At 43.6% G+C, this 72,089-nt stretch overlaps 2 protein-coding genes and 1 long non-coding RNA gene across 3 annotated transcripts; 1 reads left to right on the forward strand and 2 right to left on the reverse strand.

Annotated features, from left to right (window-relative positions):
• Positions 1–1,662: 1,662 nt before the first annotated feature.
• On the reverse strand, positions 1,663–22,168 carry LOC311596759 (uncharacterized protein). The gene is made up of 5 exons (XM_084780542.1): positions 21,853–22,168; positions 18,137–18,282; positions 11,025–11,124; positions 10,392–10,518; positions 1,663–4,594 (listed from the first exon to the last, which is right to left on the reverse strand). The coding sequence occupies exons 1-5, from the start codon at positions 22,134–22,136 to the stop codon at positions 4,466–4,468; spliced, it is 786 nt and encodes a 261-aa protein (XP_084636668.1). The 5' UTR covers positions 22,137–22,168; the 3' UTR covers positions 1,663–4,465.
• Positions 22,169–37,128: 14,960 nt separating this feature from the next.
• Positions 37,129–43,577, reverse strand: LOC311596760. Its single transcript, XR_014778966.1, has 4 exons — positions 43,167–43,577; positions 39,553–40,827; positions 38,748–38,959; positions 37,129–38,169 (listed from the first exon to the last, which is right to left on the reverse strand). It is a non-coding gene; the product is annotated as an uncharacterized lncRNA (long non-coding RNA).
• A 201-nt stretch (positions 43,578–43,778) lies between these two features.
• ADRB2 (adrenoceptor beta 2) lies at positions 43,779–45,830 on the forward strand. The gene has a single exon (XM_084780155.1). The coding sequence runs from the start codon at positions 44,004–44,006 to the stop codon at positions 45,261–45,263; it is 1,260 nt and encodes a 419-aa protein (XP_084636281.1). The 5' UTR covers positions 43,779–44,003; the 3' UTR covers positions 45,264–45,830.
• Positions 45,831–72,089: the final 26,259 nt, after the last annotated feature.

Here is a 72,089-nt window from a genome sequence, read left to right on the forward strand (position 1 = left end):
CCAATGAGTATAAGGGGCAGAGGACATAGAAGAATACAAGAAAACAGTATCTTCCAAACACATCAGGGCATGTGCACTATGAACCCACAGAGGCAGTGATAGCATGTACAAAACCTGTGAGTGTTCAAGCCCGATTTGGTCCCAGAATGGAGTGGGCAGGTGGCCATGAAATGCCAGCCCTAGCTGAGGAGCCACCAGCAATTAATAGCTGCAAGAGAGCCCTTCAGAGTGTAGTCCCTGTGGAGAGGGGGTGCCATATGCATTTAATCCAAGCATGCATTCAGGAGACAGAAGCAGGTGGATCTCTGAATCCCAAAGCCAGCCTGGTCTACAGAGCAAGTCCCAAGACAGCCAAGGCTACACAGAGAAACCCTGCCTCAAAAAAGCAACAACAACAAAGAGTGGCATAGCCCTGGTAAGTCAACTGTGCTCTAGTGGAAAGCCACATACCCAAGAATATCTAGGCAGGAAAAATTGACTCTGGGTGTAAAAATAAATAAATAAATAATTTAAAAGTAAAGAGGACACAAAGTTGGTTGGGTAGAGAAGGAAGAATGGCTCTAGTAGGAGTTGAAAGAGAGAGAAAATATGATCAAAATACACTGTAAAAAGTTCTCAAATAACTAGCAAAATATCTTGGGGGGAAGGAATTAACTGTTTGATGGACTGATGTTTTTAGTGAGTCTTTATAGCTTCATAGTTGACGATTTCTCTCAGTATCTTCAGTAAACTGTGAAATGGCTAAGAGTCAGGAGCTGGTACAGCTCAGTCTTTTGCTCTGCCACACAGCACATTGGCCAGTCTCCACTCAGCGATCGGTTAGTTATTGGCCCTAGGCAACCCTTCTCATCTTACACAAAAATGAAAGTACAGAAAGGGGAAGTGGTGAGTCTTCCAAAGTCTCGACCTCATTTTATGGTCTCTTCTAAGTAGGAGTCGTCAATATTTCTCTGGGCGGGAGTTAAGACGACTGCCACTCTGAGGTAGAGAATGAGGTAGATTGGGGGAGAGGAGTTCAAGCAGGCGGAAACTGGGCCAAGACTGATAAAACTGATAGGCTGTTTAATGGCCTTTCACTGCCAAGTCTGTAAGTACGGACTGCTCAATAGTGATCAACAAGACTCCTGAGAAATAACTAACTTGTAAGGCGGAAAAACTGGGTTTCAGCCAGTGCGCACCCCTCTATGTGGAGCTGGACAAGTCCTGCTTTCTTTCTGAACACCAAGTTTTAGTAATAAAACAAACAAAAATAGCAATCAACATCCACCTGTTTATTAGACCCTTACTATGTCCTAGGAACTATGGTACAAGATTTATATTTTATAAATGAAAATATCTATCTGCTAAGTGTTGAAATCAGTTGGCAAAGCCACAGGGCTGCCAAGTTATGGAGCCAGGAACACTCCCTAACAGGGCTTCTCAAGCTTTTTTACTCAAGAACCTTTTGGTGGAGAAATTTGTGCATAACTTCCGGTATATGTGTGTATAAAATAAGCATATAAATCAAATATGTACCGGTTATAAGTCACATTAAATAGTTCAAAACAATTGCTTGATATGCGTGTAATTTTATCATTTATTAGAGATCAAAGCAAATTTTCACACTTTGATGAGTGGCTGTACTTGCTTGTTTTCACATAAAAAATTAAGTCTTGACCTGAATATATGATACTGTGTGGCACAGAACTTTAGCATTTTCAGAACTGATCTATATTGTCACTTTGCTACTGCAATGCTGAGAACACCACTTGTCACACATATCTATCATAAACTGCATACTTAAGACCACTTCAGAAACTATTCACATTTCTGCCCTAATCCCATACCAAAATCCACTGAAGTCCACAATTTAAACAACGTCATGCAAGCATAACATCAGTTGATACATCATACATGCTGAGAAACAACAATAAGAAACTAATGAAGTCTCCATTTTCCATAATGAAAGCACGATGCTTCTTCAAGAACAGAAAGCATTCTATGTACAGCAACAACACTGCAGTTTACAACATCAATAGTCTCAAATCCAAGCTGAGACGTCCCAAGTGAGGTTCATGGGCACTGGGTGGTCTGACCACAGCACACAGCACAAAAGTGCACATATATTGTGTTCAGGACCAAGGGCCACAGTGATGTTAAACAATGCCACATGGACGAACATTCCACTTTGGACTTATTACACACTTGTGTTCAGAAACCTTTTACTGTTGCCAATTTTTGTGATCCTCACACTCAGCTGTGTAATCACATGTAGCAGAGGTTCTCAACCTTCCTAACCCTGTGACTGTTTAATTCAGTTCCTCATGTTGTGTGACCCCCCCTCAATCATGCAATTATTTCATTGCTACTTCATAAGTGTAATCTTGCTACTGTTATGATTCATAATGAAAATATTGGATATGTGATTCCAAGAGGGGCATGGGCCATACCCCTGAGAACCACTGACATCCAGGGTCACAACTCACAGCTGTAGAAGCTGGTCTTTACAATACTGGACCAGACTATCGAAATTCCATCTTTGTTTGTTTGGTTGGTTGGTTGGTTGGTTTTCTGTTTTTGTTTTGGTTTTGGTTTTTGTTTGTTTGTTTGGTTGGTTGGTTGGTTTTTTGAGACAAGGTTTATCTATGTAGCCTTGGCTGGCCTGGACTCACTTTGTAGACCAGGCTGGCCTCGAACTCATAGCGATCCATCTGCCTCTGCCTCCCAAGTGCCAGGATTAAAGGTGTGCGGCACCATACTCACCTTCTAAATTACATCTTAACTATAAAAACATTAATGGAATTTCTTCTATAATGTGTTAGCATCAGTCATTGGGTCAAATGAGAGGAATCAACTTAACATTAGGAAATATATATTTTGGCTTATGGTTTCTGTCTATGGTCTGTTAGTATCGTTGTTTAGCAGAACAAAGACATGGTAAGGTATGTGTGAGCAAAGTCACCTCACGGAAAGGCAGGATATAGTCAGGGTCCCAGGATCACTTTCAAAGAGGGCGTACTCCTGCAACGTAGCTTCCATCCAGCCGCCGCTCCTAGAGATGCCACCACTAGCCAATGGAGCCCAACGGGGACCAAGTTTTCAAGACATGGGCCTTTGGGGGACACTGACAATCCAAACTATAGCACACAATAAACCTTGTACATCTTAGAATGTATTCTAGAGTAATGTTGCCTTTTGAGCTATACCTGTATACCTAGGTCTCTTTCAACTACAAAGAACTTCTCATCTAGGAGGCCAGACCCACACACATGAAAAACCAAGAAACATTGGGGTTCTCAGTGGGTTGTGATGGTAAACTATCACTTTTATAAAAAAAATAGTTTCAACACGCAGAAGTCTTGCCTCCTGGATTCTGTATTTCATCACTGTTTCTCATGTTTAATTATTATTAATCATGTCATCAAGTTAGCGAAGTGGTTTCACGTGTTATCTCATTCATTCAACGTGGCTGCCTGATTCATATAGGCATTCAGACAGTACATGGCAATAAATAATGATGTTGGTGTCTGCATTCCACACATCCTTCTTTGACATTTTCTGACCTCTGTAGTTGGGTTGGTCATGAACAAAGGTGAGTTTATGCTCATCACTAAGTGATATGGACCCTGACATGGTTGGCCCAGCTGCTTCACACATATTAAATCTCTCTCTTCTGACTTTAGTACTTCCCGGCTCCAGATTTTTGAAAAAGCATCTCCATTTGAAGATATTCCATCTTCCCAAAACAGCTGTGATGCCCAGAAAGCTGGCTAAACATCACTTGCCAGGCATCGGTGTAGATGCTTTGGGAGATGTTGTCCTTTGGATCAGTGGATGGCATAAAACGGATTACTCTCCCCAGGTCAGTACAGACACCAATGAGGGTCTTACTAAGACAAGGAGCTGGAGAGAGTCTGGATTCCCGCTACCTGACTGATGAGCTGGCCCATCCGTCTCCCCATTTACCTCCCAGAAGTCAGGAAGGAAGAATGTTCCCGATTGTCAAGACTTCAGATCAAAGTTAGGACCCATGCCACTGGCTCTCTGGTCTTCAAACCCATGTAGGATTATGACAGCAAATCATAGGACTCTATCGCCTCCACAATTATGTAAGAGAATATGTTCTGTCTGTCTGTATGTCTGTCTGTTTACTCATCTATCTGCCTGTCTCTTGGTTCTAGAGAAGCTTGTCTAACAAAAAAATGAATTTCTGTCTGGACAACATGAGAGAGAACAGAAGTTTGGGGCCCACTGCTCAGCTTTTTGCAGACTCTTCTTCGCTGCCACCCTCACACCCAGATTCACGCTGGCTCTCATCATTTGATTGTTTCCATCTGTTCTGTGGACTGCATCTTCCACAAATCAAGCAGATGAACTAGGCTCATTGGAATCCCATGAAGCTCTGGTGAAAGCCTGGGATGTTGTGATATTTTAAATGTCCACATGATTGTGCCCCTCACAGAAAACCCTGCTTACTGCCAGGGACTCAAAAAGGCAAGCGGCCCTCAACATTTTGCCCATTGTGTCTTTTCCTTCCTTCCATTTTGTTCGTGTTTCTTGGAGATGGAGAAGATAGTACAGAGAAGGCGGGGTGGGTGCCGGCCTCATTGTTGACCTAGCACAGTGGGAAGAGAGTTCAAGTGGTTAGGGACACCAAAAGCCCCAAGCTGCCCCACCCTTTCCCACCTTGGCATCCAGTTCCATTTCCAAATTACAGGGTGGTTTCCAGATAAATGTCCTGATTGACTGGCGTTCACCCAGGGTCTCACACAGCCTTTTTTTTTTTTTTCTGGTACTTTCTCACACATTCCTCATGCACCCAAGTGCATTTGTGACCTCTACTCCCCCAAAATCTCACACACAAGAAAGAAAAGCCATTCTGTGCTAGTTCTAAAAATAGGACCAAATGTTTGAAAGCATCTGTATGTGTATAGGCATTGACTAGTTCATGAAGCAATAGCGTAAAACAGACAACAACAACAACAACAACAAAAAAAAAACAATTGCAGTGCTGGTGGCACCTGCCTATAGTCCCAGCACTTGGAGGCCAAGGCAGGAAGATTTCTGAGTTTGAGGTCAGCTACTCTGTATAGCAAGTTCGAGGTCAGGCTAGCAAGGGCTATAGTGAGACCATGTCTCCAGCCATTAGACCAGGAGCTCTTGCCTATTTTACTGTGTTCGGTTCTGACAACAGCTCTATGGGGCAAGTTTTATTTGCATGACTCTTTTCCATATGATGAATCTAACCTGGTGAAGAGTAGGGGCTGAAGGGGTGGCCTTTATTATTTATATGTCTAATGGAAGCCTAGAAAAGTAACCCAAGCCAAGTCAAGACAGCGCCTGCTCAGCCAAGAACGAGCACATTCTCGACCCCAGTCCTCATAGCTTCCAGCTGGCAGTGAATGAGGATCCGGATATGTCAGACCTTGGGTTTCTTCATGGAGGTAAGGCAAGGGGCCGTCTGCCCTTCCGGGTCCATCATCACAGAGACATGCATGGTGAACTGGAGCGCTTCGGCATCCAGCACATGAGCTCACTCATGTATAGAGTAGTAAGTGGGTCCCTTGCCATATTCTCCAAGCTACTTATCCTCCTCCACATCCTCAAATGTCATCACAACTAAATTCTACCTTTTTGTCTGACATGACACCCTCACCACAGCATCTAAGCTGGACCTGAGTGCCATCCACTTCAGTCTGGCCTGAATCTAACTTTTAACCAGATAAATGGACCGCTGGCACAGGGTCACAACAAGCAAATGATATAACCGGATCTCCAGTCCAGGTTAGTCAGAAGTCTTAAAGCCCAGGCAGGCCATGCTATGCAATAATGCTTTATTCTTAAATGCTTTCAGAAATATTCTATGTGTATTGATATGGAATTCTTTTTTTTTTAATCAAATAAAAACTTATTTTTATTCAAAGAGGCAGGAATGTGGCTAGGCACAGAATCCCAGAAACGGTCTGTATCTTAAACTTAAGATCTGCTGCCCTTTCTGTCCAGGTCAAAATGCTGCAAAGCAAACGTTTCACAAGGAAAGACAAAAATCTTGTGGCCTAAGCTTCAACGGCAGACAGTTGTAACATAAGACTGCTGCTTCCTTTGTCTTTACAGTAAGTATAGAACAGTCAAGGCAGTAAGAAGAAGTCCTGTACCAAGCAGACCTAGAGCTCTGATTTTAAACACCATAATAATAAGTAAGCTGAAGTCCACTCAGACTGTGTTCCCCCCCTCTCACTCTCTCGAGGGAGAGAAGAACGATCATCAATGGCAGGAGGCAGCTGCAGACAGCAGCACCTAGAACCGGCTTCATGCTCAGGATGATATGGAATTCTTATCAGAAAAGTCTGGAAAGTCTTCCTCCAGGACATAAGACTATGATTATGTCAACTGTGCAGTGCAATGTGAGTGAGCCACCATAGAAGAAAATGTCATTTTCTACGGAAATTCTCAGCCCGATGATGCAAACAAAACGTACAATCAAGGCCAGGCATGGTGATTTGTGCCTGTGACCTCAGAATTTGAAGACTTAAGTCAGGAAGCTTGCCCATGAATTTGAGACTAACCTGAGCTACAGAGTAAGTTCCAGGCCAGCCTGGACTACAGAGTGAGAATCTATCTTAAAAGCAACAAAAACAACAACAAAAAAAAACAGTAATGATACTCCACTTTTTCTTTTTTCTTTTTTTTTCTTTTTTTTTTTTTTTTAGTTCTTATACCAGTATATACTGTACATTGAACATATTCCCTCTCATGCACCCCTGCCATGCCACCTCGTGCCCAACTCCGTTAGTCCCCTCATCCATCCCCCTAGACAGTTTCATTCTACTTTGATGTCTTATATATGTTCATGATTTTGTGTAGCTATGAAAAACTCTAGGAGACATAACTGAGAGAACCATATGATAGTCCTTCTGTCATCAAAGCAAATTAAGCTTAATACAACAGTCTCATCTTTGATGACAGAAGGTGGAATGCCAATTCTGTGTGTCTTGAGAGTCTGCAAAATAGCCCTGTCTAACAGCCACATACACTGCTCACACATATGGTCCAATTGTCTGAGCCCCATGGACACTACAAACACTGTGATCGGACTATCTGGAGCAGGGCTCCAAAGCAGCTAGAAGTTCATACAATTAAGAGCCTTCTTCTCTCTCCCTCTCCCTCTCCCTCTCCCTCTCTCTTTCTCTCTTTTTCTCTCCCCCTCCCCCTGTGGTTTTTTGTTTTGTTTTGTTTTATTTTGGTTTGGTTTTTTGTTTTGTTTTGTTTTTTCTAGACAGGGTTTCTCTGTGTAGCCTTGGCTGTCCTGGACTCACTTTGTAGACCAAGCTGGCCTCGAACTTATAGAGATCTGACTGCCTCTGCCTCCCGAGTGCTGGGATTAAAGGCATGTGCCACCACTGCCCGGCTAGGTGGGGTTTTGTTTTGTTTTGTTAACAAAAATCCCCTTGGTTTTCCAAAATGTGACATTAGGTAAACCTCATGACGTAAAGTCACAAAAGGACAGCTGTCCTGAGCGCCACAGTGAGTTTTCAGTTCCTGAGCACCACAGTTCCTTCTTGTGTTGGTGTTTTGCCACAGCAAACTTGAAGATGATTCGCCTGATGTTCGTAGCCTCAATGATCCTGAAACCACCTCTGCTTCTTGCTGTAACCTGGCCCTGCCTGTGCTGTTGTTCCACGCGGCTCTTCAAAGTAAACCTGACCTTCAGATGCCTATCTCGCTTTGCCCAAAGCACTTAGATTTGTGATAGAATGCGTGTCCTCATTAAAACACACAAATTGGTACTGATCTGTGTATCCTCAAACTGTCATCATCTTTACCACTAGCATGTTTACGATCTCTTGGAAAGCACCTTTTTAATAAGCAAAACGTTCTGAATTTCAAGAATAAATTGTATTCCGTTGCTAGCTCTTACAATTCTGGTCTACAGTTGATAATAACTGAGCATCTAATTTAGCACAGAGTTTGTGATCTTCGTATTAAATTTAACGCAGCGCTATGCAATCTGTTCTAAAAGAGCGCTATGATTTCTAGGAACTTTGCCAAACTGTATGATTTCTAGGAATCAGTGGACTTCACAAACAAAACGGTCAATTTGTCCTGTTCAACTCAGCCTTCCTAATATGGGCCTCTGGTTCTATTTGTACCCTGCCTTTTCTCTTTTATGTATTTGTTCATAGATGTAGTTGTGTATGGTTTGTTTATGTAAAAGATTCTTGCCAGTTATTTTTAAAAAGGCACGGCCATTAGATAATCCTATAAATATTTATTGAGCATCTGTCATGTCCCAAGTGCTAGCTAAGATGTGGAAAGCCAACACATTGAGCACTGGTCTTGGGTTCCTTCATGTTAGTAAGGCACATAGACAACTGAGAAGATGCTTGCAATGCATGGTGGGGCATGCTGTGCCAAGGATTACAAGGCCCTTCCTATTGAAAAGCTTGGGAGGTAAAAGCTTATGTTTGGCGCATGGATAAATTTATACTCGATCAATCATGCAGGCAGAAAAGGATAGTTCTTTATCATTCTAAAAGAAATGTACTTTCTGATACCCAGTTAATTGGGGTTTATCACTTCAGCTCTCCTCCCTCTCTGAGGCATAACCTTGAACAGCATGTAATCTAAGCTCTCATGAGGACTCTGCTGTCCTGCTCAGGGTATTCCCTGCCGTTGAAGCTGGGGGCAAAAGGAAACATGATCAATGACACTGGGTTGGGGAATTAGGACTGTGGGCTGTGCTGTAGAACCTCTCTCACATTGCTCCTAGACTCCAGGTACGTCTACTGGAGTCACCTTCCCCGCCCACCTCTACCCTCTTAACACATCTGTGCCTAAAGGCGTGATGTCCTACCGCCCGTGTCTCTCCACTATGGACTTTGGTTACAGAGAGGCTAAGGGTCTTCTCAACCTAACTCCAGTCCCTCTAGGTATAAAGAACTTCTATTCCTTCCCATCTCTGTTTTGGGACTCGGGAACTCTCATGCTGAAGTGGTCAATGTTCCCAGTGCTCGTCCCAGCACCCCCTGTCACCTCTTCAAGCATGACTTCTTTTCTGCTGTCCTGCCACAATGGCAGCATTGGCCTGGGCTTTACCAGGTACAGAGTGTGTAATCTCCCCCTGTTGCCATCTACTCTTCAGTCTCACTAAGCCTTCATGCTTCCAAGTGACCCCACTTTCACTCCAAGTTTCCAATGACCCACCCCCCAGTGATACAAGAATTCTTTTTTTTCATATCCTCATCCCTTCTTAACTCATGTCACTGTGGTTTTCCTTGTTTGACTTCTTACATGAAAGCCCAATTTTGTGAAATCTTGTTCTGTCTCACATTGTTTTCTTGGAAGTCAGTAATGTTGCCATCTATCTGTGCACTTTTAAACTGTGGGTATAAAAACTCCAGGAGCTATTAGAGGTTTGCTTAGAATGAAAACAACTTGCTTAATATTTCAAAAATGTGTTTCCACAAATCAAAACTCTCAAAGCCGTTTCCATAGAGACCCAAGCCACCCAAATCATCTTCCAGTACTTTTGCTTTAGAAAACCTAAAGAGAAAATGCACAGATACATTCATATTTTTTTGACTGTCTCCAAGGCCAAGGCATAGTTCCGGGTGTTTCAGAGTCCCTGTCTTCTTTAGTCCTCTGTGGATATGTGGCTTTCATCTTACACAAAAGAGGATGAAGGCTGGCAAGATATGACAACATTCTTCTTAAATAACCAGAGTAGCAGTGTTGAGGCCAGAATTTACAACTGTGTCTGTCTGCTTTCAAAACATGTTTGCTTTCTCCTTTTCCACAGTGAGCAAAGTATGCGTCATTCATAGTAAACTAATAGTGAGTGTAGTGACGGGGTTTTTTTTGTTTTTTGTTTTTGTTGTTGTTGTTTTTTGTTTTGTTTTTTGTTTTTTTTTTTTTTTTGGTCCTGTATAGGCTGTTTATATCATATGATGTTCTTTGAAAAATCAATGACTGTAATGCATTTGCAACTATTTTCCTGCTTTGGGAGTGAGCATAATGTACTAACTTTGGATGTTCATGGTGAGGGACACCTGTACCTTTGCTTTCCAACCATCTCTGGGTCCTGCTGGTTTGATGTGGAATCTGTGGTTATTGAGAAGAACCAATAACAAGATTGAGAAAATTGAGCCTGCTGTGAAGGCCTGTTACACGCAGCTTGGAACAGAGCCTCATGTTGAAGGAAGGGCCCTGCCTGTGCACACAAACACAGATTTTTCCCCCGAGTGTCTCCAGCTCAGAGGAGGGGCTGCCAAGTCTCAGCAAAATTGTAGCTCTCTTCTGAGCATAAAGAAGCCTCTGTGGCGTGCAGAAAAGCATCTCAGATGACATTTTGGCAGCTGAGCCATGAGAGTCCCCAGGGTTGAGAGTTCAGGCGTTAAATATAACTTTCTTACCATGGATATCCACTCGAGCCCGCCTGGAAAGTCTGTGACACAGAACATCCCAGCAAAGGTAACAGGATCCATGAAGTCTTTCCTATAGACTGGGAAGCCAATCCTGAATAACTCCTGCACAACACGCCTGTTTCCAAAAGAAAGAAAGAAGACCCCAGTATTCATTATGACAGTATAAGTAAAGAGCTGAAATTATAAAGGTGTTCTTCACATATGAGTGGGATTCATAGTGTTAGTGGGCAAATACTTTGTGAAGTTTGCATTTTGGTAACTCAGAGGTCATGCATACATGAATGTAGCTATAGATACAAATATGTGCAACTATTTGTGATGAGTACATGGTGGTAGAAAAGAAGTATGAACCAGAGTCAAGATTAAAAGCCTGCTCTTGACATTTCTAGCAAAACATGGCAGTTATCGAACTCCTCTACAAGGTAAACTTCTTAGATTTAAAGGAAAAATGACAAGCTTCATTTATTGTCAACGGGCACATCGGCATAAGACATGCTATGCTCCTGTGATATGCTACGGCGGTCAATTCTCCATGTGTCTTAGTCAGCACTCTCAGCTGTGAAGAGACCCCGTGGCCATGGCAACTCATATAAAACAAAGCATTGAATTGGGCTGTCTTACCAGGTTCTGCAGTTTAGTCCATTATCATCACGGCAGGAAGCATGCCAGCATGCAGGCAGACATGGTGCCGGAGAGGTAGAGGAGAGCTCTACATCTGGATCTGCAGGAAGAAAGAGACACTGGACCTGGCTCGGGCTTTTGAAACCCCAAAGCCCACTTCCGGTGACACACTTCCTCTAATGAGGCCAGAACTATTCCAACAAGGCTATGTCCCTTCATCCCACTCAAGTAGTGCCACTCCCCGATGACCAAACATTCAAATATAAGAGCCCCTGGGAGGCCGAAGTGCATTCTTATTCAAATCACCATACCATCAACACCAGGTTAGATGGACTGAGGTCCTCCAAAGTTCCCATTCATGCCACATCCCATGCGTCACTTCGTGTAGTTAGAATAAAATAACAACTTCTTATAATGTCTTTGGTCAATACTAGAAGCCACAAAGGACAGAAACTGTCCCTTTGTTGTTCCCCATGGTGTCTCTGCACCTAGTTCAGGATGATCTAAAATACAACAACCTGTGGAGAACTTATTTGTTGTGAAATACTGCAGTGACATGTTGATAGAGTGACTGGCCGATGGGGTTCTTTGCTTCATAACCCTTTCCAGTACCCATAACCAATTTTCTACATCTTTCCTCAACTTCCGCTACATGCAGTGTTTCCTAAGGCTTCCTGTCGCATTCTTCAGTATAGATATCCTAAGTTGTATCCAGATCTAATGGATATATATCTGATTCATCGTGGCTTTTATAAGATATGCACACAAAAGTTGTTCAAATGTTTAGGATGTAAACATGTGTTGAATAATTGATCTCATTAATATCTATATAATACCTTGTCAATATCTATACCACCACTTCTTAAAATTCCGCTTACATTACCATCCCTTTCTATGTCCAAATTAGAGTTTATGTTTTCCTAAGACTATCATAAGAAATTACTACAAATCAAATAATCTAAAATAACAAAAATGTATCCTCTCACAGTACAGGAGCTAGAAGCCCCAAACCAAGGTTGTTAGCACAATTGGCTCATTTTAGAGGATCTGAAATCCTGGCACTTGGAAACTGTTAACAAAAGAAGAGTTAGAAGCTAGCCTGAATTACGTAGAGGCTGCAAGCGTACCCTGAGCCCAGAACGTCAAGGGCTAGAGACGTAGAATGCTTGCCTAACTAGCATGTGCAAGACATTTGCATCACAACTTGTAAACTAACTAACTACCTAATTAACTAACAACTAGCTAACTATATAAAAGGAAAAAAAGGAAGAAAACATTTTTCACATAAGGATAAGAAATTTACAAAATAAACTGTTTGGTGTGAGGTACAAACACAGTGTAGAACTGTGCACAAAGTGTCAAACCAATAAGCACAAGAATTTGCAATAATATCTCACAGGAAGCTGCCAAGAAAGTGTTGACAGTGGTTGCAGAGGACTAGTTGGCCAGAGGCCATGGTAAGAGGGAATGCTTTTGCTCCAAAACATTTTGTACCTTTTGAATCTTAGGCACTGAGAATATTTTATCTCTCATCGTTTGTTGATATATTTTCATTGATTAACTCACTCAGACTTTTAAAAAATAGTTTTTGAAATTATCATCTAATCATGGGAGATTATGAATATGATTTATCTCTTTTCCTTCCTGGAACTCACTAGACAGAAAACGGCTTGTGTAGTTATAAGTCAGCAAGGATGAAAAGAAGAAAAGAGAAGGCAAACTTGGATGCATGGTTTCAACATCTTGTACGGAGAGAGAACAGAACTCTTTACCCTAGAATTGGGGGTCTTGGGATCTCTGAGAACAGAGAATAGGAGAAAAGCAAAATATAGGGAGATTATAAAGTAATGATGGTGTGATCTCTTCAGAAAGGATGAAATGGGTAATAGAGGCCTCATTAAAAGCTGGAGCTGCGGGGCTCAGAACTAAACAGAATTCTCAACAGAGGAATATCAAATGGCTGAGAAACACTTAAAGAAATGCTCAACCTCCTTAATCATCAGGGAAATGCAAATCAAAACAACTCTGAGATTCCATCTTACACCCATCAGAATGGCTAAGATCAAAAATTCAAGTAACACCACATGCTGGCGAGGATGTGGGGAGAGAGGAACACTCCTTCATTGCTGGTGGGAATGCAAACTAGTACAACCACTTTGGAAATCAATCTGGTGCTTTCTCAGAAAATTGGGAATATGTCTTCCTCAAGACCCAGCTATTCCACTCCTTAGAATTTACCCAGATAATGTTCCATCACACAACAAGGACATATGCTTAATCATGTTCATAGCAGCCTTATTCATAATAGCTAGAACCTGGAAATAGCCTAAATGCCCCTCAGTTGAAGAATGTATAAAGAAACTTTGGTACATTTACACTATGGAATACTACTCAGCTATTAAAAATGAGGAAATGTCGAAATCTGTGGACAAATGGATAGGACTAGAGATGATCATAATGAGTGAGTTAACACAGAAGCAGAAAGACTCATATGGTTATATACTCACTTATAATTGGGTACTAGCCCAAAATGCATGTCCCACGAAAGTCTTCACTTACCAGGAGATTGGGATAGATGTAAGGACATCCTACTGAGACTCTAGGTGAGAGAAATATAGCATATGGGGAAATAAAAGGACCCAGAGGGTCCTAGAAACCTACAAGAATATCATGATGGGTGGATCGGGGCCCAGGGAGGTCTGCTCAAACTATTGCACTAACCAAGGACAATACAATAGTAAACATCGAACCCCTACTCTTATCTACCCAATGGACAGGACATTCTCCATAGTTAGGTGGAGAGCAGGGACTGACTTTGACATGAACTTGGTGCTCCATATTTGACCACCTCCCCTTGGTGGGGAGGCCTGGTGGCACTCAAGAATAAGTGGGCTACCTAGATGAGACATGATAGCCTATGACCACATAGTGGGGCAGGAGGTCCCCATTGGTCATAGACCTAGGGGAGGGGAATAGGGTGAAAGCAGGAGGAAGGGAGGAATGGGAGGAGGATACAAGTAAAGTAATGGGATAACAATTTAGTTGTAATCTGAATAAAATATTACAATTTTTAAAAATAAAATAAAATTGGCAAAAAAAAAAAAAGCTGGAACTGCTTGCCTCTGGGGAACAAAACTAATGCAGAAGTGGAATAGCAGTTTCTTATTGTGTGTTGAAATTCATGGCAACATATACTTTATCACTTAGAAAAAAATGCCTTTTATTGCTCAAAATGCTATGCTTGGGTGTTCAGTGACATTAATGACTTTTATAAAACTATAAGTGACCAAAATTGGCCCAGAAAGTAACAGATAGGTGTGACCTGACTGATGAACCAAGGATGAAACAGGAGGGAAGTTAAAATCATTATTATCCTTACTATTATTACAGTTAGGTGTTTTTCAAATTTTCATCAAGTATTGCTCTCAAACAAGACAATTCTTAGAGGCAGTTAATATGAGCAAAGTAATCTCTAGTTATGTGTAGTAATGCCATATGCAGGAAGCATGGGTCAATAATTACAAATTATTAAGTGTTAGGTGATTCATTTGATTGTGGACTAGTCTAATTGAAATCTAATAAATAAAGTTCATCTATATGGTGAAAAAATAAAGGTTTCTCTGACAAGGAGTTTGTCCTAATATTCCAAACTGGAAAACCACTAACAATAAACAAAAGTAAAAACCTTGAAAATGACTTTTAATGTAATTCTTTATCAATCTTTGAAAGAAACTAGACTGTATTCAGAATAAAAGGAAAACTGAAACATGTCTGTCTTCCAGAAATCTATATGATTATCATATTTCAATTTCTGAAACACTCGGAAAAAACCTCTTATTTAACATTCAAAAGGTCTGAGTGTTAAATAATTTGATGCCCACCCTTCAACAAATGACTGTTGAAATCTCTCGCTCACTGAGCAAATGGCTTTGGAGTGTTTGTAGTCACAGAGACAGGCTTATGTAGCTTAACAGGTCGCTATGCATAAGATGGTGCCCATGAGTCCAAGAATCCCGTATGCTACCACGGTACATTACACTTCACTGGTGCACTGTGCATGATAAAGCGAGAACCCTCTCCTAGGGATTGTGACCAGGAGATCCTCAGCTCTGATGAAAACAAGGAGGTGGCCCAGCTGGATGGGGAGGCTACTGGATCACATGCTGGGGACGAAGGGAAAGCTCACATCCTTGGGAGCTGAGCTTTCTGGGGCTGCTGGGAAAGGCACCTGTGAGGGCAGATGCCAAATGGTACAGGATAATTCCATTTGTAATGGTGCAAGATGGAAGAAAATCCTCCCAAAATCAGAGAAATAAAGTCAGTCTTAGACACTAAAACTCTGCAGTACATAGCTTCAAATGCCAGAACTAAAAAAGCCATAGAGACATATAAAGACATGGATATAAAATAATGCTCAGAGGGGAAAAATAAACACAGCACAAAGCTAAATTAAATCTCTGCACATTGAGAATGGTAGCCTGAAATTATGAACAAGAGTTAATACATTTGAAATCTATTTTAGTTTCTCTGGCAGTGTTACATAAGTTTGTACTTTTAAAAGAAGAATATCTTTTGTTGCTCCCAAAATAATCACTTTTGCTGAATCATAGGAGACATGTCCTGACTGCAAAAATTTCCAAAGGAACTCACATGTGGTTTTCTTCTTATCCTTGCATCCACAGATGTCCTTTTATGCTGGCCTCAGGAAGCATTTATAAGTAAAAGAAAAACTCACACATATAGGCAGCACTAAGTGACTTCAGTGGACTTTTAAAAAGAATACATGAGGTTGAGAGGCAAAAATATTGGGTTAGGTGAGGGATAAAAGGGTCAGGAGGGAATGAGGGAGTATCCTTGATCAAAAGACATTACACGCATGTGTGAACTTCTCAAACAATTAAAATGTGAAGGGCAAAAAAGGACACGCTCAATAAGCGTCTTTTCATCAAATGCCAACAACAGCGAACAACAGTGATGTGTTGTTTCCCCTGGAAAAATCCATGTTATTAATAGGTCTTTATAATTGGAAGATCATATAGAAATCTAGGCTAGTGGATTTTAAACTCTGTTCCACTTCTTGGATAATGAGATGACAAAGTGAACAAGCTGGTGCAAACTCTTTTTGTATCTCCTCTCACACTCCACCCTGGAACTCCAAACACACAGATAACTCAATCAGAGGAACACTGCTGAAATATCTGATTCAACTGTGATGCCTCCAAGCATGGCATAACGAGAAAGTCAGATCTGAGGAGTCTTGAGAACAAGTGTCTGAGGCCCCACATCTGACATACCTAACAGAACCAGTGTCTGACAACAGAGCCCCCAAAATTAGCATCAGTTGAAACCTTCTCTCCTAATTCTGATGCAATCCAAATAGGGGAAACCTTTTCATAGAGGCCTAGAATGAGGGTGACACGTTGCCTTTGCTGAGGTGCTTCCAGTTGCGGGAGCATCTGTCTTCTCTGTTATGAAGTGACAGCGCTCTTGCCCATGGACTTGAACTGACTCTCGTAATGCCTCCTCGTGTCATCCACAGTCAAGACGTCTCCTCATACCCAGGGCAGAGAAAGTGGACTAAACGTGGGTTGGCCACTGCTTCATAGTTGTGCTTTCCCCCATTCTGCCTAGCTTTGCATCTCTTGCCACAATGGGAAACAAGATTCAAAGTCAATCCGCCATAATTCCTCAATTTCCGGTTATAGCTTGTATGATCTGAGCTAGTGCAAGCATTGTCCTTCTTCTGGACTTTTAAAAGCTCAAACCAGAGCAGGAAAATGTCTCTCTATGTAGTCACAGAGCTAGACAAATATAGGCCTGGAACGGCTGGCAGCTGTCCTCTACTGCACTGTGATGGTCCAAATTGGAATGGATGAACCAACATTACTTTGCCTCCATTGGCCAAACAGTTGAACCTGTCACCTGAGTAGAGAGAGCTTCCTAACCATGGTTATGTCCTCCCTGGAGAAAGCCATCCCCTACCTAGTGGCTGGATTACAAAGAAAAACAGGCACATAGATCCTCAACCTCAATTCAAGATAACTTGCAGACCTATCCCAGGTCCAGAGCTCAGAGAATGCGCTAGGCCATAGTGAGACCACTGCAGCCCATCATCTCTTTCCACTCTTGCCTTCTTCCTTCTTTCTTTGTAAAGGTACTCTGAGAAAATCTCCAGCCTAGGGTCTGCTTTGCCAGATGACCCAAGCTATGGCTCTATGTGGGCATCTCATCTGAAGAACGATGAGCTGCAGCTGAGCTGAGACCACAGAGCTGAATACGGGATGGAAGCTCATACCACCTTTGCCTCTCGATTTCTCGTCTCCCAAATGTCCCAGCCTTGGATAATTACGTATGGTTACAATCACCTCAACATTCTGATAATGTGATAGTCAGACATGAACATAACTTTGCAAGTGTGTTATCTATACTCCTATAGTTGAGCTGAAGATTAGATCAGCTTTCTAGCAGCCCAGAAATGTGGTTGGTTTTATTGGTGCTTGTGTTTCCCAAGCACTCCTATATTTTTCTCTGTCAAGGCAGCTCCCTCTCCCTGTATCCAAACATCTCCACTTCTCAAAAAACTGTCTACACTTTATGGCTGGCTGTATTTCTTTGCCATGTTTAAACACATGCACCAAATACGGGCAAAGCACCAGGAGACTGGAGAGAGGTGAAAAGCTTGTTTTTGCAGTGTATAGTATAGTTTTGCAGTGTATTGTATAATATCTATGTAAAACGTGTATTTTTTTTTCTAAAGTGGCACACACTGTTCACCTACTCCATGTTCATCGCCCCCTGACAGTTTTAGAAAACACCTCTTTCATGTTTGCTTTGTGTCCTCATAGTTAACGTATGGAACCTTTAAACAGGTCTAATGTGTATGGCACATGTGACAATCATCCCAAAGAGGTTCACTGCTAGTAATGAATTATGTTTGAAAATTTATACCCTGGTTATTGGATCTCACTGAGAAAATTGAAATGGTTACAGATATAAAGTTCATTATCGTTTCATTTCTAGCAATAAAATGTGTGGAGATGGAAGGAGGTTTAAAGAGTTAGTAACCAGAATGCAGGATTCCCCTCCATCCTCTCCCACTGCCTCCCACCCACCGTGACAGGCATATCTAATCAAATGCAGCTCTCTTCCAGACCTATATCGCTCTTCCATCTCCAGAGGATCTTCTTCTCCCAAGCCCAAATGCTGCTCCATCTTTCTCAGCATACCACACCAGGCACCTCCCTCCAATTGGCTGGTTCTGGAAAATGGAGAACAAGGTAAACTTCGCTTTCCTCCCCTGTGCCAGTCACTACATCCTCTTAAATGGGCTCAAGCCCAGGATCCAAGTTTATATAGTGGTTGATAATCAAGCAACAACCCATTCCCAATTCAGTTCTCTGTTCACCTGTCCCATTCTGAAACCTATCCAATAATTTCAACCATTATCAGCCTGTACAGAAGGTCAGATGTGTAGAAGTCTGGGCCCCACATCAATAAGCATGTATTCCATTACAGAATGGATATGTAGTCTTTTCTTTGGCATGCTTAAGACTTGGAGTCCATCTATATGAAAGGCCTCCCAGTATCCATGGGCCTTAGACATGACACCTCAACAGCACTACCAATAAAAGGCTGACAAATGGAAACATGCCCTATACCCAGTGACTCATATTGCTGTTAATCCCATGGTGGCTCCACCTTGCTGTTGCAAACAGGAAGGAGAGGGAGAGGGAAAGTTAATGCCATGTATATCCATTTGTTTGGTAACCACAACAACCAGTCATAAATTGGAAGCAACAAACGGTTTTGTTTGAAATCAAGACCAAGCCTCCAACTCCTAAACTATCAGCTGGAGCCTGGAAGCAGCAAACGGCCTTTGGGCTACTTGGGACCCTTGAGATTGCTGAATCTTCCTGTCACCAGCATTGTTTTCTCTATGCCTGGTAGACAGTGGTGATATCGAATTGACAGGATGGAAAACCACCAGTTGGCATGAGGTGCCCTCGGAGTCAGGCAGAAATTACAGGATGGTGTGTCAGAATCCAGGAAATGAATGGAGCGTGCTCTGTCTTTGGCACGGAAGAACATACCTGAAACTCCAGCTCTGGACCTTAGAGTCCGAACACCAAATCAGAGTGGATTTTAGAGACATTAGCCCAGTGTCATCACTTAGCAAATTATTATAATGACGCCCAGAGAAGGAGACTTGGCCAAGATCACACAAGCATGCCTTATGTTTCTAAGAGAAATTTTTTTTTGAGAAATAAAAAGAGATCTGAAAAACATAAACATTGGGAACAACTGCAAACTTAAATAAGTCATCCAGTGAACTCTACAGATCTGCTCTCCTCAGAAAGCACAATCCCTATTGTCTGATGCCATCTGGCACCAGCCCTGGCACCAGCCCTGCCAGCAGGCCTCCCTTCTTCCCCAGTTCTAATGCTTACTAAGGCAAAGGCCTGGCTACCAAGTGACTCACTTTGGAAACAAACTGTGTGACTCAGTCTGTTCCCAAACCGCTAGTCTAAGCTCCTGGAGACTTCGGTTTTACTATATCTACCAATAAGCCTGCATGAGAAGGACCCAGCATGTATTAAAAGAAAAAAAATTAACTGAGTTGTAGATCTGTGCTAGGTTGCAAGGCAGACACACAAGGTGACTGATGCATACTAACCTGGGACCAGTGATGGCTGGATGGCTGCCCATTGTCATCCTCATAATAGCCGAAGGATAAAAATGACCATTTGACAGTTTGAGACAGTAAGCATCAGAGATGTCAAGCAACTAGAAAAGGAGTTTGGGAGTGGTGACCCTGGTTTTCTTTGCCCATTACGCTTTCCTCTCAACCCTCACACCCACTTGCTTAACAGCTCCCTGTGTTTTTTTTTCAATCGTTATTTTTTAAAGATATTTCTCCTTCCTTTTCCTCTCTCCAAAGCCTCCCGTATATCCACTCTTTGCTCACTTTCAAATGAGTGATCTCTGTTTTCATTGAATGTTGTTGGTGTTGTATGTGTATGTGTGCACGTGTGTACATATATATTCCCAAACACATCAACATAATCTGCTCAGTCTATATAGTGTCATTTGTGTCAGGGCCAACCATTTGATACTGGGTAATCAGTCGGTGCGCTCTTCTCTAGGGAAGACTGTTTCTCCTGCTTTCAGCATTCCTTAGTGTCTCCCTGTCCACAACAACAGGTCTATTGTTCATCAGCTCATATTTGGGCAGTCATGTTGGTGAGATCTTAGGAGTGTCGCTTCTAACATTCCTAGGAGACACAATCCTGTACTATTACATCAACGCTATAGTTCTGTGGAAGGGTACCAGCCTTATTTGTCATATTAATGGGGGAAAATGGGTGGATGAGATGGATCAGTGGGTAAAGGTGCTTCCCATCAATTTGACAACATACATTTGATTCCTAGAGTCAGAATGGTGGAAGGAGCGAACCGACTCCAAAAAGCTGTTGTATAAATGTTCAACCACATGCGTGGGTGTGTCCACACACATACACATGGGGGGGAGAGAGACAGAGACAGAGACAGACAGAGACAGACAGAGAGACAGAGACAGACAAAGAGATACAGAGAAAAAGACAGAGACAGAAAGAGAGAAACAAAGGTAGGAAGGAAGGAAGAAAGAAAGAAAGAAAGAAAGAAAGAGACCTTGAAGATGGAAAACCTATGGGACCTTTCCAAAGTCTCAAGCAGGGTTTAATCTCCAGTCTTCCATAATATGGTGTTGACAAGAACATCTGCCTGGTGGCTTGGTCTCACAGGTGAAACCTAATAGGATGAGTGCAAAGAACTTTGGATAAGTTATTGTTATAAAGTCATATTGTCATAAGACGAAAGTAAGTTCAGAGATGTCCAGAAGTCTATGGAAAAGCCAATCTGATAAACTGAGACTAGGATAGCCCCTTTTGGCTGATAGAAAGAAAAATAACTAAATAGCGCATACAGCTTTTTAGCCTTATGAGGTTTTTACAGCACAATTTTCTTCAAACCAATTGTGATAACCATATCTTAAAACAGTGGTTCTCAACCTTCCTAATGCTGTGACCCTTTAATACAGTTCTTCATGCTGTGGTCACTACTTAGGCACACCAGAGCACCTGCTTCCAAATAGCTACGCTAGAGTGATATGTAATTTCTAACACAGGCTGTTCTGCTTCACCCAACATGTGTTAAGACCCAGGAAATACCAAGAGGAGAAGGATTTAAGGCAGTAAGTTCTCAGCCTGTAGATCTAGACTCTTTGGGGGTTCATGTATCAAACACTTACATTATGATTCATAACAGTAGCAAAATTACAGTTATGAAGTAGCAATGGAATAATTTTACGGTTGGGGGCCACCGCAACATGTCTGTAAAAGGTAAGTTATCATGAGAGGGCTACCTACCCTTTCCTGTTAGCTTACAGAGTGAGTCAGAGTCTTGGAGGGAAATCGGGATGTGGAGTCAGGGATGTGGAGGAGAGAGATGGTCCTTCAGGGTGAGAGGAGGATTTAAGGCAGGTCATAAAATGCACTGTGGGAGAATGTTAGAGAGAGGGGCATGAGGAAAGAAGGGGCTGTACTCAGGAAAGCACAAGAGACCACACACAGACACACGGAGAGTACTAGAAGGAACCTGGAGCCACACTGGCAGGCTGGGTTCTCTTCAGCAGGCGGCACTCCCAAACTAGCCCTGCCCACACTTCTGCTCCTGGGTGAGCTGAACGATGCCTGCTGAAGGTGCAGTAAACTGTGGTGTTTTAGGAAAGACGGGGGTTGTGGATCTGAGAGTAACCTGGACTCACTCGTTACTTCTGTTGATAACTTACCTTTTACAGACAGTATCGCACTCAGCACCCGATGCTGGAGAATGCTGGCACTGTCGGAAGGGACCCTCTGACACAGCCACGGCCACCACAGAGCACGTATTCTCCACCTTGCCTCCGTACATCATCCTGTCTTTCCCATAAATCTTGACACTGTCACTGAACCCTCTTTCATCCCGTGGCTCCCTTTCCACCCTCTCTGCCTCTGATTCCTCTGCTGCTCTCTTTGAAGAGTCGGGTCCTCTTCTGCATGAAAGGCAGCACTTAGCCACCAAGGCATGGCTCATCCTGATGGCTTTCAGCTCTAGTGGGTTTTCTAGTCTCGTCACCTACCTGCTTTATTCTTGTGCTTCTCAGATTATGTTGTTATGCACAGATACTTGGTCCCTAAGATATGAACATCCCAAATATATGTCATATACACGTACATGTGGTGCTTATCAAGTAGAGAGCCCAGACATAGAAAAATGCCCTCAGAGGACCTGCATTGGCTGATGGATCAGTCTGCAAGCTTCAGGACAAGACAGTCTGGGTGGAGAACTATATTAGTGAACACTTACTCAGCCTGTATCATGTGCGAGGCAGTAAATTTAGTGACAAGGGGGATGAAGTGAAGTAAAAAAGTCGTCATCTACCTCTGTGCCAAATATTGCACATGGATTTTTTTTTAATAAAAAATAAAACAGCCTTCCTTGTTAAGACAATTGATTCTTTGAGATGGGACATAAGCAGAGTCTCAGTCACTACGCTGAATCAACCAGGATTTGGACCTTGGCCAAACATGTTTTTCACTTATTAGATAAATATTTTTTTAATCTACCCCCTGAAAGGCATTCTTCCATGTTCTGGGAGACAGAATGATGAAGGCCACTCTTTTTCAGGTCCTACACTCTGCTGTGGATGGAGCAACAATCAGGAAAATAAACAACCCAGTGAATAAATAACAACACGTAAGTAATGGTGAAGGCAAGCGAAGCTGGACTCAGTAGCAGATGGAGAGAGTAAGGGCTTGAGGTCCAAAGACCTAAGGATTGGGAGAGGCTGAGCCATGCGGGATTGTGCGCTGAGGAAGTGGACCTAAAGCCGGGCTGCGAGTAAAAGCACTACCGTGGGATCAGCTCGGTGTCCTTGCAAACAGCCAAGAAACAACGTGACCAGAGACAGACAAGGAGTAGAAAGACAGGAAACTAGGTTAAAAATCAGAAAAGGTGGCAGATCTTTGAGCCCCGAGAGTATATTTTCTTCTTTGTGTTTTGGGAAACCGTTGGAGGGATCTGGAGGAAAGGAGTGACACATATAATTTATGCTTCTGAAAGACTACTGTCTAAGCAATTATTGCACAAAACTGTGGTTTCTGAAATAAGTGGAATTTTGTGGCGGGTCATGGTTTATCTGCTGTAAATGTTCATCTAAGCAAAGAGAAGACAGGCCAGCTTCTAGGGAGGGGCAGTCATTCCTGGTCATAGTGGATATGTGTGTGATGGTGGAGGCAGGACCTGGGAGCTGTGTGAGTTTGTATTGCTCCATGTGCCTTCTGGGAACACCAGTTTCAAGGTGTGTGGATCAATGTTACACAATGAAAACCTGAATCAGCAAGGGAAATGCTGTGTTTGCCATAGGTAATCATTGCTCAGCACCGCAGAATTCACAAACTCATGAGAGTGCTTGAGAGGAGACTGCAGTTGGCAGCTTCTTGGGATCTTTTTGCTGCAGAATTCTTTCCATGTTGGAAAAAAAAAAAAAGAAAACCGAAAAACAAAGACCAGCACCTTGAAAACCCCATTGCAAAGACTTCACCTTAAAACAAACTAAGATGTATTCAGAGATGAAAACAGATTCATATTGCATAATAACCCGCGAAGCCAAGAATTTGGGCATTCTGAGCTATTATAAAACAATGTAAATAACTGATATGGTAGAGTTCATAATAAACAAGTACATAAGGTCATTTTTCTGTCCTGTTTAGAACAGGATGAGCTGCCCCAGAGAGAGAAGCATCCTTGCACTACGCCTCTGGTTGTATAAGGGAAGAGGAAAGAATCCAAGCAATCAGATGAGAGTGGTATTTGGGTGGGAAAGGGTGCTGGGGAGGGGTTGCTGGTCAATAGAAGCAAGAACAAAATGAGAATGGGGCCTAATGAACCAGGAATGCAAGACTGGCAGTCCTGGGGGTGACCTCAAGTTTCCCCTTTGCTTGGGAAATTGAAAGAAGGGGGAAAGGTTATCCCTGTGCAGCCAACCACAGCACTACTTGTGTAGCCAAGTGTCTGAGGCAGATAAGTAAAGAGTTCAATAAATGTTCTCAATGTGAGTGACACCAAGAACCATGCGTGCACCCAAGTTTCCAATAAGGATGTTTCGAAATTAAACAGTAATTAGTCATTACTCATTTGACACTGAATTCCCTTTCTGCCTAGAGATATCTCTTGGCATCCTACCAAAGAGCTAGCACTGCTCTTGAGTAAATCCTTTTGTGGAAATACAGTTGCCTTTAACAGATATCTGGTCATGTTCTGACCTGTATTATTTATGATATTTGTATATTCTTGGTTGTCCTTAAGCAGAAAAAGGACCAAAGTAAGACTGGGGGCAACAGAGCCTTGCAGGTCAATTTAATTCTCCTCCTAATTAAAAGAAGCAAGCCTGTCCATTTCTAACTAAGAAATGTCACAGTTTGGCTGTTCTTACCAAAATTTACAGTGAAATTTGATTTCACTGTGAGATATTAAGAAATGGGAGCTTTGGTGCACACCTTTAATCCCAGCACTTGGGAGGCAGAGGCAGGTGGATCGCTGTGAGTTCAAAGTCAGCCTGGTCTACAAAGGGAGTCCAGAACATCCCAGGCTACACAAAGAAATCTTGTCTCAAAACAAAACAAAACAAAACAAAACAAAACAAAACACAAAAAAAAAGAAAGAAAGAAAAGAAAAGAAAAGAAATGGGAGCTGGGTGTGATAGCACACGCCTGCGAGGAGGCCAAGGTAGGCAGAGCGCTCTGAGTTTGAGGCCAGCCTGGTCTAAAAAGCAAGTCCAGGACAGCCAAGGCCACACAGAGAAACCCTGTCTCAAACAAAAACAAAAACAAATACAGAAAGAAGGAAAGAAGGAGAGAAAGAAAGAAAGAAAGAAAGGAAGGAAGGAAGGAAGGAAGGAAGGAAGAAAAGAAATGGGATTTGGGTCATGAGAGTTCTGCCTTTATAAATATATTAATCCATTCACAAATTAATGAATTAATGGGTTAATGGACTCTCTCTAGAATAAATCTGTCATAAAGACCAGTTGGGCTCCACCACTTGCCTAGACCTCTCTCACCATGTAGTGCTCTGAACTAACTCAGGAGTCACCAGAGTCTCTAATAAGAGGCTTTCCTAGAACTGTGATTTGAAAAGAATAATTATATATATATATATATATATATATATATATATATATATATATATGTGTGTGTGTGTGTGTGTGTGTGTGTGTGTGTGTGTGTGTGTGTGTGTGTGGTGTATGTGTGTGTGTGTGACATATATACACCTAACATACATGTTACAGCAGCAGAATATGGGCTAAGGTAAGAAGTTACTTGTCCACAACCAGCAGAGGCAGTGCCGAAGGGGATGCTCTCTGGTCTCCAGCTAGAACTCTGATTACCATCACAAAATCTTGTAAGAAATTTGTACCTTGAAATCATCTGCTGTTGGAGAAACTGGAAGTTTGAAGAAGTGTAGTGTAGCTTAGGTGAAGGAAGGCTTGGGTATCCTGACTCCTGCCAAGATGCTACTCCCACAGTCTGCTCTGTTTTACCAATAAATACACACAAAACCCAGAAATAGTGTGGACCGAGTGTTCAGTCTTCAGAAAATTTTGAGTTATAGCTGAGATAAATATTGTCAATATATGTAAGATCTTTAAGGTTAAAATTTAATATTATATAATAAATAAAATGTTTAAATTTTAAAGAGAATGAATTCAACTTTACACTTCGAAGAGTCTCATCACTTACTGTATCCTTATCTTGACACTCTTGGATCTTTTCTTTATTGAAAACTTTAATACTTCACTCATCATGACTATGTTTAAGTTAATTTTTATGCCCAAGGCAGATTACCTCATTCTAATCAAAATCTGCTCAGGAGTCAGTATCTGGGCTTAAGAGATCCTACCAGAGAGGTACCAGGGATGGAGCAGATGCCCATAAATACTCATAGATGAGATGCCTACCCTTGCTTCTCTTAGCAAAGCTGATCAATTGCAGGCAGCTCTCCTGTGCTTGGGTCATAGAGTCATGAAGAAGTGGCAACTGAAGAATTATTTATGAACCTAGAGTTTATAATGACTCCAGCTCTCATGAAAAAAAAATCAAGTTTGTCAAAGATTCATCTTTTAGGGATCTGTATGGTACACAGTGTCAATAAATCAGCTATTCAAGTGCTGTGTAGATAAAGTATATTGACAACTAGCATGGAAAAATAATGAGTCTTTTGATTGGCTTCAAGCTTAACATGAGTCTGTGATGGGAAATGAATGGAATCACTCACTTTACTCCTGGACCTGTGATATCCAGGAACAGGAAACCTAATCCCAGGGGAAGCTTCGATGAAAAGTTCATGCTTAGATTTCTTCTAGGGGAAGGCTTAAGCTTATTGTTTATGGTTCTGAGGATTGTTTTAAGGGTCGAATCATGTCCCTGTCCCAAGCAGATGTTGACATTCTAAACCCCTGTACAGGTTGCCTTACTAAGAAATAAGAACCTGAAGGGTGATGAGCTAGGACAGGGCCATTTATGTCCAATACTCTTGGTACCTTAACACAGTGGAGAAGTTTATGCAGTCATGCACACAAGAAGAATGTTTTGTAGTATCGAAAGAGGAGATCAGGGTGATACACTTCAATCCTAGGATTACCAGGAAGACACCAGAAGCTAGGAGAGTGACACAGAATAGATTATCCCTGGCAGCGTCAGAAGCAAACTTTTCTGACACCCTAATTCTCTGAAGAGAATCCAAGGAGCATCCACTTAAGCTCAAAAGGGGCAGTGGTGCAGGCTGGAGAGATGCCTCACTAGTTAAGGGAGCTTGCTGCTCTTCCAGAGGACCCAAATTCATCTCCCAGCACCCAAATAGGTCATCTATACCTGAGCGATTAGTCAACGCCTCATTCTTATTGACAGCACAGCACCAAGCTGGGGTTTTTTTTTTAAAGAGTCTTTACTAAAGGATCTCAAATGATCAAGAGGTCTTCCCAGTTGTAGTAGGCCCGTGCTTTTTTTGTTGAAAGTTTCCATGAGAAGTAGTATTGATAACAGTCAGTGTCCCCTCATCCCTTCCTCCAGATCAGTCTCTGTACCGTGGCCACAATGACAGCTCGAAATTTAAAAATATATCATGTCACTGTTCTCCTTAAAAGCCTCCAATGTGTGGCTGGAGAGATGGCTCAGCAGTCGAGAGCACTGACTGTTCTCCCAGAAGACCTGGATTCAATTCCCAGTACCAACATGGCAGCTCACAATTGTCTGTAACTCCAGTTCCAGGGGACCCAATCACTTTACATAGACATACATGTAGGCAAAACACCAAAGTACATAAAATAAAAATAAGTAAGTTATTTTTTAAAAGCCTCTAGCGGTGATGGTTCTCAATTCATGGTAGTGACATTATTTATGTGTCAAATTCCATATAAAGCCACAAAAAAAAGAGGGTACATTTTATCATTCATAAATTAGACTTTAAGTAACCTGAATCTTTTAAAGTCTCTAAATCTAAGTATTACTCTCAAGATTAAAAAAATAATCTAGATCCACGGGAATGGTGTTATTAGAGGTTGATTCTCAGTCTAAATTAAAAGCCCAACCTCAACATTGCATATGAAATGAGCAATTTTAGCCAAGTCATCTAAATTCTCTATATTCACTCTCCTCAGTTGTGAAAACCAGATAATAGGTAGTGTGTGCTTATTCTAGTGGTCATGAAGGTTAAACGAGCGACTAGCTATAAGCCCAGATCCTGACGTCCTATAAGTGCTGGCTGAGTGAAACTGTAGCTAACAAGCCATGGAGCCCTCTTTGCCACTAGTCCTTGTGTTATTTTTGTTTGTATCAGCTGCTGTCTCAACACCGTACCAGAAACTGTGTGGCTCAGGTGAGAAAGAGTCTTATCTTGCAGTGTGAGTCTGAAATCACGGTGTTGTGAGGACTAACTGGTTCTCGGGGCCGAGGATGATAACCTACCTGTTCCGTGGGTTTTCTTCCCAGCTTCCTTGACTTGCTGGCAGCATTTGGTATTCCTTGGAATATAGACACATCCTTCCAATATTGACCTCTTACTTGCATGGTAGTCTGCCTCTGTGTGCTTGTCTATCTCCAAATCTGCCCCCTCCAAATCTAAGGACACACTAGTTAGCTATATTGGATGAGAAAGCTACTCTATTCTACTATGCCCTCATATATGTGTGTGTGTGTGTGTGTGTGTGTGTGTGTGTGTGTGTGTGTGTGTGCAACAGCCTTATTTACAAATAATGTCACATTCTGATTGGGGGTGAGGATTTCCATGAAGATATCTGTGTGAGGCTAACAACTCCACCTGAACAGGCCCGGATGTGTTTTCTTATCTATCATCTCTGCCCTCCGTGTCTCCTTTAACATAACTCACAAACTTGTTTGACAAACTAATTCCTACTTGATTCTCAGGTTTCTGTGGCATCTTCCTTTCTAAATGCATCCTAGCATTCTGCCATCTCATCACTTCAGATCCAAGGCCTCACTCCTGTCCTCTCCATGCCCCCCCCCCAACCATCATCACAGCTCTTATATCTGTCCTCACTGCAAGACTTCAAACTCCTGGTAGTCCTGGCAACTCATCCATATGCTTCAGAACCCAAATGGATCCTGAGTAACCACCCCATGAGTGATTGTTAATGCCTTCATCTTGTTTTTCAGATATCACCTATTTCGTGGTTTTTGTGGATACTCATGAGGAAAAAACTGTAAACGCTAGAAAAATTCTCAAGCATTATATTGATTGAAGTTGAGTTCAAAGATGAAAACCTGTGTTGGTGGTCTCAGATAATAGGCACTTAAAACAAGGAATGTATTGCCCCGAATCAGAAGGTTGTACAAACAAAACACTAAGACAGTCATGTGTAACTTCAGGAGGGCGCTACCACCAGCAAGAATGAGAGAACAGAAGGGAAGTGGAGACATCTGAGTAACAGACCTCAGAAAGAGGAAGAATCATATGACTAGTGCCTAGGTTTCGGGGCAGAGGAACAGCTTATCCAGGGGTGCTGAGAGGAGCTGAGGTGAGTATTATACATACTGTCCTGCACTGCCAGCTTGATCATCAATATACCCAGCCAGAAACACTCAGGAATAGAGTTTGCAGATCTTAGCACCTGAATCACAAAAGCAAAAGAGTAACCAAGAGTCAACAGCTCCAATGTGCATGAGGAGTACAAGCCAAAAGCCTCAACCAGAGAGAGGCACATGGACTACAAGGGATGAGTCCTGGAAACAGCTTTCTACTGATGGCTGTCACATGCCAGCCATAATCTCTGCCAAACATGTTTTCTCTTCCGAGGGTCAGGTTGACTCTCTGCGGCAGGAAGAAGGAGCAAGGTGACTTGAGGGCTTTTCCCAATGTGCACGAGGTTTGGAATGAAAATCACCAGGGAATTTTAACCGATGCTGACGCCCCCTCCCAATCCACAGACCCCTCCCTCTGGCTTTCACCATCATGTGCGTGAATAGAACTCTTCCTGTTCCTGGTTCTGTGGCTTCTGTTAGCTGTTCTAATAAAAGAAGGAAGCCAGACCGGTATTTCGCCATTACAGTGACTCTTGACCAGACTGATTCTAAAATGAGCCATTGGGTGGAACGTCTAACTGCAAACTTTGAAAAGTAAAAGGAGAAATTACCAAAGTGACAGCAGGGGGAGTAGAGAGATCTAAGGAAAGAGAACAAAGTTGGGAGGTGACTGGGAGTTGATTTTTACACTCAGGCCTAGGGTCTCTGTGCTTCTGTTTGACAGCAGTGTTGTCTCCTGCCCTCTGCCTCTCTGCTTCCTGTGGCTCAATTAGGAATCTGGAAACTAGGGAGACGCAGTGTGGCCATTCATTAATTGGGAGCCCGAAAGCAGTCTGTTTGCTTCTATGCAGCTCCGCCTGCCTCCATAGATGGCTGGTAGAGGTAGGTGTGCTCTCTCACACTAGGCATAGTCTGCACAATAACACTCTGTTGTTGAATACTCTTGTCTCATTTAGTTATTTTTGGCTTTAAGTTTTTTTTGGCCCAAAGCTTGCTATGTAGTCCTGCCCTGTACTGAATTTGCAAATCTCTGGTCTTTGCTCCAAAGTTCTGCAAATATAAACACAAACCCCTATGCCCAGAAAAGGAGTCTCCTTATGAACATTCATTAACATACATTTATAATGTGTGAAAAGGTCATATGGAACACATCATTTCATACATAAACTGAAAAATGTAACTAAAATATACTCATAAAATGCATGAAATAGACTTAAAACTGTTTGCATACCTGACTGCTTTCTCTCAATAAGACAATTGCAAGAATGTGAAAGTGAAGAGTTTGTTTTAATTGATGAGCTGAGGGTGATAGCATGAGATAAGAAATGACCTAGATAGTTGACCCAGCAGTGTGAGCAAATAGTTGAAAGGGAGCTATGTGCTCCTGGTTAACATCCAGAGCTGAAGCCACGCAGGTGCCTCCTCTGTTTGGATTCCAGCTTTGGAAAAAGAAAACATGTTTACAGGAGAAAATCCAGAAAAGCAAAGGAAGTAAAAAAAAATTAAAATATCCATATTTTCAGCCTACACATAAAAAGTAAAGATGATCTGTGAATTTTAAGTTCTACATAAGTATTGGGAACTAATGAGAATTTTCTTTCTCTCTCCCCCCCTCCCTCTCTCTCCCTCTTCTCTCTCTCTCTCTCTCTCTCTCTCTCTCTCTCTCTCTCTCTCTCTCTCTCTCTCTCTTTCTCTGTCTCTACCCCCCCCCCCGTGTGTGTGTGTGTGTGTGTGTGTGTGTGTGTGTGTGTGTGTGTATCTGTGTCTGTGTGTCTGTGAGTGTGTCTGTGTCTGTGTATGTGTGTCTGTGTGTCTGTGAGTGTGTCTGTGTCTGTGTATGTGTGTCTGTGAGTGTGTCTGTGTCTGTGTGTGTGTGTCTGTGTGTGTGTGTGTGTGTGTATCTGTGTCTGTGTCTGTGTATGTGTGTCTGTGAGTGTATGTGTGTCTGTGTGTCTGTGTGTCTGTGTGTGTCTATGTGTGTCTGTGTGTGTGTGCATCCACACATAGAGAGCAGAAGAAGATATCAGATGCCTTACCTTATTAAACTGAGACAGATTCTCTCATCAAACCTTGTGCTCCGTAACTAGCTGGAGCCAGCAAGGCCCTGTAATTCTCTTGTTTCCACCCTCTAACACTGGGACTGCAAGTGCATACAACCACTCCAGTCCTTTTTATGTGAGTGTTGAAGATTCAGTCCGCAGGCCTCATGTTTGCATAGCAAGTACTCCTAACCACTGAGCCACTTCTCCAGTCTGAAGGTGAGAATTCTTATAAGCCCAAATATGGATAGCAACGTTGGGCCCTTCAGAAGGCAGGAAACTAGCACTAAGAAATAGCAGCCGGGCATGTTGCATACCTGTAATCCCAGTACTCGGGAAGGCAAAAACAAGCGGATCTATGTGAGACCAGACTGGTCTACAAAGCGAATCCACAAAGCGAATCCAGCCCAGCCAAGCTACACAGAGAAACCCTGTCTCAAAAACCAATAAGTAAGTAAGTAAGTAAGAAAAAAAGAAAGAAAAAGAAAAAGGAAGGGGGGGGGGGCTAGAGAGATGGCTCAGTGGTTAAGAGCGCTGCCTGCTCTTCCTAAAGGTCCTGAGTTCAATTCCCAGCAACCACATGGTGGCTCATAACCATCTGTAATGTGATATGGCGCCCTCTTCTGGCTTGCAGTACATGCAAGCAGAGCACTGTATACATAATAATAAATAAATCTTTAAAAAAAAAAAAAGAAAGAAAGAAAGAAAAAGGAAGGAAGGAAAGAAAATTGACACCGTGGCATGAAACACAGCTGGTGTGTTGACAGATGACAGATGTCACTTAGCCTGAAATCCAGGAGACCTGAGGGAACAATTGGAAAGTGGTAAACTCAAGACCACATGTGGTGATGGAGAACTTACTTACAAAGTTCTAATGTACTGTTTTCACATTTCTGGTATGGCTGGTTCCCTGATGATTTTATGAGAAGCTAAGCTTCTAAACTTATATGAGCCTTTCCAATTTTTAACTGCTTAGATATTGGCTAATTTTCTAAACTCTGCAGGCCGAACCTCAAAAACATCTGTAGGCCAGATGTAGCCTGTGAATGCCAATCTGAAGGCACTGCTACAGGCAGAGAGGGTAGGGTCGGGTTCATTGACATCCCTGTACCAATAAGTAACAGAAGCAGACTGTAGCTGGGAAATTTCAGGAGGCAGTTAACATAAAGAAGAGCTGGTGGGAGCCGAGGCTGGAAGTGGTGAAATATTCTGATAGAGTGATGGTAAAAATAAAAAAAAAATCCAAACAAACAACAGAAACAAACAAACAAAAATCCTCTGCTCAAGTGATAGGAGCAATTCTGGTGACAGGAGAGACTTGAGGCATTGAGGAAGTGGTACAAAAGGAAACAAGAACCTAAAAGGAGTGAGCGCATAGTTTTGTCTTGCAGCCTTGGGAACCAGCTGTTTAAATATGAGGAAGGAAATGTGCCTTGTTTGACAACAACTTGGAGAAGAGGGGGTCGCTTAGTACAGGAAAAAGACTGAATAAGGCATTGACTGTGGCCTTGAGGGTGAAGTCTTGAGAGTGGAAGTGAGGAAAGGGCATGAGGCTAATCTATCGGCTGCCACAGTAACAGGTCGGGGTGGGGCTAATCTACCTCAGTGATGGGTCTGTGGAAGGGAAGCAAGTGAGCAGAATCCCAGTCCTACAGTCCTTGAAGGGGCTTGCAACACTCAAAATGAAGAAGAAAAGCAACAGGAAATGGGAGCTTTCGTCTCACGGCAATTTCTTGAGTGTCAACAGGTGCAGAACTCCATGTGGTAATGGGCTTCAGCAAAAGCGAATAAAAATCTGCATTGTTTCATGAGAAGTCTTCTGGGAAAAGATATTAGTAGAATAATCTCACAAATAAAATCAAAGGTATAAAAGTTGGGTGTGCGCTGAGACGGGGGCTCAGTGGTAAGGAGGGTGTGAAAGTTGACTTCCAGAGGAAATGATAATTAAGCTCAGAATGAAGAAATGAGTAAGCACAGACGTGTTAAGTCGGGGAGGAGAAAGCTTTGAGGGCTAGGAACAGTGTGTGCAAACTCTGACTTACAGGAAGGACCCAGAAGGGTCAATGTGGCTGGAGCTGGGCTTCCCACCACCCCCTCTCCCTGTCTGGAACCATGTCCGAGGAGGCCCCTTTGCTGAGGTAGGGCTCTGCTGAGCGAGGTGACCCTTCAGGGCACCTCTGAGACAACGATCTGTAGCCCTGTCAACCTGCTGGACTGTCAAAAGGGGCCCATCAGCAAGCCGCCATTCAAAGATAACATACATATGCACTCAGCATGGAAAGCAGGCCTGCCGAACTGCTCCCTCCAGCTCCAGCTCTCTTCGAAGAGCTTCCTCCTTCAGGCTTCTGCCATCATCATTTTCATTTCCTTGTTTCATCTTACATCCTTCCTCCTCCCCTTTTAAACAGATTGCTTAAAATAAAATTTAAAAAAAAAAACAAAAACAAAACCCAATAATTTCTACTTTTACTTCTTTGCTGTTACCTGCAAATCCCTCTCCTACACTCATGCTCTGGTAACATGGTGTGGTGATTTCAGCTGATAGTATGTTCCAGAACTCTGTGAAAGCATGGCCCAAACAGTTCTTACTACAGCACAAGTCAAAGAATGTCGCCCTTGTCTGTCCTTCTCCAGCTACCTCCTCCCCTTGTTCCTAGCCCCCACCTGAACTGTTTACACCTAAACTATTAGCTACTCGAAGCAGTACCAAATCGCAGCCATTGCCGAATCTGCTTTCCTGGCCCAGGGCTCCTGAGCATAGCTGTGGGGAATGGCCTCCCTTAGCTTGCCATTAGCAAACATTCTTCCAGATTGCACTTTCCATGGCCTGAAACACCTCCTCTCATGATGCACCTGAGCCTTCTCCACTCAGCAGCCCGGGACTCTCAAAACACACAGTGCGACCCATCCATTTCTATCCCCCTTCTCACACGCCAGGCACCAGCACCTCCAGGAATACTTACTGTTTCTCAAGCATAAAAAGTGGTTCCCACTTCTGTACCCTTGGCCTGTGCTGTTTCTAGTTCATTCTCTCCTTCCTTATTTGACCACCAAAATCCCACGCAGCTTCCAAACCCAGCTCTACAGCCACCAGATGAACGAAAACTTCCTGTGTGTACATATGAGCATGGGTAGGCTTAAATATGTCTGTGGAGTCGAGAGGTCGCTGTCCAGCCATCTTCCTCCACCGCTTTCCACTTTATATTTTGGGGATCAGGTCTCTGACTGAACCTAGAGGTCATCAATACAGCAAGAGGGGGCAGTAAGCCCCACAGACCTTCCCTTCCCCCACCCCCACCCCCACAGCACTTGGACTGCAGATATATTCCATCACATCTGGAGGGTGGAGTGTGGAGTGTGAACCCAAACCCAGGTCCTCAATTGCACAGCAGTGCTTTCCAGACTCAGCCTTCTCTTCTCCCCAATGCCTGGATGGACATTTTTCTGACTTTCTTTTCACCTTCCCTGATACATCTAGCTAAACCAGCCTTCTCTTAAGTGCAAATCTCTTTTTCACACTTCTTTCATAGCCTTTATAACACACGGCCTTTTCACAATTATCTCCTTAGTGCTGCGTTAATGTAAATTTTTGACATGTGGTAACATGCAGAATGGCCCCTAGAGTTTGCAACAGGATCTGGCTTCGTAAAGGAAGTTCTGTTGGATTTAATAAAGCAAGCAATCATTCTGTACCTTATACTGGAGTGAAGACAAGTTCCCCATAAACCTAGTACATCTTTTAATGGCCGAATATGACAATACTGTATATGGTTTCCCTCTCATCTGTTTAGATACTTATGCTTTAGAGAAATTAGTTCTTAGAATATCCCTTTACAAGAAGAGTTTTCACATCTCACACTTGGGAAAGAACTTTGTAACACTGGGATTCTAGATGAAAAGCGATAATAAATTCTACTGAATCATTTTCCCCACTGCCATTATAATTCATTCTCGTTTTAGAAATCCCATTAGTCTCTTGGCTGGAGTCCTCTTGTTAGCTAACATTTGTTCTTCTTAGGAGTCTTCCTGTGTCTCCTTCCTAGTGTCTGTGTGGGAACGTGAGGTACTGAATTAGTCCCCGACCTTCCATAGTGTCAAATTTGTAGCTGGGATGTGGTATTTACCTCATTTATGGGAGTCAAGTTTTATGTACCAATTGCTACTGTTATTGGAGCGGCCTGCCTCCATATTCATCTCCTTACAATGGTTAGTTAGCTTCTCACATGGTATTTTCAGAGTGTCTAGGTCTGGGGTAGGGGTGTGCATGCCCCTGCAATGTGAAGTACTTGTCTTCTGTAGCCTTGACCCCCATACTGCGATATTGTGATTATGACAAACAAGGGAAGTACTATGGCAAGCAAATTGGAGGATAAAATCATGACATTAGACAAGTGTTATTGTGGGTTCAGTGTGTGGAACAAATACTAAAAGCCTGCAGATGAGGCACTTAACTCAGTCTACCAAGCACAGCTTCTTGAAGAAAGCTGAGTGAGTATGTGTGCATGCACGTGTGCATCTGTGCATTCTAAAGGGTTGAGATCCATGCAGGAGATGAGCATAAAAGGAAATAAGGTGGCTGAAGACAGTAGGGGAAGGGGCATGAGCAAAGCCCAGAGGCTCGTGGCCAACAACTTCCAAGCTCTAGTATTTTGCCTCTCTTTTTAGAAATCATGAATGGGATGTTCGCCTTAAAAATCTTGGTTATTTGGCCTTGTTCCCAGAAGCGATTGGAAACAGCTGCCCCTTACCTCCAGTAGTCTTGCAATGCTCAACTGGGAGACCCTGGCAATAAGGCACTTCTTCAACAGCAGGGACAATATACAGCCTTAGTTTTGAGCTATAGAGTTGGGGCAGAGTCCTATGATATTGATTCAAAGTTAGGCTTGTGATCAAATAGAGCCAGTTTAGAAGCCCTTCTTCTACCACTTGTTATATAACCTGGGGCAGACTACCCTGTGTCTTTAAACTTTTACTGTCTCACCCATGAATAGAAATAACCTTGTCCCTTTCATAAGGCTGTACAGAAATGAGAATAAGCCCCAAGATGGCAAATGAAAATAGAATAAAACTACCAAATCCAGTTCCTGGTATGTCATGTACATGATTATTGTTTTTCAGATTCCATAATAAGTACCAACTGACTATGATGTACCAGGAACTGATTTTAAATACGCTTGATTTGATCTTATCACTTTACATATCTGGAAACGGAGGCCAGGTGAGGGGACAGCCATACAGTACAAGGAAGTGCCCGGACTGGTTTCTCCATGTTCTTTGCCCCCACAATCAGTAGACACAGTTAGGACACCTTGACCTCTCTTTGACTGTCGTGATTGGAATGAAAAATGTACTCCATAGATTCAAGTATTTGAACACCTGACGCACAGCTGGTGGTAGTGTTTGCGGTAGGCGCAGCCTTGCTGGGGGAACACCGCTGGGGCGGGCTCTGAGAGCTCAAGGCCTGTGTTCCAGGCTCATAGTTAAGATGTGAACTCTTAAGCATCCTACTCTTGCTGCCCTGTCAGCCACTTGCTGCCATGTCTCCCTGCCAAGATGGTCTCTTATATCACTGGAACGGCCAGCCAAAATAAATTCCTTTTGTCCCATAAGTTGCTTCCGGTGATGGTGTTTCACCACAGCAACAGAAAAGTAACTAATACAGCAACCCAGGAATATATTCTTTCTTTCTGTGCCCTAGCGGAAGATCCAGTTTTGGAGAAAGACCACTGTGTTTCATTCCTGAAGATTCTTCTCTTCCTTTGTCCTTTCCTATGATCAGTTTTCTCTCCTTTGCTTTCCCCATCAGTTCTGCTTCCTCCCCCCCCTCCCCTCTTCTCCAACAGCTGTGGCTTGCTCGCTGACCACTACAACCCTTTGCTGCTTTCTTTCAGTGCCCAGGAGACCCTGAATTTCCTTGTCTTAAGCCACAGCACCATGCAGTTTGCACTTCAGAGTTCTTTAGTCCAATCGCATGACCCATCTCTTTTTTTGTGGCATGTTGTCTGAACTCTGTCAATAATAGGCCTTTCCTCAGATGCTCTGGGTTTAGTATCTAATTAGTGTAGCACAAATTATTTGCCAAGCTAAATCCTGACCACATTGATGATGCTAACTTGTTTGATATTTATAGCAACCCATGACTTATAGATAAGAAAAGTGCACCACAGAGAGATAAAGTAACTGGTTCAGGGGTTTTCCGCTAACAATTGGAGGAAGCAGTTGGCTCCAGGGTTGCTTGAACATTGCTCCAAGCATCAGACTCTGCCTGGCTCTTTCCTTTCTACCTTTGACAGCTTCTGCTTCATGAAGACTTTCCTTTCTCAATATTTGCAAACAAGTCCTCACATTGAATGTAGCCAATCTACTGCATAATCTTACCTCAAGTCCACTATAGGTAATTTGGTGTACAGAAAGGGTCCTTGTCCTGCAGGACGAATCTATTTATTCATTTAAAGGACTGCCCTTAAGGAAATGAATAGGATTTCCTGAAATAGAATCTGTCCCAGAAAACTCACCATGATGATGACAACAACGACAATGACGACGACGACGATGGTGATGATGATGACGATGACCAGACATAAAACATTTTTCTTGGAAACACTGTGATAAGTTCCTTACATGCATTCATGCATTATTTCCTTTAGCCATCTAAAACATCTGAGAGCATTTTCACAGAACACTTCTGCCATAAGGAAGCACCTGCACATATCCACTTATCTTCAAATCATTATATGTTTAGCTTCCATTTCAGTGTCTAGCCAATACCTCAAATCCAATGTGATCACATCTGAATTCTTCGCCCCTTCCTTTTCTCACCCATGCCAGGTTTCTGTTCTTCTCATATGCTGTTGAATAATGATCTTCCGCATCCTTGGCCCATCCCTTTACCCCCAGCTGAACTCAACTGTAACTTGCTGGCTTGTCCTGCTGCAAGTCTCTTCATTCTCCCTGTCCCCAAGCCCATTGCTTCATACATGCTTTCCAGTCCCTCTGAAATCACAGGAAAGATTTCATCTTCAATGTTCTGAAGGCCAGAAGGCTAAATCATGTTGCCCAAAAGCACATCGGCTTGCCCCAAAGTCCATGCACTGTGGCTCATTTACAGCACCTGTGTCCCATTAGCACAAGTCTCATACTGACATATCTTTGGTCTCTTAATTTTAAAATATTATTTTAAATAATTCAGCATCTGTTCATCAAATGATGGTGCACTACTTAGGACTGACTCCCTTCTCACCTGCCAAGGAGTAATTCCCTTCTCAGTTGTCATTCAGTGTTTCAAGATACATGGAAACACTCTTGTTAGGTGCTAGAAACCAGTGATGTCTCCCTAGAACTTGATAATCTTTCTTTTCTATTAGAGGGCCTGTCTCAGGCTCTGAACTTTGGCCGGCAGTAAAATCAAGCAAAATTTTACTAACATTGTTTTATTTTCATGGTTACTTTCTACTTACAGCAAGTAATAATACTAGTTCTCCACATCCCATTAGGGCTCTATATAATTAAAAAAAAATAAGTCTATTTGGGTTTTAAAAGTGAGTCAATAGTCTAGGAAAATCATGACATACCTGCTACTCAGAGCGGTGAAATCAGGGTGGTGAGAAGCAGACAACGAATGTGAGGGTGTAAACAAATGCTTTCGTAGGATTCTAGGCCAAGTCCTTGCCAGTCCACAGTGGCTCTTCACAGCCAGGAACTCATCTCCTCAATGGGCCGCAAGTCATTTCTTCCCACAGCAGGTGCATTTCTGATGGAAAGCGCCCCATCACATAGATCACAGCTGAGGCTCCAAGAAAGAAGATGGCTTGTTAAGGTTTCCAAGAATTCCAAGGCTCTCCGGGGATTAGATCAAAGGGGCCCTTCTCGTGCCCTGTCTATGCTCCCAAAGGTTCTCTCCCATCCCGACACCCATCGCTTACACATCACTCATTCTTCATTGTCATTCCTGAAAGAGCCTCCACGCAAGCCCTCTCCTATTCAGCAGGAGAATTACACACCAGCCCTGGGTACCCATAGCACTGTATATATTTACAGCTTCCCTCTTATGTCCATAGGGGGATATTTTTGTACCAGCTTAGGAGAAATGGAAAGGCCAGATAGTCAAATAATTTTCTGTGGGGGTCTAATTCCCTTGCAAAATCCCAACCAAGAAAAGGGATGGTTAGTCCCTTTGAATGATTAATTCTTTTCAGGCCAAAGAATTCTTTATGTAGTCAACTGCACTATTCCTTCCCTCCTACCTCCTTCCCATCCCTTGTTTTAATTTAATGCCATCTCCTTTTGTCCCATGCCCCTGGGATGTAGAGGATTTATTAGCGTGTCTCTCATAAAACCCAAGCATAGCAGGAAATTAAATTCATCTGGCGTAAGCACCTGTTTGGAGAGCTTGGCTGGTTGCTCTGCTCTACTTCATGGTTGCCAAGGTGACCGCCGAATGACTGATGACTTGTTCTATGATGGTCCAGGTATCAGTGTTAACATCATCATCTAAGTGAAGCCCTGTGGAGAGAAACTGCCCATAGTGGTACAGGCTACCCCAGACCCAGGGATACTAAATCTCAGGAGGAGCCAGCTTAAGAGATACCAGAGGCATCCTGTCAAGAGCTCAAGGACAGCCCTTGAAAAGAGAGAGGTGATTGTTCTGAGTGGCCTCAAGGGGGCAGACTTAAGACTCATGGGCACAAATGGAAAGAAGATGGATTTTAGTTCAAAATCTGGACAGTGAGAGCAATACACTATGAACAAAGCCCATGGGATTTTTTCTATCACTAGAGATGGTCCCCTAAGACTTTGGGGAACACACCGTGTAAAGAGCTAAGATGCTTCACCCTAAACCATCACCACCCCCATCCAACTGGACAGTCAAATGTTAGCCGAGTTTTTCAGGCTCATTCTTTTCCCTGGAATGAAGTTTGTTTACTCTCATTGTAACTCAAATAAAAATAAATAAATTGCATATCACTCATGTTCAAAGGGTCCTTTCACACATATGGTATGGTCAGACAAATATGCATCCTGTCTACTTTTTAATGGAAAAAAAAGAACACTGGGAATGACCATCTCTTTGAAGGTGGCACAATCCAGTATTTAACCTCATTTAACACAAACATCGTAAGATAAGCCTGTCCAGAGATGTCACTAAAAGATAGGCACGGTAAACAAAAGACTTCCACAGACACTTCTCTGCCCGAGAATCCTGAAGGTGGGAGACCCAGGAGGAGGCTTCTTTGCTGTCCTGCTAGCAGTGTGAGGGCATTCTCTGGCAGCACAGAACCTTACTCCTGTTCAAACACTCATTAGATAAATCAAACTGTGGTTTGGCAGGCAGGAAATGACAAATCAGTGTCTTAAGGGATTGACAAAATATGTAATTAGACACTATCAATCACCATAAAAAAGCTTGGTCTTTCTTACATCAGATAAACGCAGCTTAGTACTTAACTCAGTTAGGTTAGGTCCCGAGATCCCTGAGCAGCCGTTGCAGACGCAGTCACTGTGAAATGGAATCACAGTTGCTGTGTAGGGAAAACAAGTGCAGCCAGGAGGGCAGAGCTAGATGCTTAATTCTCCCCACACCTTGAACAGGACACTCTCCATTTCACCACTTCAAGATCCCCTTATTTTCTTTCTTTCTTTCTTTCTTCCAAACTAAAGGAAATAAACAAAACAATCTGCCAAATTCTTCTCTATTTTAATTGTGTCTAGACCTAGGCTCCTAAAAGGAGGTCAGGGAAAAGATAACACCATGAAATTCCTGCCACAGGAGGAAAGAGCATGCCTATTCGTCAAAAACTGGTGGGAAATGTCACAGGATCTTCTTTTTGACTAATGTTATTTCCTCTTCTTGATTTACTATGTGTGAGGTCTTTAAAAGATGTTTCCCAAGTTATTTAGTTAAAGTTTGGGGCAACTTAAGTGCACAGTGAATAAAAACTGATCAGTGTTTGTCCTTAAAAAAGCATTACCTCATTCTTTTTTGTTGTTAGGGGAAGGTTAAACTGTGCACTTATTTACTCCATTCCTTCACAAGCAGGAAGTAAGTTTTAAATGTTTCGGTTCCACAATCTAGGGTGGATGTACATTTACAGGATAGTTGTTGCATCACACCAAGACTCTTCCTAAAATGCAGCAGACCGGAGCCAACTTTGGAAAACACAAATATGAGGTGGGTGTGTTGTGAAAACTATGAGAGCACAGTAGATCTTTAATTGGTGTTTGTGGGGTTTGTGAGAAATAGTTCTGAGGGACTTGTCAAAACAAAAACAAAAACAGTGTGTGCTACTGAAGGAAGCCAAGGGGTCCATGTAGATTTCATTGCTAAGCCCAATTTCTGAAGTAAACACTACACCTACTCTTTTCATAAGATCTTTTATTGCCTGTGAGGAAGCTAGTACTATGTTCTAAAGAGCTAAGCAAATTACATAAAATTCAGTGAGATATCTACCTATGTAACAGCACTTTCACAGTTTCTACAGCATTTGATTTTCACTCATCCCAATCTCACACACACACACACACACACACACACACACAGAGAGAGAGAGAGAGAGAGAGAGAGAGAGAGAGAGAGAGAGAGAGACACAGAGACACACACACACAGACACAGACACACACACACCTGCACATACACCCCCTTAGAGATGGAGAATGAATATAAAGTCCCAAGGTGAACGTGAACACATCAACTCTAGTCCCAGGTGCCGCTGCTTCCGGATCAACCCCCCCCCCCTTTTCTACAGTGGAATAATACAGTTCCTTAGAAGGGATGAAAATTCGGATCTTAGAACCAGACAGATTTAGGTTCAGATTCAGCTTCTGGTACTGCCTGACCAGTGTCCAGGGGCAAGCTATTTGCCTCTGTGAGCCCAATTGGGGAACTGAGCTAAAAATATCCCCATGGGACTGTGGGAAGGATTAAATGAAATAATGCACAAGAGGCACATAGCAGAATGTTCCCTAAATGTCAACCATTGTTATGTTATTATGTAATCTACAAAGCATGTTTGGTTATTCAGTGTGAAAGACTTACAGTGTGTCAAAGATAATACATATGAAACCAAACATTGAAAATTAATTTTTTTCCCCAACAAACAATTCATTTGTCAGATGCAAAGGATAGTATTTCCTGAAATCTTAGTCTTGGTCTGATTTTTTTTTTTTTCATGAGAAGGAACAACTATCATTTACTTTCTGTACCTTTAAAATGATCTCCAAAGAACAATTTTTTAATATAATGAATTATATGAAACTGTGGAGGGTTTTTTTAAGGCAGAAATAGTATAACAGTGGCAGGTTCACAGGACGCAGCATAAAATATTAACGAATTATTTGGCCAACACATGAAATAACATTTTTCTAGTTTCATATACAGCATTTTATAGTTATTGAGGAAATAGGTTGAAAAGAAAATTATCCGAGTTGGAGAGACGATTCAGTGGTTAAGAGCACTGGCTGCTCTTCCAGAGGACCCGGGTTCGATCCCCAGCACCCACATGGTGGCTTGTGAGCTGATACTATCTGTATATCCAGTCCTAAGGAATCTGATGTTCTCTCCTGACCTCCAGAATAAGCACAAACATGGCAGCACAGACAAATGTAGAGATAAAACCCCCATGCACGTAAAAATGAATGCATTTGGTTTAATTTTTAAAACAAAATTATTACAATATGCATTCTCAGATATCCACTGTGTAACAGGAAAACGATGCCACGCCTCCAAGAATTAAAAATAACACCACCACCCCCAACTCTTTCCAAATGTGTACCGACTTCGATTCCTAATGAAATACAAAGGGTAAAGTCACTGCCTCCTTGGTGCCTGCAAGTTTTCGGAGGGAGGATGCCAAAAAATTATTTTTCACCAAGTGTGATGAGAAACTCTGTGGCTGTTGAAGCCACCTCCTGTGCCCCTGCCAAATAACTGAAAGGGAATACACTGGGAATGGGGAAAGAGGGAGTCACTTAGGAGGACTAGAGGAGGTTAGTACCTGGATGTGGTCCGCACTCCACACCTCCACCGGAGTGCTTGTGTATGTTTCTTTCTGCATGCTTCTGGGTGTTCCTGTGTTTGTTTATAGCCACCTTTCTGTATTGTACCAGGAGACAGCTGTCGTCTCTAGTGTGAACGGGCGCGGGTGTGTCTCGGTGTCTGTGGCATAAGTCTGAGCATGTCCAGGTCGGCAGGGTGCGTTTGTGCCTGTGTGTGCCTGTAGGTGAGCTTGCTCGGTCTCTGTTCCTCAAGGAAAATGCGCCCTGTGCCACCCGCATTCAGAGACTTCAGCCCGCAGAGGTGACCTGCATAGACAGGCAGAACCTCCAGACAGCCCCTGGTTGGTAGGTCACACAGCAGTCCCAGATTTCTGTTTCTCTCTTTTTCTCTGAGGCCCCGCTAGGGTAGCTGGAAGGGAGTGGTGGCTTAGCCTCCGGGGTAGCAGCTGGGCCCCGCCCGAGCCAACCCCAGGAGGAGGCGGGCCAGGCTGGGAGGGTTGGCCCTTGGTGCCTCGCCCCTCTGGGCAAGCGACAGTGCCATTGGCCCAAAGTTGCTGCACGTCACTGAGCAATTCCCCTAAAGTCCGGTGCACATAACGGGCAGGGCGCACTGCGAGGCAGCTTCTCCAGCATTCAGGCTGCAGCTGGCAGGCACTGCGAGCCCCGAGCACCCCACGAGCTGAGAGTGCAGGACGCGCCCCCAGCACAGCCACTTACAGCCGCTGAATGAAGCATCGAGGAGTCCGCCCCCAGCTGGCTGCGCCCCGTCGGAGGTGCACACGCTGAGAGCGCCTGGGCACCTAAAGCCAGGGCGCTCACCTGCCAGCCTGCCAGCCATGGGTCCACCCGGGAACGACAGCGACTTCTTACTGGCACCCAACGGAAGCCGTGCGCCAGACCACAACATTACTCAGGAACGGGACGAAGCGTGGGTGGTGGGCATGGCTATGGTCATGTCGGTTATCGTCCTAGCCATAGTATTTGGCAACGTGCTGGTCATCACAGCCATTGCCAGATTCGAGCGACTACAGACTGTCACCAACTACTTCATAATCTCCTTGGCATGTGCCGATCTACTCATGGGCCTAGCGGTGGTACCGTTTGGGGCCAGTCACATCCTTATGAACATGTGGAATTTTGGCAACTTCTGGTGCGAGTTCTGGACTTCCATTGATGTGTTGTGCGTCACAGCCAGCATAGAGACCCTGTGTGTGATTGCAGTGGATCGCTATATTGCTATCACGGCGCCCTTCAAGTACCAGAGCCTGCTGACCAAGAATAAGGCCCGGGTGGTCATCCTGATGGTATGGATTGTGTCCGGCCTTACCTCCTTCTTACCCATCCAGATGCACTGGTACCGTGCTAGCCACCAGGAAGCCATCAAGTGTTACGCCAAGGAGACTTGTTGTGACTTCTTCACGAACCAGGCCTATGCCATTGCTTCCTCCATTGTGTCTTTCTACGTGCCCCTGGTGGTCATGGTCTTTGTCTATTCCAGGGTCTTCCAGGTGGCCAAAAGGCAGCTCCAGAAGATAGACAGATCTGAGGGAAGATTCCATGCCCCAAACCTCAGCCAGGTGGAGCAGGATGGGCGGAGCGGACATGGATTCCGAAGGTCCTCCAAGTTCTACTTAAAAGAGCACAAAGCCCTCAAGACCCTCGGCATCATCATGGGCACATTCACCCTCTGCTGGCTGCCCTTCTTCATCGTCAATATCGTGCATGTGATCCGGAAAAACCTCATCCCTAAGGAAGTTTACATCCTCCTTAACTGGTTGGGCTATGTCAACTCGGCTTTCAACCCTCTAATCTACTGTCGGAGTCCAGATTTCAGGATTGCCTTTCAGGAGCTTCTGTGCCTTCACAGGTCTTCTTCTTCGAAAACCTATGGGAACGGCTACTCCAGCAACAGCAACGGCAGAGCAGACTATACAGGGGAGGTGAGCTCATGTCAACTGGGGCAGGAGAAAGAAAGGGAACTGCTGTGTGAGGACCTCCCAGGCACAGAAGGCGTTGTGAACTGTCAAGGTACAGTGCCTAGCCTTAGCATTGATTCCCACGGGCGGAACTGTAGTACCAATGACTCAGAACTGTAATGCAGGCTTTCTACTTTCTAAGACCCCCCCTTCCCCCCGACAGGACACTAACCAGACTATTTAAATTGAGTGTAATTATGTTAGAATTAAACTGTATAGAGATTTGTAGAAGGGGATCCATCCTTCTGCCTATTTTTTTTTAATTTTTTTAAGCTGCAAAAGGAAAAGAGAGAGCGAGAGAGAGAAACTGTATTTGAGTGCATATTTGTTTCTTGTACAGTTCAGTTCCTCTTTGCATGGAACTTAAAAGTTTCTGTCTGAAGTGTGTTGGTCCTAGAGGGCCGAGTCTGTATGTTTGAAAGACGTTTCCATGTATCTACCTCACTAGTCAAGTATTAGGTATAACATAATATTGCTGCTGGAAATATCTGAAAGAGAGAGTTCCCTTCCTGTACTCTTGGACTTGAAAATCCTGTGTCTCGGACCTTTCTGCTGTGAATATAGACTCTCTCCCACTCCACTTATCTGCTCAAATGGAGTGTTGTAGGCAGGGATTTGAGGGACAGCATCAATTGTTTTTTCTGAGCAAAGTCTAAAGTTTACAGTAAATAAATTGTTTGACCATGACTCCATTGCACCTGTTTCTCCAAAACCGCTTGACTCTGGAGTGTCCTTGTCTGTCCCACTGGCAACCACAGGTAACTATGTGTCATAACTGCTGAGTGGCTTACAATGTAGGAGGGTATCAGAATGGCACGCACTGATTGCCCAGCCCTTCCATGTGCCTCTCGGTCTCCAGATGCAAGCCTGTATCTTTCCCAATTTCACTTGTGTCCCAAATCAGTCCCGCCTGTTCTCAGCATAACCCAGTGTGTCCTACAGTTGCTCTTCTGTGCTGTCACCTCGGAAAGCCTGACTCACAGGGACAGAGTTACAGGCATATGTTCTGCCCCACATGCTCCTGCTGCCCACCTTCCAGCCCTACTTGTTTAATAACTGTGTATATTTATATCGTCGCCGTCTCTTAGAGTGGTGCCCTTTGTGCTGCTGCAGGGCTTGGTGTGTTCAGGGTGAGGGAGATGCTCCGTGTATAAAGCTCCCCAAGCATCTAGGGATTCCAAGGGAAATCAAAGGCTTTAGCCATAGAGAGTGAAGCTTTAAAACATGGCTGGTGAACGCTTCGTGGCCTGACCATGGCTCTGGCCTCTCTTTGTTCCTTCCTGCTGCCTCTCGCCTCCTCTCCTCCAATTCTCTACACTGCTGGGTAAACCAGGCTTTCCCATGCCTGGCATTCTCAGGCATTATAGGATGTTTAGCAGCAGCCCTGTGCCCAGTAAATTCCATTAGCACCCCTCAAGTTTACAAATAATACCCAAAAATAACCTCAGCCATGAACTGTTACACCTAAGGGTAAGGTGATTCTTAGCAGAAAGCCTGGCATAGACTTTGCGATCTTAAAACTGCTGTTTTATGCGTTTTGCTACAAGGACTGTATTTTGACACCTAGGGAGGTTTTCCTAGTTCACTCAGTTAGGATGGTCCCTCAGCCCCTCCGCTTTCTTCTTCATGGCACTGCCTTCTATACTTGTGTTCCAGCTGCCCGGGTAGTTAACACAAGAAGTTAAGGTTTTAGGTTCATGCATGAGTTATTTGGGAGGGCTTATCAGTGGAGGTGAGGCCCGCAGGCCCTTACTGCCTATTTGCAGAGAGATTATAATACTGTTAAGAGGCACAGAGGGAAATCACAAAAGTAAACACATTTCTTCTCGCAACCCCTTTCTATTTTTGCCTGTGTGTCTGAGCCAGAGCTTGGCCCAGGTTTCATAGAGTGGATCGTCCTCCTTGGCAACACCAGGCTGGAAAGGGTCAGCCTTCAAGGTTCCATGCCACTTCTTTCACTCATAAAGCTGACTCCAATTCTACATTCTCTGTTGTCCAAAGTCCCCAACAGCAGCCTTCTCTGCTTCTTCAAATCTCAGTGCTGGGGCCTCTGGTGAGCATTAATCTCTCAGAGGGAGGCTAAGGCCATGCCACGCAAAGTGCAATGTATGCTATTCTGTGCTTTCACGTCTTGGTCACGGTTTCTACACCGCAGTCTCCTCCTGCTCTGGGCCTCATGTCCGGAGGTATAGCAAGTTTTTCCAGATACCTTCACATACCCCATAGCCTCACAAGGTCTTGGATTTGGAAGAGTCCAGAATTTGAACAGCCTGAGAGCCTGATAGAAGAAACGACATGCCCAAGGTAAGTGATCAAAGATCCCAGAGCAAGGGTAAGCCAGGAGCCTGCCTGCCTGCCTGCCAGGGATGGCTATGCTCTCTCAACAGCATCACCGCTGACCTCTGCCCTCATCTGAGTTGTAGAGCCTTTCCCTGGGGCTCTGCCATGCTTCACGCACCGGGGCAGGGGTTTGTTTTGGTTTGGTTTTGTATCTTTGATACAAAATATCAGGGGCTAAATAAATATTCTGTAAAGAAACAAGAGCAAGGGTTGTTTGCTTTATTGTTTATTTAGGTTATTCCTTGCATTAGGGAAGTTGGAAGTTTCCCTAACTCTTTATTACCAGCAAGTAATTTCAAGAATTTCTCACGGTATATGTGTGTGTGTGTGTGTGTGTGTGTGTGTGTATTAACAACTTGCCTGTCATTATTTGTTAGACAAGAAATATTGTTAATAATAAGTCAATACTATGCATATATGCTCTTGGCTAAAGGAATTCCTAGTACTATTTGTTAAAAGTTCAGCTATGAAGGTTAACGTCAATTCTAAGCTAAACAAGACTTTTGCAATATTTGAGTCCCTTTAGGAATGCTTTAAGCTTCAGAACTTTGATCTGTTTTAAGGCACTTGGAAAACAAGAACACCATGGGCCTATTGCAATGCCTTGTTTTTTCACCTTTTATGTGGTTTTGTTTTCCCTTGTCCCTCCATGTCTCCTGTTTGTTGACATGATAGTTACATAAGGTTTGTGTTGGATTCATCACCGTAAAGTTTTCTTTGCCTGGACAGCAAGTTCTCAGAGTCTGTCAAATGAGAACCTTATCCTGAGATGCAAGCTGACAGGTGTGAACGGTCGCAGGACAGGGTGGGCCTGCCTGCAAGATAATTACCGAGGCAAGGAATCTAGGAGGGGAGAAGAGCCTGCAAATCGGAGCTGTCCTTACATGCCGTGGAGAGCGCTTGTGGTGGTGGATTTGCTGCCAAATTGATCTACACCAATAGGAGTCCTGGGTAGTTGTAGAACACCTGCTGTGTGCAGTGTGAGAGAAGTTATGGGCTGTGGTTTCCTCCTCCTGGGCCAAGGCAGAATACTAAACAGTTATGTGCCATGAAATTGACCTGAAGGTTAGGGTTATGTTAGGCAACTCTTGAGCATGAGGCCATCTTTACCACTTTCGGATGCAGGTAGAAGAGTTTGTCACCCAGCAAATAAAGCAACTGATGTTCAGAAAGCCACATGGCCAGCTAGTCACTGAGTAAATATCAGAACCTAGGTTTGTGTGATCCGAGAATGCAGGGAGCCTAGCACCCATGCAAAGCAGGAAGCAACGGGGAGGTGGGGGGGGGGCAAGGGGGCGGGGAGAAGCTTATGATGATGTATGCCAAAACAAGCCTCCTCGGGACTGGAAATGCAATACCGTGTTGAGAGAAGAGGGAGGTTGCTGTGGGTTGGGGCAAGGAGGAATGTCCCTTCAAAACATGTCGCTACTGGATGGCTAGGGACTGGGGCAGGGAACCAATCACGGAGGTGCTTAGTTTTGCTTAGTTTATTTCTCTGGGTCTTTGCTTTATCTTTTCTTAGAGAATGAGGCCAAATTGAAAGAAAAAAAAAAAAGGATATGAAACTTGAAGTGATCAAAACAGGGTAAAACCGAAGCGCAGGCTGCCGCAGGTTCCAGCAAATTCACGCTATGTTCCAAATTCGGGAAGGCCTTCAAGATGAGTGGGTAGCTGAGCCTTGTGGGGCGCTGGTCTGGGTTGTCCTAGAGGTGTGCTGTCTGTTTCAAGCTGGTGTTCTATGGCCAATGGCAAGGGGCAAGGAGGACTTGGGCAATTCGAGCGACACTTTTCATTTAACGGTATAACCTCTGCTCTTCTCTTCAGCTGCACAGTACAGAGCAGAGTCGGTTCTGTGCTAAGCCTTACTTGATTGACAGACAATCCAGATATGATTTGGTGGAGAAGTGTTTAAAATACTGGGGAGAGCAAATTTTCTAAGCACTTTCAAGAGCTTGAAATGTTGGTGCGCACCTTTAATCCCAGTGCTCCAGAGGCAAGCAGAGCTCCGTGAGTTGGAGGCCAGCCTGGTTTTCAGAGTAGGTCTAGGACAGCCAAGGCTACACAGTGAAACCCTGTCTCAAAACAACAACAACAACAACAAAACAAACAAAAAGAAAGAAAGGAAGGAAAGGAAGAAAGGAAGAAAAAGAAAAAGAAAAGAAGTCAGTGTCTTGTGAACAGTAGGAAGTGGAATAAAATGAGGAGATTTTTAACTGCAGTTCTTACAACTGGGAAGTAGGTCTCTGCTCAGCCTCTCACTTTCCGTATTTCTCCCCCCCTCTCTGTCTCTCTATACTAAAGTAAGGCAGTTTCCTAGCGAGGGGGCCTCAGTTTGTTTACCTGTAAAATGAAGCCACTACAAATAGTGTCCAAGCTGTGCTAAGCCCTGAATTTGTACAGCTGTTCATTTAGAAGCTAATTGGAGATTTCTAAATATCTCTTGTTTCTAGTTAAAGTCGATGACGTGTGTTATAGAAACAGTAGCTAAGCATTCCGAGGATAGTCCGTCTGCCAGTGAGGTGCTATCAAGAACTAGAAAACTGTGTGAAAGAAAATAAGGCAATGGCTATTGTTTATAAACACTGGCGGACAAGCATGGCTTTATGGGTAGGCAGGTAAAAGAAGATTTTCCTAAGCGTAAAATAGAATAATGAGCCTTCTACCTTTAGAAACATTCAAGGTGAATCACTGTTCAGGATGAAACACAGAGTCTATATGGAGCTGGGCTAGGCTCCTGCCACATCTGCAATCCCTTTTCTTGAAAATAATAAACTTGAAAAAAAGAAAGAAAATAATAAACCTGAAAAAAATAATAAACTTCGTTGCCCTGAGTTCATCACTGCAGCTGGCCTTCTCCCTAATTCCTCTGAATTTCAAAAGCTTCACCACATTCAAAACTGGGAAACCTCCCAGGAAAACCAGGGTCTCACCAGTCCTCGGCCATGGGGACCATCCAGAAATAGAGTGATAAGGTTAAGCAGTTTCCCACATTATTAGACCTTTTCATCAGCTGCTCTTCCCATGCCTTTTGCAAATGACCTACTAACTCCCAAAGAGAGGAATGAGAGATGCAGAGGTCTCTCTGCAAAGGCTATTACATCCTTCTCCATCCTTGGAATCACCACTCTTCCTGTGGTCTGTCAGGCACCCTCCTAGAGCAGAAAGGAAGAGAGGCAGGTCCCCGGCCAACACAGACTACTCTAAACAGTCTCGCCCTCAAACCCAGAGACCTAAGGTTTGTGGTAGCCCAGCCACTAACGGTGGGGGCAGGGAGCCTCTGGCAGGCCACTTCCTCTCTCTACACCCTATCTTGTCTTATGAGAGATTACATGTGCTCGTGAGTGTCCTCCATCCTCCAATATCTATAAGAGTCTGGGATGTCTTCTGCGCTGTACATCTGGTCGCTTTGCCTTTATTTTTAAAGCACATTTCCCCTTTGTTAAGAGGGCAGTAGACACTTAGTATAGAATACCTTAAAGCATATGACAGCACCAAGAAAGCTAAACCTCGCATCATGTTATGATTATGTGCATGCTTTCCATCTTATTTTGTAACATGCTTATACAAGTGCAAATACATGTGTTTTTTAGCTATTGTGGAATTAGATTATTCATAGTGGTTTTTACTCACTTCTAGCACTTTCACAAATAGCCTACAAAATGGCCTGATTTGTGACAGGATCCAGATAGTATCATTTCTGATGACCCATTGGCAGGGTGTTACAGAGTTCCCCCAAGTGCCCCACATTGGAGTACAAAAGAACTGCCACTCTTTCAAAGTAGCAATCGGAGGGCCTACCTTGAATATACAGGAATCTGAAGTTCTGCAAGTTTTTTAGGGTCTTGTGTCATGAATGGCTGTGAAACATTTTAAAGAACAACCAGACCTAAACTTTTCAAAGACGTATGACCATAGAATTTGTGGAAAAAGAGACTATGTTTTGAAGATGTTTTTTTCAGAGACATCAACATTGTAAATAACACAGAATGTTCTCTGCTCTCATCCTTGATAAAGAAAGTAATGGCTGTTTCTATACTAAACCTCGGTGAAAGCGCACCGTCTGTCTGCTTTTAGCACACAGGAAAACTAACCACTGACCCTCTCGGGACTGAGTTCTTTCTACATTGTTTGATGCCTCTGGTCCCAGCTGTTGACTTCGGCTCATATTGGTCTATTCAATCCATGTAGTGACCAAAAGCTACATGTGGAAAACATGTCAGTATGCCTCTATCCCAATGGCCTCTCTTGCAAGCTGAGCAGGGCGATGGGTAGCAGCTACAGGTGCCGCGTTGGGACCAAGCCCTGCCTTGACAGTTGTCACATCTGATCTCGTTTAGTATCCAGAAGCAGCCTTAAAAACCTAGTGCTATTATGTTTATTGTCCCAGCATGAATAAAGAAAACGACTTGAAGAAGCTAAGTTGCCCAAGGTCATGTGGTCAAATAGAGTGAAACCAGAACCCTGTATGATTTGCTCTTAAGGTACGCCTGCCTCTCTTTCCTAGGAGGGGAGACTACAAGGGAATATGTAACGGAGAGGTGGAGCTGTCGTTCTCCGGGGACATGTCTCTCAGGGGTCTGATTAATTTATGGTCCTGGGAAGAGCACGGAGAAGCCCACACTATCTAGGCAGGTTGTCACTATGCATCCACTGCGTGGACTACAGCATCCACCACTTCCATCATGTGAGTGTGTGTCCCTTGGTGGGTCTCAGGGGCAGCCAGAGGTTCCTTGAAATACACAGTAGTTTGCTCTGAGTTAAATTTCCGTTTCCTGTGAGGCCTTGACACCTCACAACAGTATGTTTTCCCCATTTCGGCCTTGGTCAGCATGGGATTCAGAAGCTCGGGATAGAGCTCTCAGTGTGTCTGTCTCTCATTGCCTAGAGCCCTCTAGCCGTGCAACCTAGGCTCACGATGACTGGGGTGACCTTAGCAAGGCAGTGTGGCAGCCAAAAGGGAAAAGTCTTTCCTGGCTTGTATTATTTATTTTTCAGACACTCTGAGGGGAAGCTGGAATTTCTAAATGTGTTCATATCCAGGAAGAGAAAACAACTTTTAAAATCACAACAGCAACACCCATGACACAGCGGAAGTGAAATCCTTAGCAACTCCTGCCTGCTTTTCACGCCCCCACCACATTGGGTTTGAAAAACTATGGCCTGTGTTGAAAAGCCACAGGTGCCTTTGTCTGGGGATTTTTCTTTCTCATCCAGCTCTATTGCTGGCTAGTTTTTCTCTTTAGGAAAAAAACCCCTTTTTACCATTTCCATACCCTGGACTGTTCTCACCATCTTTTGTTGAGACTTGGGATTTGTTCTGTTGGGTTTTTTGTATGGCTGGCTGTGGTTTTGTTTTGTTTTATTCCCTAAAACCTCACAGTTCTTCTGATACGTCTTATAATATATCAACTCTGTTTGCAGACATTTGTCTCAGTTTCTTGTTTCATGGCCCACAGTGTCTCTCTGTAAATTCCTCATCACCTAGTGTCCTCAGCCTGAAAGAGAGAAAGGTCTCCCTCAGGGATGTGAAGTTGTCACATTTAGCAGTCTCTTCCTACAGATTTGTGAGAAGGGTAGGAGCATCAGCTTAAGTTTCCTGAAACCATTTTATTCTATCAAAGTGGATCCCAAACCTTACAGAACACACACACACAAACACACATACACACACACACACACACACACACACACACACACACAAACCACACACACACACACACACTTGTGTGTGTGCAAAATAATTGATAGGCCTTCTAAAAAAAAAAGTACACATCCCCAGTCCCCATCTCCAAAATTTTTAGCTACTATTAACGCAGTTGAAGCCAGAAAGCTGCATTTGCCTCAAGGATTTTGCCAGTCCTTTGCCAGAGGATTTCAGAGCAGATGTGTACTGGACATCACATCATTGTCTTCTTCCTTTCCTGATTCTGAGCACAAAATACAGGCATGGATGTAAAGCCCTACTCCACTCATGTCCAAAAAATGGAATCATGACTTTCCTCTGTTCGCTAATAAGAACAACATAGGTGGAAAGAATGCAATAATGATAAAATGTGACACAGACAAGGGAGAAGGTAACATTAAGTGTCTCCAGCATTGAGGGATTTAATACACTAGTGACATTAAACACCACCACTATCACTGCCTCACCAACCCTCTGCATGGGACTAGGGAAGAGGGGCTCAGTTCTGCTCCTTGTCATCAGCCCCTTCCTTCACAACGGTCAGCCTTGCGCCAAGTGAAAGCGCATCACGGTCTATATGAATCAGTTCTCTTGATGTACATAAATGCTTCTACTTTGAAATCTAAAGGGAGACCCACCCAGCTTCAGAGAATAGCATGACTCACACACATGCATGTGCCCACAGATGCACACACCCAAATAAGCACACAGGCTCTCACATTGATGTTGCTGTGTTTTAAATGTGGTTTGTCTCTTCTGAGAGCCATATACAATTTAGTTTCCATCTTGGTACTGTTGTAAGGTGGAGCCTTTAAGGGTGGCTACATTACTAAGGAGGAAGAATGCCCTTCTCCGGGGAGTGGGTCCATTTTCACAAGAGCACATTGTTATAAAGACAAGCTATCCCTTCTGTTTTGTCTCCCCTGTTCACATTTGTTTGCCCACAGACCTTGAAATCAACAGACACAACCAACCAATCTTGAACTTTGTAAGCTCCAGAACCATAAGCAAAAGTAAACTTCTGTTTTTTTATATAAGTTAAAGTGTCTCATGTGTTCTGTTATAGCATCAGAAAATGGACTAAGACCAATGTCTACAAGCATATGAGCAAAGACACTCATGCATGTCTTTTTGCACAGATGTACATACATGTTCATACTTTTCTATGTACTTCTATATTAGTATGCACACCTAAGCAGGGCATGAACAGTCTTAAGCACTCTCCCTTGTACAAACAAACACAAAAGAATTCCTAGGCACACTTCTGTATTCTGAGTAAACATGCCACGTCATGTAATCATGGTCACACTACTAGTTAATTGTACACATGTCCATGTGTGCCCTCTCCTCATGTAAGTGTATTTACACTTGATGTGTATCAAGTTACATGCCAGTAGTTATGTGCCAGGAAATCTTAGATGCTGAAAATTGGTGAATTAAAAAAAAAAAAAACCAAAACTTTATTTTTGTCCTATGTTTGTATGTAATAGAAAAGAGATAATTCTTTAAAATGTATGCCCATTTCTCAATCTCTCTCTCTCTCTCTCTCTCTCTCTCTCTCTCTCTCACACACACACACACACACACACACACACACACACACACACACATACACACACACACACACACACACACACACACACACGATAGAATTTGTGAGAATGTCTAAAGTTGCAATTACAGGAGGTACTATGAAGGTAATACAGAGTGTTTAGAGAATTTGACTAACTCATTATGGCTCAGTAGGCATGCAAAGGATAACTAGATAACTCCTAGCAGAGGGAAAAGAGAGGCCAGTACTGCACTTAGAGAAAAAAGCACCTGCTGGTGCCTTGTGTTAAAAAGGAGCCTCTTGCATCAGAAAAATCAAAGCATGCCTAACTAAGTGTGACAGTATATAAGGATGAAGCTGCAGGGCATCCCTACAACTGCAGGTGCAGGACCAGCACCATAAAGAGTCTTCAGCCACATTAGGATCTGGGTCTTTATGCCAAGAGCATTTCTACACCAAAGTATCTACAACACAGGGCAGCTTGGCAGCTTGAGAGCTATCGCCAAAGATATATCTAAACGAATTCTCAGGCACACCACTGCATACAAAAGGTGTATATACTCATGTGCTTCCTTTAAAATGCATGTTTATACACATAGTCTGCCTCTCTGATATTTCACAAACATATACCATCTATGAGATCAGAGAAAGAAAGAGAAGTAGTGGGCACTGAGGGATGAAGAGTGCTCTCTTTCCTGGGTAGCAGCAGACCTAAACCAGTCCTTGAGGCAAAAGTTGGGAAAGCAATGGATTTGAAAGGAACGCTGCCTTTGTCACTTCCTCTGGGCTTGGCTGACTGGCATCATGCATGCACTTCTAGCACTGTTCCTCCTCCTCTTGGCCCAGAGCATCCAGTGACAAGGTGGGGTTTCTTCCAGCACATGATCATTGACTATTCTTGGCCTGGGCAAGGAGTGGAGGATGGGCCTGTCAGGTTGCATAAAGATTGCCTTGTGCCTTCTCAGAGTTGTAAGCAGAGCCTCTGGCAGCCGTGAGCTAGTGCACTCTTGGCACAGAGTGGGCAACACTAGGCCGTAAACACACCTAACAATAGGGGACTCGGAGAGGACTTGAGGACCTGCTGTCATTGCAGTGGGAGCAGCCATGAAGCCCTGTGACATGTGACAATGGAAATGGCACCCACAATGGCCATGTTGTCAAATGCCTTACCATAGTAACTCATATATACACACCATGTCAAACGCCTTACCAAACGCGTAACTCATATATACACACCACTTTGCACACAGCTAACTTCCTCCAATGGGGGTGCCATCTTGCAGTGGGGGAAGTGGTGGGGAATTGTTCAGCCATAACACCATCATTACCTTCCCTTCACTGGATTAGAACTATGCCTTGTGTACATTAGGGCTCTTGCTTAACAACAGCACCAGGGAGGGCCTTGGGCAGTGCTAGGGACAGGCTCCAGGGAGATCACAAAAACATTCTTTTGGTATTAAACTCTCCTAGAGCCTGTGCCTTCTGACCGACCATAAAGATGTCCCCAGGGGATTTGTTGGTATCACAGGGACTCCTGCCCACTGATATTTTGTTTTCCAAAATGGTCTCAGAAAATGTTTCCTACCCTAATTAAAAGAGATTCTAGACTATTTCTCTTTTGCTTCAGGCTGTGTGGAAGACCGGTTTCTCTTTTTTTAATATATTTTATTAATTTATTCATATTACATCTCAGTTGTTATCCCATCCCTTGTATCCTCCCATTCCTCCCTCCTTCCCATTTTCCCCTTACTCCCCTCCCCTATGACTGTGACTGAGGGGGACCTCCTCCCCCTGTATATGCTCATAGGGTATCAAGTCTCTTCTTAGTAGCCTGCTATCCTTCCTCTGAGTGCCACCACACTTCCCCATCCAGGGGATGTGGTCACATATGGGGCACCAGAGTTCATGTGAAAGTCAAACCCCACTCTCCACTCAACTGTGGAGAATGTCCCGTCCATTGGCTAGATCTGGGTAGGGGTTCGAAGTTTACTGCACGTACTGGAAGACAGGTTTCTTCCTTCCTCAGTTGAGCACTCTTCTTTGTAATCCTGGTGGCAACCTGCCAGGGCCATCAGGTTGCTGAAAAATCACAGTGTTCACATGGACACTGGGCAGTGCTGGTCCTCCAGGCTGACCCAGGACTCCACAATTTACAAACAACTTCCATATCTGCCACCGTGCCTAACTCCCATAATAACCAGTGTGGGCGCTCCATTTCACAGATAAAAAAACTGAGGTTAAAAGATTAGCCTAAGCACAGGGCAGAGCTGGATTTTCAATTCTAATCTTCATGTTTATCTTTTTTAAAAACACCATTTCCATGGTATCTCCTCACTGTGTTATTTTCCAAAGACCCAGGACTCCTTCCTAGAATCCTGTGCTCTCTGCTGCACTGTCAGGATTGACACTCCCCAGCACTGAAGCCACAGGTGCTGAGCTAAAGATAAGCAGGTGCCTGCCCCAGGGACAGTCCACAGAATGCTGCCACTGCTGATAAGCCATATGCTTGGTCAGTTCTAGCAAACACAACTTAGAGCAATATCCCACAAGCCCTCCATGTTCCTTGTACGATGCCCAGACACTTGCTCCCCACAGTAACAAGATGGGAGCCCAGCTCCCACTCCCAATGCCTGTGCAGCTATCAGCTCAGATTCTCTGAAGTGTTTTTTGTTCACGTTACCCCATTCCTCTGAGTTCAGAACATTTCTGTGGGAAGACCCAGTTGATTTATGCTCCCCACCCCCCCCCCCCCGAGTCCCACACCCACTGGAGATGGTCCAACCTGTTTTGAGGGCCAAGTTCCACACCTCAATTAAAAAAAACAAAAAAAACCTGCAGGCTCCAGGAAGTAGTTTAACTTCTTAAAAACAGCTTGTGTGTGGTTGAAATGTTTTATTTTAATCATAGCAATTAGGTGTTCTTGTTTTGCAATATATCCTGCGACAGAATGCCTTCAGCACAGGTGAGCGGCATGTACAGTAATAGGTTTGGGAAAGTCTTCAGTGGATGACACATCCCAAAGTTGAGGGAAAAGGCTGGCTATCTCTTCTAAGCATCAACCAACATGGTGTATTCAGTTTTCCAGTGGAGATTGTGAGGAATTCATTCATGCACTTGGAACAACTTCTAGCTGCCAGGGACACCCAAGAAACATAGCTTGTCTTGCCTTTTTAAGTTTCCATCAATATGGGACAAAACAGACAATGAAGGGGAATTATAAATAGTATTTGCAGCCAGGGCTCTGAAATGAATAAGTCAGCAAAGCATACACATTAAGTTAAAAATGAATATGCATCCACACTGCATTAAAAATCAGCAAAGCATACACATTAAATTAAAAATGAATACGCATCCACACTGCATTAAAAATCAGCAAAGCATCCACATACTTTTGAGCAGGGGTGGGGAGTGGGAAACAGCCTTCTGGACCTTGCTAGTAGATTCAAAAAGATGTCTGGTGTCTTTCAACTTCAGACTGGACTCCAATAATCCATAAAAATTTAATTACCGCTCCTTTAAAATATCTCATGGAGAAGCAGGGTTGAAGAAGGCTTTCAAAGCCCTAAGTGCCTCGGTCTTGATCTATCCTCTTCTGTGGAGCAGAGAGGTCATGTTTTCAAGGGAAAGAATGTCAGATTTGGCAAGTTAAAACAGATACCACCCAGTTAAATCTGAATGTCAGATGAATAGCAGATACGTTGCCTTTAAGTATGTCCTGAATGGTACAGGGTCCGTACTTGTATCCAGAACATTTTCTGTTTAAGTGACATTCAAAAGTAACTGAGTACCAGGCTGTGGTGACACATACCTTTAGTCCCAGCACTCAGGAGGCAGAGGCAGACAGATCTGAGTTTCAAGGCCAACCTGGTCTGCAGAGAAAGAGTTCTAGACTAGCCAGAGCTACACAGAAAAATCCTATCTCAAAAAAAAAAAAAAGTAACTGAGAATGCCACACTAGCATCTGATATCCCTGGGAGAGAAAAAATCATGATGGAGGAAAAAAATCTCCAGATCAGTAGCAGGGGTCACCCTGTTTTCAGGATGGTAATATGACAGCAAGCATCTTGCTATGCAGAAAAAGGAGTTTCTGAACACTATCTCTCATAGTATTTGTGAAAACCAACAAACAGCAAGCTAGGGGCTCCAAGGTCAAAGGTTTAGAGAACAGCCTGCCCCGTATGTCCCTTCTGGAACCAAGCTCTAGTCACATCGTAAAAGCTCTTAGAACCTTACAGGAAGTATACCTGGCTGACCCGGTTTAACCTGGCTTGCCCACAGATGCTATTTATGGAGTCGGTTTTATCTGTTTGTTTTATAAGGACATCTAGTAACATCGTGCAAACCAACTGCTCTGCTCAACGTACTTTAGAGAACACCAGTATGAAAACTGAAAGTCATCTTCATCTACCCAGTGGGATGCTGGGTAAGAAGGAAGTTGAACTCGGTTGCTATAAACCAAAGGGCAGATACTCACCCAAGAGAGGCAGACATCCGGGAAGCGGGTGCTTGGTTCAACGTGTGAAGTCTAGACCTTTCTAACAATTGGAACAGCATAGTAGGTAATGAGTAAGTTTCTAGGGACTTAGAAAACCAGAAGTGGAATGCTGTCAGGAACACTAGAGGATATCCTCGCTCTGTGTAGGAAGCTCCCTGACAGCTGTGACAATTCATACTCACATGCAATGTGGAAGGGCCTCTGGCAGCAGCTTCCTCTACAAAAAAAAAATCCGCATGTTCTATGTGTTTCTGGGGCCTCTATCCGTCCATTCTGTCTACTTTTATACATTTCCTCATGTCTGTCAGCCAAGCAGGTTTCTTCCTCGGGGACATTAGTCCTCTAACATGAATGATCCACGCTCTCATCTAGGCCTTTTTCTAGTCTAGCTACCCTGGGTCACTCCCTAGGCCTCTGGGAGGGGCTTATCAATTTCAGATGTTTCCTATAACTTGAACCCCAACTTGGCAGAGAGGAAAGGGTGCAGAAGAATCTGGATTGCGAGATTAATCTTGTGATGTTTGACATAACCCATATTATCAGGTATCTGAGACACAGGGTATAAAGTACTCCAATATAATTCAAATCCCATCTCTGCCTCTCCTTGACTCTTGTGACCTGGAGAAAGTTTCCAAACCTGACCAAACTTTATTTCTCCTTATTAAAAGAAAATGAAAAGCCTGGTATGAGGCTACCAAGAAAAGACTTGATACCCTATGAGCATATACAGGGGGAGGAGGTCCCCCTCAGTCACAGTCATAGGGAAGGGAATAAGGGGAAAATAGGAGGGAGGGAGGAACGGGAGGACACAAGGAATGGGATAACAATTGAGATGTAATATAAATAAATTAATAAAAAATATTTTTAAAATAAGAGTCTGACATGACAATACCTGGACGTCCCTCTTTGGAAAATGAATATCAACAAAAGGTACACAAAGGACCCCCACAAAAACTCCTGCCACCGAGTGGCAGACAGTCAGTGAAAGTTGCTGTCATGAGTGATTTGTTAGCTCCCATCAGTACCCTAGCAAATTTCCAAGGAACATAAAAGACTTCTTTAGAAAAGCACCAGTCCATATGCCAAGAGTTCAGGCCCCAGCAGAAGGGACAAGCTGAAGAGAGCCTAGCTCTCTAAAATCTTCCTTTGAGAACATGCTAGGGTAAAGAAAGTCATAGGCAAACATATTGGAAGATGGCAGCTCTTCTTCCATCAGGATGGGCTTGGGGACAGGTTGTCCTGACCTCGGCTCAAGTCAGGGTCAAACCTCACCGCAGTTCCTAGTACAGTCTCACTGTAAAGAGTTGCCGGCAGTTTCCATGATCTGTGCTGCTGGAACCACAAACCCAGATCTTCCAGTAAACTTATTGATCCATCCCACTTAGCAAAGGGAAGCCTCACAAACCTAAAGCACGTGACGTGTGCACCAGTGCCTGGGGTCACCTTGATTAGTACTTACTCTTAAGCCAATGGGTCTCAACCTGTGGGTCATGCTCATCAGAAAACACACATTTTTGATGGTCTTAGGAACCCTCATGCATAAACTTATATTCACTGCTACTCCATAATTGTCATTTTACTACTGAGTGGAATCTCAGTTCCTAAGGCCATCAGAAATAGGTGTTTTCTGATGGTCGTGACCCACAAGTTGAGAACCGCTGCTCTGGCCTATGTTCCTATAGTAAAGATTTCAGCCTAGATTTGTCTGTGAGGAAACATGCTGATAATTGACCCCCCCCCCCAAAAAATGGAACAAGACAGTTCGTCCCAGTCCTAGATTTGCTGTCTGCTGGGTGTGGCTCTCACCCTACCCGTGTCTTCATCCTCCTGGTTGGTCTTTCACTTGAGGATCTCTGCACTCTGGGTCTCTTGGGAAAGTGTCTCTGCTCTATTTTTGCCTGGGTTTGCGAACTTTCACCATGGACTATTATCTGCCTGACTCAAGTTTTGACTAGTTTGATTGATCTGTTCTATTTCCTAACACAAGCTCTGCAGCCCATTACAGCCCTTCTCAGAGTATGGGAGCACTGATCAAAGCATCAGAGCATTCGTCACAGTTTCTGCAAAGGATGCCTGTCCCCTCGTCCACAGCCTACCCTGCTCTTGGTGCTCCTTGCAGCTTTGGCACAAGCAGACGTCTTCCCCTCAGGACATGACTCTGTAAGTGGAGTCTGGCTTTCACATTAGCCGAGGGGAGGCCCTAAAGTCAGAAATCCTTGGCCTGTGAGTCACTTTGTTTCTTTGTGCCTCATTTCCCTCAACTATAAATAGGCTGAGTCCAGTTCTTTCTCATCTCCCAGTAGCCGAGGGCCTGGCACAGGTGTATTTGTGAAAAACTGAGGGCTCCTTCCCAGGAGCAATGCTTGTTCTTTCCCAGGTGGGCTCTCTTGAAGATCATGGACCTCAGTGGTCTCTAACAAGTGAATGTGTCTCTTTCTTGGTAGCTGCCTCCTTCATTGTACATGTGTAAAGTTTCTGATTTGCAGAAGCCAGGCTTTGCAGAAAGAGCCCTCTCTGTCTCTCTACTGTCCGAAGCAGGTTAAGTTCATGAGAAAATCTCACACGGGGGTCAATCACATATTCAGACACATACCAGCATAGGACACCCTGTGCTGCTCAGACCCATAAGACGCAGGGCAGTGTGCTATGATATAAAAAGAGGAGTAAGATTTGCTTGGTGTCAGAGAGGTTTCCATGCTTTCAAGAAAGGCAACTAAGTGCATATAAATGGAGTTCTCATTTTATAAACACTAAAGTTTCCATAGAAATCATTGATTTCGTCATCTGACCCATTTTACAGATTGAGAAATTCAGGTCACTAAACTGGTAAATTATGGGGAGAAAATGGTTTTACTAACAGGTGCCCTGCTGCCAGTCTGTCTCCACCACAGGAATGTCACCCAGTCTGTAATCGGAGCCCTCTTGGTCACTTCCCACGTGGATGCTTTCTGTGACCCCACCACATACACATAGCAGAAGCCCAGATCTTAGAGGCCTGCCACAGCTGGGTGCCCGCAGCATAAGCTACCACTTCCTGCACACCAAGCCCCAGCAACTTTGGGCTTCTCTCTGCTCCCTGAAGACCAGGCCTTAAGGAAGCCTTGCTGTTCCCTCAGAAGGGAAAATCTCTTCTCTCTGATCTCTGAGCTCAATGGCATTGCACATGGAAGGTGGAGGCGTGGTCTGTCTATCCTCAGTCCCTGGGCATCCTCACACGTGGCCAATCACCTACCTCATCGTGGAGTTTGAATCACTGCTCTTAACTCAACCTCCAGTGTCTGGGACATGGTTGACTCATCCTTGATATGTAGGAACCATTTGCTGAAGACTGGGCCAGCGAATGCGTACTGAGGGAAATCTGACAGTGCAAGGTCATAAAGAAGCAAAGAAAACCCATCCTGCTTCCTTTTTCTGAATAATGTTTCTGTTAGCATTGGGGATATTGCCTTATTTCCCAGATCCCCCCTCCATACGTGTGTGTGTGTGTGTGTGTGTGTGTGTGTGTGTGTGTGTGTGTGTGTGTGTGTGTAGTAGGTGACATGCATTATATATTCAGTAAGATTGATATTTTTGTTAAATTGAGGTTTGTATGCTCCTTTCCCCACTAACCATTATATTGTACTTGTGTATATTACAAAAGAGTCTTTTAAATTGATTGGTTTTTTTTTTCTCTAATTGATCCTTCTCTTTCTGCACCATTCTCATGGGAGTTGATGATTTAGGACACTTGTAGTGACAGTTTCTGGTAGTGAGGAGTTGAGAAAGAGGCTTTGTTTTCATTCCAGGGAGTGTCAACAGAACCAGCTTTAACTTTGTGTGTTCTCTGTGGCTTCCTTCTGTCTGCCTGACTTGGATGATGACCTCATTACTAAGTCAAAGATTTGTGGTTGGAGGTTGTGTTTCTAAAACTTCTTATTTTAAAGACAAACCAATAGCAGTGTGCAGGAATGGCCAGAGCTAATCATGGGAGGACAGAGGCGGGTCCTGATCATCCGTACACAGGAGTTTCCCTGTTGCGATCAGTTAATACTCAGTGAGAGAGGATTAAGGGATTTCCAAATACAGGCATAAGTGTTTAGAGAGCTGGCTGGGCAGTAGTGGTGCAAACCATGAATCCCAGCACTCAGGAAGGCAGAGACAGGCAGATCACTGTGCGTTAGAAGCCAGGCTGGTCTACAAAGTGGGTCCAGGACAGCCAGGGCTAAGGAGAGAAATCCTGTCTCAAAGAGAAAAGCTTAGAGAGCTGAAAGAAACACAAAAACAGCAAAAGCATCCTCTGCCTCTTATGAGAAAACTGAGACCTTATAGAGGAGTACTTTCATGTCCAAGATGGGTCCCCTAGCAAAATGATGGTGGAGACTGCGCTGGAGGCTGACTCTGTTCTTCCCAGGCAAGGTGCAGCCATTTCCATGCAGAGAAACTTAGTTCCTGTTGCAGAATGTGTTTCGAACTACAAATAACCATATTAGCCAGAGTTCTTCAGAGGAACAGAGGCAGTTATGCATATATGAATACATACAAATATACATATACATGTATATATGTATATATACATAATATGTACACACACACATATATGGATGGATGTTGGCCTTGTACTTAAAAAGCTTACATGATTTTGGAAAAAATTACAAGAACACAAAGATAAAGATTTTCTTACTGGAAATAAAGTAAAAAAAAAATCATTTACTTTTCCTATTGCTTGCTATTCTGCCTACATGCTGGAAAGCTAGAGAACTCATCAACTGCTTAGTCTGAAAGCTAGATGCTTCAGAAAAAAAGAGGGAAAAAAAGCATTTTCTAGTGAGCCTTTAACACATGTGGATGAACTGTGCCCAGCATCTTCCCAAGACCACTGAACTACTCCAGGGTAAAAACAAACAGCAGCAGCAACAACAAAACCAATACCAACAGCTGCTCTACATTCTCACTGTGCCCTCATGAATTGTCTTTTATCCTTCTTCTGGAAACCACTCTTCAGGAGCATTATTTTTTCACCCAAAAGGAAGGCTCACAGCTCATCGGTGGAGCATGAAGTCCACTCATCAAGCTGCATTCGCCAGGTTATTTAATTAACACAGAAGATGGATGGTGTGGGAAGGGGGGGTCTATTACCAAGTGGAACATGTTTTCAAATATAATCAGAGACTACGTGGTCTGTCTGGGGAGGCGGTGTCTTGGGTGTTCTACACCGTGTGAATCCATCCGAGGCAGCAGCTCAATGAGGACAACCCCATGCTCATATTACACCCACAGTCCCTGACCTCATCACTCAGCGTCATTTGACTGTGCACAAATGATTACGATCTAAAGGGCAATAAGAATGTGGGGCTGGAGAGATGGGCCCGGGATCGGTTCCCAGAACCCACCTGGCCACTCGCAACCACACAGAGTTCCAGGGTATCCGATACTCTTTTCTGGTCTCCACCATCCTGGCATGCACACGGCACAAGGACATACCTTCGGGCACACTCACACAGACGCACAGAAAGATAACGTAGTGGAAACAATAATCTGGCTGATTTTCACTTGGCTTGTAGAGTGGAGTTCTGACTCATCCACTTGGAGTTTCACACCTTCTAATCAGAATGCTGACCCACCATCCTGTTCAACCCTCTCTCTGCTGCTATTTCCATAATTTGACCCTGATCTTAGTCTCCCATTGTAGAGTAATGTGAATTTCCAGGTCTCTGTCCCTCCTCCACAAGTTCAAACCCAGGACCTGCTTGCATAGTCCCACCGAGATAATGCCTTCTCCGCAAGCACACAGGATCTTCCCACCATTAGAAATCAACTCCACGCCTGAAAGAAATCGTGGTTTTTGTAGCCTAGAGGCACAAGAGCATGATTTGAAGTGGAATTGTAAGGAGAGAGAGGCCTGGATCATACCCGTTGGCTCCCCAGTTTTCCTTAAGAAATCTGGCCCCTTCATACTCCATAACCCAGGACACTCACAGAAATGCCATATTCATGATGGGACTCCGCCATATTCATGATGGGACTCCGCCATATTCATGATGGGACTCCGCCATATTCATGATGGGACTCCGCCATATTCATGATGGGACTCCGCCATATTCATGATGGGGCTCCATATGAGGCTCTGGGATGGCAGGATAGTGTAGTGCATAGAATCACAGAGACCACTTGGAAGACAATTGAAAGCCTTCTATTTTACCCTTGCTGACACTAGCAAAGGTACATGGAGCAGGCTCTGTATTAAAGGTATTACATTCATTATTGTACTTAATGCACACAGGTTCCATGTAATTTTGATATCAGCATGTCTAGTGTGAGTGTAATCAAACTGGGGAAGAGGGGGCTTGAAGAATTTGCTCGTTTCTATAACCTGGTGCAAAACCACATGAAAGGTCGCCTGCCTGGCACTCCAGTTCACTAGTTTCCTCTTTCTTCCTCCTCTTTCTTTTTTTTTTTTTTTTTTTTTTTTTTTTTTGGTAGGGTAGGAGGGGGATTGTTATTTGTTTTCTGTTCTTGCTTGCTGACCTTCTTCTCTTTCTCTTTCACCCTTTCCTCTTTCTCAGTCCTCGCTGTTTCCTTTCCTTTCCTGAAAGCTAGATTTCAGGAAAGATTTCAAAGACCTTGCAAGGGACCTAAGAGATAAAACACTTCCACCTCTCTCTTTTTGAAGATGAGGAAATGAAGGCACAGAGAGGGGAAGGGTGTGGACCCAGGCCACAGCCAGCTTGAGGCAGGGCTGAAGTGAGAACCCACTTCCTCTCCTCCTCAGCTATCAGCTGCCGCTCTTCTGCCCTCAGCTCCCTAGTGCTCTATACAGTCCACACACAGTGACTTGCTCCTCAGTGCTCTGCTTAACTCCAGAGAAGGCACACTATTGCTCGCGGAGAACGTTGGACATGACTGCTTTCTGTGGTCATAAGTCTTCATTGCCAGCCTGAACTGACCGACGTGACTCCAGGAGACTGACAGAGCACACTTCTGGGAGTCTGTGTGTATCTCCGTATTTTAGGGATGACAGGCTCACAGCATTTTAATCTATCAATGAGTTCGAGATTTCAACAGACCCTTGGGAAGTCATAACATCGTGGGCAGTGGGGCCTACGTAGGGGAAATGGGTCAATGTGGGGAAGGAGGCATGTACAGGGGATATCGTGTCCCTCATCCCTTCCTGCTGCTGGTCTCCGGTTCCTGGCTAGTGGACTGTAAACTTCTTTGCCTCCAGCTCTCTCTCCATGAAGTGTTTGCTTCACCAAGGGCCTAAAGCCACCCAGCCATGGGTTGGAGACTCTGAAACCATGAACCAGAATAGCTTTCCTCCATTTAAATTATGCCAGGAGTTATGTCATAGCAGTAAACCAGCCTAATGATCCTTTGGTAAAAGTCAATGGCTTTGTAGAGTACTGGCTGTGAGCATGAGATTGTCACAGTGTCCGAGAGAGACACACACACACTTGAATGTCCCCTTTCTTATCGGCTCCTGTCTCACCCCACTCTGAGCATATGAACTTCTCTTTCTCAGTACAAATCGTCCTGACTTTGTCATCTTCTGACTGTAAGTCTCTCTCACAAGGATTTCAGCTTCCGGAGAACAGAGGCTGCTTTTGTCTTTCTTTGCTTTATCATCAGTCTTGTATATCTTATTATTCATATCAGGGCATAGTAGATGGCCCCTAAGTGTTTGCTGCATGAATAAACAAAATCCTAGCTCCGGCATTAGTTTAATGGGCTAGTATAACAAATGGTGTCAGAATGGGTAGATTAAACAACAGACATTTCTCTTTTTCTCATCGCTCTGGAGGCTGGAAGCCAGGGTCTGTCTCTGCAGGCCTGGTTTCCTGAGGTCTCTGTGTGTGCCCACTCTGCTATTGCTGCTTCATGTAGTGAGTTTTTCTATATACACCCACTTTCAGTAACTCTTCATGTTATAGCAATAGTCTGGGTGGATTAAGGACCATTTTAGTAGATTCTGGCTTCACCTCCTCTTTCAAAACCTTATTTCTAAATGCAGTCATGTTCTGAGGTGCTGAGGCCTAGAACTGAAAAATATGAGTCTTGCAGGAACACAATTCAGTCTATAACAGCTCTCTGTCCTTAACTAGCTCACAACCGAACAAGGATGTACACATAAAATATGGCAGTAAGACAACATAATAACTGTTTTAATAAGAAAGAGCAAAGCCATATAGCACAGGTGATGGACTGTAATTCTATCAGCCACCTCAGCCAGCCTTTCTATGTGCCTTCTACTGTTTTAGGCACAGAACAAATTACATAATTTAATCCCTGCCAGGATTAAATGTCAGGACACCAGTGCCTGCAATAACAGTTTTTATGTAGAAACCTGGAGGACCAAGACTACAGGGGTTTAAATAATAGTGGGGGATACTCTACCTGTTTAATAAAAAAAAATGCATGTGTATATCTGCATGTCCCCATGCATACACATACACATAATGCATACACACACACACACACACACACACACACACACACACACACACACACACACCACAGTGCTGTGTTGTCTCACCTGATTCTTAATGGTGATTCCCATAATAGCTTTTCCTCAGCCAGCCAATCCTGTCTATGCCTAACTGAGGAGACAGAAGAAGTCGTTCTCTGCATCTCAAACTAAAAGCTTTGCAATAAGTGCTATTACTGCCGACACTACAGCTGATTAATTAAGGACGACAGAAGCTCAGTCCCAGGCAAAAGCCTCTCACTGCCAAGAAGCAGCATGCCTATCTCACACAGGCAGAAATCTACTGACCCAGGACTTACGCCCATCATCCTGGCTCTGAAGTCGGCTCTTTTTTTTTTTTTTCTTTCTTTCTTTCTTTCTTTTTTGGTATTTCGAGACAGGGTCTCTCTGTGTAGCCTTGGCTGTCCTAGACTCACTTTGTAGACCAGGCTGGCCTTGAACTCACAGCAATCCACCTGCCTCTGCCTCCCAAGTGCAGGGATTAAAGGCATGTGCCACCACACCCAGCTGAAGTCGGCTCTTTTAACCAGCCTTCCATAAGGGCACCTGATGACAAAGGGGTCTTGTCATCTATGGAAATCTAAGACCACGGCACTACAGAGAGAAGGATGAAGTGGAGCCACATACTTGGAAAGGCCAAGTGTGTTCTTATGTTTGGCTCTCTGTTGCTGCCCTAAAACACCTGAGAGACTTAAGCTCAGAAGGGAAAGACGTACCATGGCTCACGGCGTCAAAGGCTTCGGGCCACAGCTCCCTGGCTCCTCAGCTCTCAGCATTGCAGAACTGGAGACCAAACTGTCAACATGTAATGTTTCAGATGATGCATCAGATCCAAGATGTAACACCGAGACCTGCAAGCAGCCTGCTGGCAGACAGCATAGAGGGGAGCCATTGGGGTGAGATGAGGTTGGGAAGGCCAAATGTGGAGTAGGTGAGGGTTCGCCTGACGCGATAATAAAACGGGACTCACTTCTCCAGATGCCGATGAACTATTGGATCTTTTAGTGAGAGCTCCTTTCATCTTACACAGAAAAGGTCAAGAGCAGCATGGAGGCCCACAGTGATGCCCCCTGAGCCCAGGCCACTGTACAACTAACATGGAAACTGAAATGACTTTAAAGAGTGCATCTTTCCATGTTTCCTGTGTCTTTCATACAGTGCTCATCCACTTTCTTTTTTCACATGTCTGTAATTTTGCCCTTTTTCATTGATTGATTGATATCTTAGGTCATACTTTTAAACTAACCATAACAGGAGAAATTTGCAAGAAGGAGATAAGAATGCACATCTGCTGAGACTGGCATGGCAGGTGTCTTTGGGGAGATCACTGACTCCTGGAAAGTCTTTGTTTCCCTCTTGGTAATTAGAGAACATCACCTCTCAGGCTGGTTTTAAGACTTACATGTTATGAGGTATAAGTGTATATTTTGTAATCTGCAAAGACTTTTATGCTTAGTTCTAATCTAACACATTTGGATTTGTCTGGGGGGGCATGTCTGAGAAAAGAAATGGTGTGGTGTTTGGTGGTCACTGGAAACTTTATTATGCCAGCTAAGTATTTAAGTAAAGCAATTCTCTTCTGAGTCTGTTGCTGTTATGTCAATCTGTCACTAGAAAAAAGTTAGATCTTGCCTTGAGTTTTAGTTAGGAATCTGCTTGTAGTTTTGAGTCAAAATAACAAGTAAATAAAACTCTGGGAATTTGTGTTCATTTGTTCTAGTCTTTTCATTGTATCTAAGATTAGCCCCTGAGTGGGGAGGGGGCGGACTTGTATGGTGTCACCTGTCAAATTCTTAGCAGGGAGGAAGCCAAAACCACAGAAGACTCTCACTCCCTCCTTTACCAATCCTTTTTGCTTGGGACTTTGAGGTTTTTAAATTAGTCTCATTCACAGTTTGTACTTCTAACACGTCCTTCCTTTCTTATTATCCTTCTGTCTCCTTTTTCCCATTTAGACTTTCATCTCTTGTTTCTAATAACACTTAACAAGTCGGTTTCATCGGCTCGTCCCTCTATACTGTGTTGACGGATCATGAAAGCCTTCTTACCATTAAGCCGTATAATATTTCCCTGAATAACTCAATTCTCCTTTGAAAACAGATATGAGGAATATGAGGAAGTATCGCAGACTCTGGACACCAATTTTTTTTTCCTAACCCTAGGCTTTTGGTAAAAATGAAGTCTCACTCGGTTTTCCTATAAAGTCCAGATCATGGCCAGATCTCTAGACCGAGCACCAGGGAATGCAAGTCTGGCCCACAAGAAGATCAGGGCTCAAGGCAGCTTGGCCTGTTAGGCAAGAATGCAATAATCTATTTTAATTCATGCGGGGTGGGGGATTGCGGGGTGGTACTTGTGTGAGCATAAATATAAAGGCCACAGGGAAACTTTGGTTATCTCACTGGCCTAGAACTCACCAAGTAGGGTTAAGTTGGCTAGCATTGTCTCCATTTCCCCAGTGCTGGGATCACAAGAGCATAACACCCCATCCAGAGGGTTTTTTTTTTATTATAAGTTCTGAGACTAAAATTGAGGTCCTCAGGCTTTTACTGCAAGCATCTTACTGACTGTTCTCTCTCCTCAGCCTATTTTACCTCTTAGTATGGCGCATGGCACTTTGGTGAATGAAACACACTGTTAATTGGTATTCGTTGAGTGAAGACACTGTGCTTTAACTGCCTCTAGGTTTCCATCTCCCTCAGATGTTAAGAAGTAAGACCAAAACCCTATTATGGTCACAGAGACACAGAGATAATAACTGGCCCCTGAGTGACTCATAGAATTCCCAGTGGAATCTGCTCAATGCCAATTGACATTTTACGGATTCGGAGCCAGCCTGTGTGGCATCTTGAAATGTCAGTACGTAAGGAACACCAGTCAACATTTGCTATGAGACCTCTGAGGGGTCAAAGCTCTGAAGCATATCACTCTGTATTCATCGATCCCTTCCAGGGAATTACTGGGCTCATACCATGGGCCAAACCCTGTGCTAGGTCCCAGGAAGAGTAAGGCACAAGGTTTTGATATCACACATACTAATAGAATAAAATGCACGACAACAAGGAAACTAAAAGATAAATATGGTTAAAAAAAAAGAGAGAGAGATAAATATGGTAATTATAGTTTGCAGTAATTCATTTGAATGATATATTGTGATGCATTCATTTATCTTATTTCATGGTTTGGGAGGTAAAACAGTATTCAATTGGAAATCTGAATCTGCAGGTGAAACTAAGTATGGAAACTAATGTCAAAAACAAAGAAGGAAAAGAGGAGGAGGAGGAAGATGAAGAAGAAGAAGAAGAAGAAGAAGAAGAAGAAGAAGAAGAAGAAGAAGAAGAAAGGCAGAGAAAATGGGATATCCCTAAGACAAAAAAGAGGCTGTTTGGTATGACAAGTGGAAGGCAGCCAATATACAGCCAATATGGCTGGAACGAAATAAAGCTGTATAATTGGGCAAGTGCTGGGAGAGTTGTTTGCAGCCAACTCAGCTTCTTATGCCTTAGTAGGGAATACAGTTTATCCTAAAAATGGGAAGTCTTTAAAGGTTCTTATGCAGATGAATGGCACAGTCTGGTTTATGGTTCTTGAAGGCTACCGGGTACAGTGAGAAGTATGGGCTGTATGTAAATGAAAGGGTGGGGCTGTGGAAGTAGTCCTCAGTAAAGGTGGGAAGGAGAAGTCAGACTGGCACACGTGGTGATGGGAGGAAGTGGAGGGAGAGGTCTAGACAGTTAGGCAATGGAGGTGGCAGGATGTGATGCTGTCTCAACTGAGAGAACCAGAGGAACCAAAGAATGCCAGATTTAGTAACTGAGTGCCTAGGTAATCTATCACCGCTGTGTGAGAGACAATAGAAGGGGTGGAATCAGAGCGGTCCCAGCCTCTTGCCACATCAACCAAGTACAGGAAATATTCAGGAAAAGGGGAATTTATACTTCATATGAACAATATTTCCCCTTGTCATTATTCGCCAAACCATACAGTTCAACTACTTATGGCATCTTGACACGCTATTATATATACATATATAAGTAAGCTAAAGATGACCTAATCCATATAGGGAGAATTGGGAAGGCTTTATGCAAACACGTTGCCAAGTTACAGAAGGAACTTGAGCACCATGGATTTTGATATATGCAGGTGGACCCAACCCACTTTCAAATCATGAGGCAGGACCATAAAGGGAAATAGAGATGCCAGGAATTCAAGAGGAGTCATGGCATAGAGCTGGAATATCAGCACATCTTATTCCCGCCCTAATTACTTTATAGCAGTGGTATTCCGTGGATGTGATTTTGCCCTGGAGGGATAAAGGACAGGTGTGGTGCTGAACATCTGTTGGTGCACATTACCCAAAGCAGAAAGTAAATCATCCTCCATTATCAAAAGTGCCAAAGTTGACAATGCTTGCT

The sequence above is a fragment of the Acomys minous genome (genome assembly GCF_964271855.1).
Source record: "Acomys minous genome assembly, chromosome: 4".
Lineage (NCBI taxonomy): Eukaryota > Metazoa > Chordata > Mammalia > Rodentia > Muridae > Acomys > Acomys minous.

Bases quoted from the DNA above. Each gene is read 5' to 3' on its own strand.
- LOC311596759 (XM_084780542.1), bottom strand. From the start codon at position 22,136: ATGAGCCATGCCTTGGTGGCTAAGTGCTGCCTTTCATGCAGAAGAGGA. The intron at 18,283-21,852 runs GTAAGTTATCAA...TCCATTTTCCAG, and splicing joins TGCGATACTGTCTGTAAAAG to AACCAGCCAATTGGAGGGAG. The intron at 10,519-11,024 runs GTAAGACAGCCC...TTTTGGAAACAG, and splicing joins GGACTAAACTGCAGAACCTG to GCGTGTTGTGCAGGAGTTAT.
- ADRB2 (XM_084780155.1), top strand. From the start codon at position 44,004: ATGGGTCCACCCGGGAACGACAGCGACTTCTTACTGGCACCCAACGGA.